This window comes from Populus alba, chromosome 13, assembly GCF_005239225.2.
Source record: "Populus alba chromosome 13, ASM523922v2, whole genome shotgun sequence".
NCBI lineage: Eukaryota > Viridiplantae > Streptophyta > Magnoliopsida > Malpighiales > Salicaceae > Populus > Populus alba.
The window spans coordinates 13,161,601-13,233,689 of NC_133296.1; the positions used below are offsets into that span (position 1 = coordinate 13,161,601).

The 72,089-nt window shown below is 31.1% G+C and overlaps 4 protein-coding genes, 1 non-coding gene and 2 pseudogenes across 8 annotated transcripts; 2 read left to right on the plus strand and 5 right to left on the minus strand.

The window, feature by feature from the left end:
* Nucleotides 1-981: 981 nt before the first annotated feature.
* Nucleotides 982-2,675, minus strand: LOC118043638 (3-ketoacyl-CoA synthase 19). Its single transcript, XM_035051664.2, has one exon. It carries the CDS (start codon nt 2,628-2,630, stop codon nt 1,242-1,244), a length of 1,389 nt encoding a protein of 462 aa, XP_034907555.1. The 5' UTR covers nt 2,631-2,675; the 3' UTR covers nt 982-1,241.
* Nucleotides 2,676-6,807: 4,132 nt separating this feature from the next.
* LOC118043665 (dynamin-related protein 4C-like) lies at nt 6,808-9,215 on the minus strand (annotated as a pseudogene).
* A 14,979-nt stretch (nt 9,216-24,194) lies between these two features.
* LOC118043648 (dynamin-related protein 4C-like) lies at nt 24,195-26,491 on the minus strand (annotated as a pseudogene).
* A 4,366-nt stretch (nt 26,492-30,857) lies between these two features.
* Nucleotides 30,858-33,039, plus strand: LOC118043667 (putative serine carboxypeptidase-like 52; the record flags this gene model as incomplete). Its single annotated transcript, XM_073404111.1, is given in 8 exon segments — nt 30,858-30,981; nt 31,209-31,294; nt 31,553-31,624; nt 31,712-31,748; nt 31,751-31,832; nt 31,932-32,045; nt 32,189-32,234; nt 32,721-33,039. Coding segments are annotated over 8 exon segments (645 nt in total), but the record flags the coding sequence as incomplete, so codon positions are not given.
* A 13,649-nt stretch (nt 33,040-46,688) lies between these two features.
* On the plus strand, nt 46,689-49,977 carry LOC118043641 (uncharacterized). 3 transcript variants are annotated; one of them, XR_012167576.1, is made up of 4 exons: nt 46,689-46,779; nt 47,642-47,815; nt 48,214-48,946; nt 49,540-49,977. It is a non-coding gene; the product is annotated as an uncharacterized protein (transcript). The 3 variants fall into 3 exon arrangements; XR_012167577.1 differs by having other exon boundaries at nt 48,252-48,946; XR_012167578.1 differs by lacking the exon at nt 46,689-46,779 and adding an exon at nt 46,803-47,417.
* Nucleotides 49,978-60,327: 10,350 nt separating this feature from the next.
* LOC118043645 (DNA-directed RNA polymerases II, IV and V subunit 8B) lies at nt 60,328-65,754 on the minus strand. Of its 2 annotated transcripts, XM_035051675.2 has the most exons (6): nt 65,544-65,753; nt 62,237-62,286; nt 61,957-62,043; nt 60,964-61,121; nt 60,777-60,871; nt 60,328-60,637 (listed from the first exon to the last, which is right to left on the minus strand). In XM_035051675.2, the coding sequence occupies exons 3-6, from the start codon at nt 62,036-62,038 to the stop codon at nt 60,526-60,528; spliced, it is 447 nt and encodes a 148-aa protein (XP_034907566.1). In that variant the 5' UTR covers nt 62,039-62,043; nt 62,237-62,286; nt 65,544-65,753; the 3' UTR covers nt 60,328-60,525. The 2 variants fall into 2 exon arrangements, with proteins under 2 accessions (XP_034907566.1, XP_034907567.1); XM_035051676.2 differs by lacking the exon at nt 62,237-62,286 and having other exon boundaries at nt 65,544-65,754.
* A 2,266-nt stretch (nt 65,755-68,020) lies between these two features.
* On the minus strand, nt 68,021-68,986 carry LOC118043669 (fasciclin-like arabinogalactan protein 6). The gene has a single exon (XM_035051706.2). It carries the CDS (start codon nt 68,915-68,917, stop codon nt 68,198-68,200), a length of 720 nt encoding a protein of 239 aa, XP_034907597.1. The 5' UTR covers nt 68,918-68,986; the 3' UTR covers nt 68,021-68,197.
* Nucleotides 68,987-72,089: the final 3,103 nt, after the last annotated feature.

Here is a 72,089-nt window from a genome sequence, read left to right on the forward strand (position 1 = left end):
TGTGAGTGTTATTCTAAAAAAGAATATAGATTGAAATGATGCTAGTGTATGTGTGTGTGTGGGGACACACTTGTTAAATGGTAATACGGAGAAGAGAATTTACAAAAATGATGGAATATGCAAAAAATTATGGCAATGTGGTGAGGGAGAAGATGATCTATGGTAGTGAGTGTTTTACATGGAAATGGTGTGTTTGGTTGTGATTGTTGGTTGCAAATAGTGTTTGGGGAAGTTTTAATGGTGGCCAGGGAGAGAAAGGTGTTTAAAAATGGAAGATGTAGATGATGATATGGTGAGTAGAAATGGTGTTTAAAAATAGGATACTATTTGTTAATTTTTTTGAGAAAGTTTGTAACTTGTACACTGATGATCACAATATTGTAATATTTAACTTTTAAGTGATGTTTAGCTATTAATTCAAACACAATAGCAATCCTATAATTTTCTTAACCTGTTTTGTTGACTTAGTTTTTGCACACTCAAATTAGTTTATAAAGTGTTATAAATATTATAAACAGTGATATGTAAAAATGTAATTTCTGAAATGATGGAAGAAAAGTAAAATCGCAGGCAAATCTTGGAAGAGCCTAAGTAATTTTCCTAAAAACAGCAGAAGAATAAGCATGTCAGATAATCATATGAACACCGGAATATAGAATCATCTATTAACTTCACATCAAATTAAGATCCCATAAAACAAATACGGAGGTTGAGCACATCTCGATTAGGAAAGATTCTATAGTAAAAGAAACAATTCGGAGAAAGACTTCAAGATTCTATAGTAATAATTCAATCGAAAATCCAAATGTTCCCAAAAACATTTGATATAAGGGTGATCAATAACCAGGTTCATCTGCAGAGATCACGAAAACTTAGTACAGATAAGATACAAAGGATATGATATAAGTTTATTCAATACATCAATATTGTTTTACATAGCTTATTGTAACTTATTACATGAACATCATAGATAAGGGCCACATCACTATTATACCTTAAGCTACTTCCACACTATACGCAACAGACAGGGAGAGGCTGAAAGGAAGGTCGATCTAAAGACAGATTACTTTAAGCCCCCAGCATGAGACCATATATATAATTATGCTATATAATTATGCAAATAACTAGATGTCTTATCTTATGGTATGAAATCTTCACGCCTGGCGAAATTCATGCTTTATTCAATGATCCAATCAAACTTCACAGACCATATAATTATGCTAACTGCTGGATTTATTATGTTATGGTAGGTAATCTTCAAGGCTGGTGAAATTCACGCTTTCATCACTGATCGAAGCTAAGATCTTAGAGAAAGAGTTGGCTAAGGTTTTTGGAGGGTATTGATCTATGCAGTTTTTCCAGACATTCGTGTCCTCCATGTCCTTCAGAACTTTCCACACACAATTGTTGCACTTAAAACCTGCCCCAAGGCTGATCATTAGTATTCTATCACCCTTCTTGAGCCTTTTCTTAGCCTCCATGTAACCTAAAACATACCACAGGCCGCCGGATGATGTATTTCCAAACCGATAAAGTGTCATTCTAGCTGGTTCAAGATCATAATCATTGAGTGCTAAACTCTGACCAGCCTCATCGATAATTGCCCGCCCACCAGGGTGCACACAAAAGTGGTCGATTCCAGACTTGATATCCAAACCAGGTCCTCCATCCTTAGGAGTTGGCCGCTTCATTATTTTATTTCGATAATAGCTTATTTGATAGCGGAGCACCTCTGACAGTGGTAAGACTTTAGGAAGAAGAACTCGGAGATTCATGGTTAAAGCTTTAGCACCAGCTTTAGGTAGATCTTTGTTGAGCCGAAAGCCATTGATTCCAAGGTCATCTTCTGCTTGGAAGCAGCTGTTATATGCTTCATCATTAGAGCCGATATGTGTGCGTACAGAACAAGTCAATTCCATGAGGGCTTTATTCTTCCAATCTCTGTTATTTGTTAAGAGAATGGAGCAGCCCCCAGTACGAAATAGAATGTTGGAGAGCATCATGGACTTGTCTTTTCCAGGATACCAATGTGAACTCATGGATTCTGTGCTCATAACGATTGCAAATGAATTCTTGTGTGTCTTGAACAGTTGCTTGACTAAATCAATGGCTACTGCACTTGCACTACAGCCCATTCCAGAGAGATTGAATGCCTTGATGTCCTCCCTCATCTTGTAACGGTTTATTACTCGAGCTGTTAGAGAGGGAGCTGGTGAGAACAAAGAGACTGTAGAGACAATAATGTTGATTTCTGATGGAGAAACTCCTGTCTTAGCAAAGAGCTTATCAACAGTATCGAAAAGGATATCATCCATCTCCGAAATTTCATCCATAAGAGTTGCAGATTCCTCTCTTCCTTCCACGATATTTTTTGGGATATAAGTTTCTTCACCAATGCCAGAACTAACCGTAGTCTTTAAAAGAAACTTGTATTCTTCTATTCCGAGATTCTTGTTTCGTGAAATAATTCTAGCACTGGATCTAGGATCAAGCTTCTGGTCTTCAGCGGCTTTATGGCACTCATAGCTTAGCATATAGCAACATTGATCTTTCTTTTGGTATCCTAACTTATAAAGGTTGAAGATAATATAGTACAATAACAGTGGAAGCATTGCCAAGAACAACTCCATAACAAAAAGAAAAGAAAAGCTATAGATTGGATTTCAAGAGATGCGGAGACTTTTACGTGGGAGTTTATTATCAGTGCACAACTATGGTCCTCCTCTTATACTAGAGAAAGGGTTACATGCAATGCCTATGCACATGCAAGCATTAGATAATGTTCCTCAAAAATTGATTGCTGGGGAAAAGATTGAGCAACTCCTTGATAGAAATTTCAAAATAGGTGGGGATTATACATAACTGTCTATATATTTGTGCCAGTAATTAATGTTCAACCCCCAAAAATAGAAAATAGGGTATCGTCTATCTACACTGTTTCGTAGTATGATTCACGTACCTAGCTAAGAAATTGAGAGAGACATAACAGTGCATTTGGCATCTTCTTAGCTCATGTCCCACCAGAAAATGTGGAAACTTCAACGAAAAGATTAAAAACCTAAGTTTGCGGCCAAATTGATTAGGGCTTGCCTGGTACAAGTCCCAGAATGGTGGGTTTTCAGGTTAACTCGTGGGTTAGAGGATGAATGAATAAACCTCGATATATCTCAAAATGATGATGTTTTTAGACAAAAGAAAATAATATCCTCACCACAAAAATTAAACAAAAATCTCTTCAAATTAACTTGGGGAGATCTCATTCAGATTTGGCTTCAGTTAACCAGATAATAAATTTACCTGTTAAGTTACCACTCCATATCAAAAGGAAACTTGTCCTAAGCCCAACTTCGGATTGACAAGTTACTAGGTCACGCAGGTTGACAAGGTTAATGTAGTCATGATCAATTCATCCAAATTTGACGAGGTTAATGTCTATTCCAGATAGAAAGAAAACTCACTCCATGCCAGGCTCCGAGTTAACGAATTACCTAGTCGACAACCAAGCTTGGCCTCAATTTAATAACTATGATAAAAACCATTTGGTAATAGTCTATCCAACCATATATTAGAAACATCAATGGTTGTAACTTATCATTATGCTATTGATAACCTGGTTTTGCAACTCTCACTCCCTACTACACATTTGAAATATTTTAATTAGGAGATTTATCCTAAACTTCTAGTTTTAAGTTAACATTTATAAATCTTGATTTAATGTTAGTGAAATATTTTTAAATTTTAGAGGGAATGTTTTTTTTATGGTTAAAATTCCATAGTCATCGGTAATTGAAAAGTCCTTTAAATAAGATTTGGAAATTATTATATAGGATTTGCTATATTTTCCTAGTTGGTTTCAAATTTCTTTTTTTATATTTGGTTTAGAACTCTTATATTATTTTTCGAGCTTTATTAAGATTTTTTTCTAGTATATAAGTTTCTTAATATTGAGTTTTTGTAAAATAAAATATTAATTGATAAAATTTCAAATTAGTGTTTTGTGTTGTGACTTTATTCGATAGAATTTTATGTTGCTTTCTTCCTTGTATTGTTTTAATATGCAATAGTTGGTATTAGAACCCAACAACTCATAGTGTTTTTTTTATTTGTGTTATTAAATCATTATGGTTGGAGTTATTAGAAGATGTGTCTCAAAACTCAATATTTACATGTAATTAGTTGTGATGCGTTGTTTAATAATCATAGCTGGAAAAGGGATGAGAAGATATTTTATTGAAAAAAAAACATCCATGAACTAGTGTGTTGTTTCCTTCTTCATCATAGAAGGTGCTCCTCAAAAAGAACAAGATCCAAAGGAAGAATGTGTTCCAACAGAAGGATGAATTTCTCTCAAATCTGTTTTGACTTTGTTAAGATGTAGGTAAAGGAGAGCTCTTTTATGTTAGTTAGCTGGTGCAGCTTTTGACATATATAGTCTAATATATGTTCTGAAAGATTTGTTTTAAGTACCTTATAGAATTGAAGCTTCATGTCACAGAGTTTGCTTACTTTTTCTTTCTAACTTCAAATGTGGTATGCGTTTGAGCAATGCTGTGTGCTGATACCACAACTATTTCCGCTCATTTGATTTACCATTAATATGCTAATTTCATTGTTTGGTGAATAATTATTGACTGTGAGAAAAAAGCATACAACTGGATTACACTTTGTGACACAATAGGCAGTCTGATATAGGAAAATGGTCTTTTACTGATAATTTTCCCCTCCAAAACATGTCTCTTCTGGTCTATTTCCGCTTCCCACTTCACCATCTTGTTGCTTAACAATTACTTGAACTATGTTTTGCTGTCCATACGCTCGTTCTGATCTTTGTATGAATAGTTTCTGTAAGAGTATAGCTTTTGGGGTTGGAGCTTAGAAATATAGTAAAAAAATAGAATGGCCGTAAGTTGTGAAGCTTTTCAATCATCCTCATTGTAAGTGGAAATTAGCTTTACAAGTGCATCTAAAATATTTTTCGTACATATTTTGTCTTGTTCCACTTAAAATCTTTTTTTTGTTTTTCACTAGCTACTTGTATCTTCTCTGAGATGCAAGTGATCTTGAAATGCTCATCTACTTCTATTTATGCCGTATAGTAAATCCTCTACTGCACACTGTTGCTGTTCTACCATCTGCAGATCTCTGTTCTAGTAATATTTGCGTGTCATGAAGCATTATTGTGAGCATGTATACCTTGAGCGATGGTTGTGGTCGATGCTCACCAAAGTGAGCTCGCAAATGAGCACTGGTTTCATTGAACCAATCTTCCCTTTACCCTGAGCAAGAGTTGATGCACATTAATTAGTAATGGAAGTTTCCTACACCATATCACATGGGACTTAATCAATATGCAGATGCTACATGCCATGACAACTGTTTAGCCCAGACCAGTTGCATAAGCTCTTTCTTTTGATATGTTTGCATATCTTGGAATCTCAAGTATAATATGTTTGAAGAATCATGAACCGGTACCCATTAATCTATCCCCGTAGCTGTGTTTTTGAGAAACTTGTAGAGTGAAGAGCACTGTACTTCAATAGATTCTTGAGATCCTACGTTTGATTCTAGGGTTTACTCGTTCTCGTAGTTTGATTCCTTGCTGTGGGAGCTATAGCTTGACGTTGGGGATCACTGGAATAGATGATGTGATCTTTCCGTTCTTTTTTCTTGGGGGGTTTGTTTAAAGGCCTATCTAGTTTGAACCTTGAGCCACAACAGTACTGGGCCAGCTCTCTCTCAAGTCTCGTGTCATGAGCAAAATATTTGAGCTTGTTTGATAGTATTCTAAGCAGCTCACAAAGTAGTTGAGCTCTACGCAATTTAATATGAGGAACTAATAAAGTGATATACATAATATATATTTAGTCATTTATTTTAAATTTAAATAAACATGGAATGAAGAAAAAAAAGATGATAAAAAAATCGAAAATCATTCATATAACCTCAAGAAATTAACTTTCAAATCAACCAAAAAAACCTTATATTGGTTCAAAACATAATATATATATATAATATATATATATATATTCTCTCAACCCCAATTTTGGCTATTTGGTCCAATAAAATCAAACAAGCACATCTCTTTCTCTTCTTCTTTTTTGAGACTCTCTCCTTTCTCAAAACTAAAACATGAAAAAATTGAAGTCATAGACCAAAATATTAAAACCTTTTTAAAAAAAATATAAAAAACACACCTCAATGGTATTAAAAAGAAATAGCCTAGGAATTATTTTTTCATTGTCAATTTTGGCCTCGGTGCAAAAAAATTAAATTTGATTTTTTTAAATTTAAGTATTTATTGAATGTCATAATTTCTTTTAAACATTATGAGAAACCCTTACGAGATTAACCGAGATAAATCATCAATCCCCACCTTAAATAAATTAAATTGTTGAAGGATCACATTAAAAAAAAATTATTGTTGTGGCCTTTGCTTTTTTCCTATAGAGAATTTTTTTTTTCACTTCTTGAATTTAACCAGCTTTTTTTTTTTTTTTTTTAAATAAGGATAAAAAAATGTGTCTCGTTAATCGCATCCCTTATCTCTTACTTAATGTGTTCTCTTTTAAAAAAAAAACATTTATCACAAGTATTATTAGTGCCAGGGGACTATCAATGCATGAGCATGTCTGGTTTTAGTTTCACACCGCGAGTACTTGGAAAATAAAACACCTCCAAATACAAACACAACACTTCAACTCCTAGATTTTGTTCTATTTGGATTTTTCTTACAAAATAAGCAGACAATCTTTTAAAGGAAAAAAGCGCAACACAGAAGAAACAAAGAACAAGGCAACCTGGGAAATTACAGTAGATGGAAATACTAAAGTTGGAAATATGGAAAACAGAACATAGAAGGGTATGGGATTAAACATTTGAAGGGCTTGCACATAGAAACTATCACATGAGATAGCAAAATATGCAGCACAAAAGAAATCCAATTTTGCAGACTCAAATACGCAAATCACCTGACAAAGTTCACCATCACACACTGTAATACATTCATAGTATCTTAGCTTAATTAGCAAACCAGAAGCTCATAGTAGATAACAAACACCATAATAGAACTAATCTATTAACTAAAAGAAAAAAGAAAAGCATTACAAGCTTCATAATCTGTTAAGCTCTAGAGATCACCACATTCAATTTTGTCTCTGATATTTGCCAGCACCTCTTTAGACTCCCTCAACAACTTGATACTTGTGTTCAGCCTCTCACGCTTATTAGCAACAGATGGAGGTTCCTCTAACATTCCTTCTATCACATCACCAGCAGTGTCTACCAACTCATTAAAAATCTCCTTTTCCATTTCCTTGTAGAGAAGATTTCGGATGCTGAGCTGCAGATGCAGAGCCATATTGTCAACCAACCTCATCAAGACAACCTTCCAGTAAGCAAACACCCTCATCTTCAAGTCGAAAGCTTTAGGCAGAATAAGCTTGTACACCATCAGATGTCCAACTTCAACATCTCCAAAGCCTTCAATATTTACAAGGTATAATCGGCCTCTTTGCATGATGTCTTCAATGACTGTATGCTGCTGTGCGATGAGCTTGTTCCATTCCTTCATATATTCTGGATTACATGTGTAATCCGTTTCCTTCTCCATCTGAACGATCTCTGTTACCCAATCAATGGACCGGTCTTTCATTTTAGCTACAAGTTTATGGGCTACTCGTCGGATAAATAACTGAAGTCGGTGATAGTTCTCCGAGTGACGATCCAAAACTGAAATGACCACACCATCAATGTAAGCCCACACTTTTTCAACAAACCTTATTGGTAGTTCTGATATTTCTTCAACCTTTTGCTGCAGGATGGTAAGGAAGGCAGCGTGAGGAAACGTATTGGGCAATTCCCTTTTGTTTCTCCAAAACCGCAATCTCATTCATCATAAATTTCTTTGTATGGTCAGAGCAGTTATGAAGTTCAGTTGAGAATTGATTGAGCATTTCAACCAATCTAGCAGTGCAGTGCAATATCTTTTTTCTGCGTATTCATCAATTCCCCTCTTACAAGGATTTTCCTCAAAGACTCCTGGGAAGATCCAATAATGCCCGAGAAAGCTGCCATGACCTCAGCAACTGACACCAACCTCCTGGGCATCCCATTCAGCTCTGAAATACTCTTTTTCAACTTCTCATCAATCTTTCTGACGATATCAGGCAAGCACTTAGCAATAATATTGGCCTGAATTCGCACCAGTTTTTGAGCCAAAACTTGGATACCTACTGTAGATTTATCAATCATGGACAAAAGTTGATGTGTAGCAAACAGTGCAGCTTCTTCCTTCCTTGCATCCTCATAAGACTCGTTACCAATACGGTTTCTAACACACACATAACCAAGGCCTATATTCACATCATTTCTAGTGACCTTCTCAAGTAACCCTTCAGGTGATTTATCAACCTTTGTAACCACAGCAAGAGTCCTCTCACCGTTCTTGTCGACTTTCTGTGACATCATTATGGATTCACATGTGGAAAAATCAACGCTCGCAGACAAAACATTAAGGATAACACTCTCAGCAGGACTAATATACTTCATTATAATATTTGCTATCTGCTCATAGATATTTGCAGGTTGACCATGAACAGGAACTCTTGTAATTCCAGGGAGATCAACAAGAGTAAGATCAGGAACACCATTCTTTTTCACTACAAGAGTTAATTCAGTGTTACATATGCCCTTACCGTTGCCTGCAATCTCATCGGTGGCAAGATTGATAGCATCAGCAATGTGGGCTTCATCAGTAGGCACTGTTTTGTCATTGAACTGCAAGAAAATCTCTGGTACAAGAGATGGGTGATGTTTAAGCCTCATAATGAGAGGCACTCTAGTGCAAATGCCATCGCCACGAGGAAGATTGATACAAGCCAATGATTCAAGAACACTGGATTTGCCTGAAGATTGATCGCCAACAACAACAATGGTTGGAAGTTGTATGCCTTCTTTCACTACCTGGAGTTGCCTCAGCCTGTCCACTGCATCAAGGAGAGGTGTGATACGGTCGTTGTAATATGAAACAATTGGTACATGATCATGAAAAATAGCATCATGTTCAACATGAAGTTCTACTTCTGTATTTACTGATGCGTCTTCATATTCTTCAACTCCTTTCCTTTTTGAAGAAGGCTTGCCTCCACTCATTTTCTCTAGAAAAGATCAGACAGGGATAGAAGAAGAGAGAGATTGTTATATGGAAAGAGTTTGAAGATTGGTATGGTCTTGGAAAGAAAAGGATGGAAGGGAAGATAAACTTTATAGTAGAGGAGGTTTTCATTTAACCGAAAAATTAAGATAATTGCAAAATTACGATATAGAGATTTTCAATATATCTCTGGAATTAATATTTTTATCAATTAGGTCCCTAAAGGAGAAGCATTATCCCTTCTTCCATTATTGGAAACACTTACTTCGTTTGATTAATGTAAAACGTCAGATTCCCCTCAAAATCGCATCCTTTTATTGCATTAACTATGCATGCAATCTAAACATGGAAACTCGTAGTTTAGACACTTAGTTGAGAATTGGTTCGTAGTTGAGAAATTAATTTGAGCTTTGCTCTTAAGATAATTATCAAGCCTCGGAATGTTATGGTCTTTTACATGAATAATTTCTTTCCATTTCTAAATATTGTTTTCATTGCTGAGAAAAATAGTACATAAGGTGAATCGAATAACCTCCAACAAAAGAAAAGTATAAAGAAAAAGACCAAAAAAATATTCCCCAACAAAAGAAAAGTATAAAAAAAAATTACCACAAAAATTACCTCCAACAAAAAAAAGTATATATAGAATAACCTCCAACAAAGAAAACTATATATATATAAAAAGGACTAAATCAAATAACCTTCAACAAAAGAAAAGTATATATAAAAAAAAGGACTAAATCGAATAACCTCAACATCAAGTATTTTTGGATAATCTTATAAGAGCACATCTCTCGTATTAGTATTGTGAATTCAAAGGAATTAATTTATTTATGTCTCTTTTATACTATCTTCTAAGTTCAAATTAAAAGAACCACGAAAATGAATTCATATCTCATTAACTATAAGAATTAACCTTAAGAAAGAAATATTTAAAAGAGCTAAAACAAAATCAATTAAGTGAACATTAGATTAATTTGACCTTAAAACTCAAAATATCTAAATTTAAAATATTAATATTTTCTTTTTATTTAAAAAGTATAGACATATTACTAGTATTGAAAAATGAAATATTGAAATAGATCCAAATAAGAAATTAATTTTTTGGTATAGAAAACTAACTTTTTGATTCAAAAAATAACATAAAAAGTTCACTTGATTAAATTTTAATTATCAAGTAAAATAAGGGTGTATGTATGTGTCCAATCAATATTAATATTTGGAGTGTATAGTCTTGAAAAATTACTCACATTCCCAAGCCCTTGGATTGTAATTCCCATTGTTTTGGAATGTGATTCCAAGGAAATGTCTTTACAAATAAAGTAATACTCCATTTATTTATTTTTTAAAAAACAAATAGAGTCATGAAAAAGAAAATTTCAAACTTTTAGTTCAAATGCAATAATTTTGAATCTAGAGAACAACAAAACCAGTTTTTAAAAGTTTTAGTAGGTTTGAAAAATAATTTAATGAGGTTGTTCATATTTTTTTTGTAAGTCTTTCAAACAAAGAAAATTAAAATAATAAATAATACAATATTTTTATCTTATATACAAACACTTTTTAGGGATGTAAAATATTAATTTTTTATTTTTTAAAAAAATCATATTTAGTTATCAATAGTTTTCTTTTATGCACAAATACTTTTTAGCAATGTAAATTATTATTATTTTTTAGAGGAAGGTTCCAATAAATAGTAAATCCAAAGAAGCAACTCACATATTCTAAAGGGTAAAGTTGATCTATTAGATTTTTTCAAGAAAAAGGTAATACAACTAAAATTTTAAAAAACATAACAACACAAAAAAATATTTATTAGAAACTAAATAATACAACACATATGCATGAGGATGACCAAAATAAGGATGTCAAAACCTAGGTGATAGAAGAAAAGTAGAAAAGGCATGATAATTGGGTAAGGTAAAATCTATTTTTAATTGTGCTGAAAAGAATGATACCCTTGAAAGTACAATCCTTGACATGATAAAAATGACCACAAAATTCAAAAAATATATTATTATTATTATTATTATTATTATTATTATTATTATTTATTGATAGCAAATCGACGTATAGAGAGCAAAGAGTTTTTTATATCAAAAATATCATAACCTAATTTTTAATTAAAAAATGAATGAAATTTTTTTAGAAAAATAATGAAATAAATGAAGAATAAATTGAAATTTGTGTCAAGACAATATAAACTAGAAGTTTGTGGTCTTAATTAAACTTTGAATTAGTTCAATTAATCAAGGCCCTGTTTGTTTGCTGGAAAGTAGTTTTTTTTTGGAAAGTGAATTATTTTCTGATGTTTGGTAGTGTAATGGAAAATAAGTTGGAAAACACTTTCCAGTGTTTGATTATGTCATAGAAAATTAGCAGAAAAATAACTTATTAATGTTTTAATTTTCTCAAGTTTATTAAAATAATAAGGAACAAATCTTACAAATTAAAAAAATTAAATGAGAATGAAATTGAAAAAAAATATAATTTCATAAATTATCTCAAATAAAATAAATAATAATCAAAATAATAGAGATCAAATCTAAAAAAAAAACATGAAAGATAAAGAAATTAAAATAATAATAATTAACATTTCATAAATTATTTCAAATAAAATATATAACAATCAAAAGAATGATGATCAAATTTGATAGATAAAAAATTTCAATAAAAAAATGATAAAGAAAAAGAAAATAACAATTATAAAAATGAGGACCAAAGTTAACATAAAAATTAAATTTTAAGAGATGAAACTGAAAAATAAATATTCAAAATAAAATACATATAGCAATCAAAAGTTTAAGAGCCAAATTTAATATAATCAACAAATAATATGACATTTCTAAATTTTTCACAACTTCCAGAAAGTATTTTCCAGGAAAACACTTTTCTGGAAACCAAGCCAAATTTTTCTTTGACTAGAAAGTGTTTTCAGTTGACCAACTTTCCTAATGACAAATAAACACGGAAAAGTTTGGAAAATAATTTCCTGAAAACCACTTCTGGGAAACAAATATAGCCCAAATCAATAGTTTAATTGAAGAATTGATAAGTTTGAGAACTTAATTGAACTTAGAATTAGTTTAATTAATGAAATTAAAGGCTTAATTGAAGAAATACCAAAGTTTGAGGTTGATTCGGGTTACAAGAGCAAGAAAATAAAGTCCAATGACCATTTTATAAATGGAACTAAAATGAAGGGGTACAATTACAATTTACCCAGGGGTTTGATTACAAAATTGCAAGACATCAGTGACCAAATTGAAATTGGCTATTCCCATCCCCGTTTCGAAGCAAATGGTTCATCTCCTTTAGCCCGATTCAACAGAAACGTTAGAGAACATGGTAACGTCTTTCCCATATGAGATGTGCCATTAATAGTCCAATAATGGATACTATCCCAGCGGCTGCACGATCACCACTCTAAGAGGTGCAAGGGCGTTCTATTGCTTATAAATATGAACACAATAGGTGAACAAGAAGGGGAAGGACATGGAGGAGAGAGAGAGAGAAAGGAGGAGTGAGACCAGAGGAAAAACTGATGAAAAATAGGAGGAGAACAAACAAAAGAATACCAGAGGGAGCACGGGATAGAGAGAACCGGGCAGAGCATAAGACAGAGAACAAAACACACACTGACGTGAAGGAACAAACATAGGGGACTGAGAAAAATAAAACATGAACAGAGAATGCGAACGGAGGAGAGGATAGCGAGCAAACACAAAGGAGAGAAGAAAGAGTATACAAGGAGAGACCAGAGAATAGAGAGAGTAAAAAAAAAGAAACCACAAAGAAACACACAGAGAAACCAAGAAGACAGAGATAGAATCAAATCAAACTTCACAGACCATTTAATTATTGTTTGATTTTCTAGAGTTATTTAGAAGAAATTGTAAGCAAGTTTGCAAAGAAGATTGGAGAGAAATATCTTGTATATTCTTCTTTTTCATTAATGCAGAAAACTCTGCTTTTATACAAGTTGAAGAATAACTGATTCCTAGATTTTAGGAACCAAGATCATCTCATCCATCCATTAATGGAGGGCTATGATTCTTACACATGTAAGAATCGGTTTGTAACTGATTTGTAACAGTAAAACTAACTATAACTTCCATAACTATTTTAACTGCTTCTTTAACTGATTTAACAGATTTTCTTCCATTTCTTCATTCTTCTCGCTTCAGCCTGCAGAGTTTTCTTCTAAGACTTCAAACACAAGTAACTAGCTTAGCTTTCAATAGCCTCTCTTAAGTTTTTTACTGGTTTAACTCCAAGCTTCAGCCTTAGTTATTTGAATCTATCTTTAGGCAATGCTTTTGTGAAGATGTCTGCAAGTTGTTCTTCACTTCTGCAAAATTTCACATTTATTACTCCTTCTTGCAGAGCCTCCCTTATAAAATGATACTTCCTGTTTATATGCCCTGTTCTTTGATGAAAAACAGGATTCTTAACCATTGAAATTGCTAACATGTTATCACATAACAAAGGTGTTGCCTCAGCTTGCATTTAAGAACAAACCTTAACCAAATTGCCTGAGCAGTTGTTTCAGATGCTGAGACATACTTAGCTTCTGCAGTTGATAATGCCACTGTGTTTTGTTTCACAGAGGCCTAGGAGAATGCTCCACTCCCAAAACTGAATGCATAGCCAGACGTGTTGCTGCTATCATCTTCACTTCCTGCCCAATCTGCATCATAAAATCCAATAAGAGTTGTTGATTGATCTCTTAAGTATTCAATGCCATAGCTGAGAGTTCTTTGCATATATCTTAGGACCTTTTTTGCATCTCCCATATGAATTTTGGTAGGTCCATTCATGAACCGTGACAACAAATTGGCAGCATACATCAGATTAGGTCTTATTGCTGTCAAATATAACAAACTTCCTACTATTTTTCTATAATGTCCTTCATCAGCCAACTCACTCCCATCCACCTTCTTTAGTTTCTCACCAATGGCCAAAAGAATGGAGATTGGTTTGCAGTCATCAATTCCAAACTTACTAAGCAAGGATTTGGCATACTTGCCTTAATGAATGAATACACATTGATCAGTTTGCAGTATTCCTATGCCAAGAAAATGGTGAAGAAGTCCAAGATCAGATATCTCATATCTCTATATCATTTATCTTTTAAATTCACTAAGCATCCTTTCACTGCTACCAGTATATACAATGTCATCAACATAGATTGAAACAATTATTAAGTTACCTTCCCGATCACACCTTGTATACAAAGTAGCTTGACTTGTGCTCCTTTTGAATTTGCACAAAGAGAGGTATGTATCAATCTCACTATGACAGGCCCTTGGTGCATGCTTTAATCCATATAAGGCATTTCTTAGTTTGTAAACTTTGTGTCTTGCATTATTTACTTCAAACCCTTCAGGCTGCTCAACATACATATCTTTCTTAAGAACACCATTTAGGAATGATGACTTAACATCCAACTAAAACAACTTCCACCCTTTCTGTGTTGCAAGTGCAATAAGAGTCTGAATTGTGTCCAACCTTGCTACTGGTGTAAAGGTTTCATTATAATCAACTCCATATTTCTGTGCATATCCTTTTGCTACAAGGCAAGCCTTGTGTTTTTGTACTCTTCCATCAAGATGAAGTTTAGTTTTGTACACCCATTTCACTCCTATAACAGGTTTGTCAATCGATCTCTCCACCAATTCTCAAGTATTGTTCTTCTTTATCATTTCCAATTCTTCCTTTATAGCCTCCTACCAGGCTTTATCTCCAACAACTTCTTGATAATTCTTAGGTTCTATGATGCACATGTGACACCTTGCATATATATCTTCCAAGGTTTTTAATTTTACTAAAGTAGAGCTAGGTATAGATTGTTGACTGTTATCATTGCCAATATTCTCAACTAACTCTCCAACTGTAGAATGTGGATGGCAATATTCAATATTATCGAGTTGGACTACAACAAAATGTTCTTCAAGATTTTCACCTTCAACTTCATCTCTTTCAAGATTGAGAGACAAATGCTTTTGATTCATCAGATTTCTTCCCCAATTCCATGACTTATCCTCACTGAAGATCACACTTCTTGAGAGAACAATCTTCTCAAATTTCAAATCATACACTTTATACCCTTTCTCACAGCTACCATATCCAATAAAGACTCCATTTCCAGCTTTGCTATCCCATTTTTTCCTTAGTGATGATGGGATATGTGTGTAACACAAACAACCGACCACCTTCAGATGTTTGAATCCTGGCTTTCTTCCTGTGAAGGCTTAAAATGGAGTTTTTTCCATAATAGATGTTGTGTAACATCTGTTCTGAAGATACACAGCTGTACTCACAACTTCTACCTAGAAGATCACTAGCATTTCTTTCTCTATCAATATAGACCTTTCCATCTCACAGATTGTTATGTTTCTCCTCTCTATAACTCCATTCTGTTGAGAAGAGTATACAACTGTCAGCTGCCTCTCCATTCCTTGTTTTACACAGAATTCTTGAAACTCATTTGAGGTATATTCACCACCTCTATCACTCCTCAGCTTCTTCAATTTATACCCACTTTACAATTCAACAAATGCTTTAAATTTCTTGAACATATTAAGTGTATCAAATTTATTCCTAAGGAAGTATACCTAGAACATTCTTGAATAGTCATCAATGAATGTGATGAAGTATTTGTTCCCCCTGACTGATTCGTTCTGTATTGGTCCACACAAGTCTATGTGTATTAGTTCTAGTGGATAGCTTGCTCTCCACGTTTGTTCTTTGTTAAATTTCTCCCTGTGGTGCTTCCCTGAAACACAGCCTGTACACACATCTTCCACTTCTGTCAAAACAGGAAGTCCACGTACCATCTTTTTCTGCTGCATCTTCTTCATGCTAGCAAAGTTCAAGTGTCCCAGTCTTCTATGCCATATCCAGGATTCCTCAATCATTGACGTTTTCCTTGCTATAGGTGTTATAGACTCAAGTGAAAGGGGAAAACATCGATTTCCTCCAATGATCATTATTGCTACAACATTGTTGAGGCTTTTATCATCAACTATCACTGCTTTGTTCCCTCCAAAAAGGATATAATAGCCATGCTCCATCATCTAGCCTACACTTAATAGGTTTTCATCCAATCCAGGAACAAATAACACCTCTTTTATGTATCTCTTCCCATGCTAAGTCTCCACAACCAATGTGCCTTTTCTAGTTGCTTGCACAAGGTCTCTAGAGCCCATCTTTACTTTGTAGGTCATTGTTTTATCGATGTTGATTAGTTTAGATTCTTGAGATGTCATGTAGTTGCTATAAGCACTATCCATAAACCATACCTTTCTATCTTGCAAGCTTGCAGAATGGCAAGCATAGAACATGGTTTTAGTGGTTACTCTTTCTTCTTTTGCATAATATGCTAGTTGTTTGTGACTGTGACTTTCACAGTCTTTTACAATATGGCCAAACCGATTGCATCTTCCATATCTTGGTTTTCCTTTATGTCTACACAATCCAAATTGTTACTTCTAGTAGACTTGACACTGTGGTTTTACACTTGCTTGACTACTTCCCCAAACAGTGTTGTTCCAACTTGAATTTTTGTAGTTGTTTAAGTTTCTGTTTGGAGTCCAATTTGACCCCTTCCTATCTTGTGACTGCCATTTTTTGAGTAGATTTGCCTTAAAAAACCCTTGTGTGAACTGTAGGCTTAATTGTTTCCAACCTTAAAACTGCTAAAGGCTTTCTCTATTCCTGTTAACTTGTCCATTTCATCATGCAGATCTTCCCTCTTATCATAGACTTTGACAGATGCAATGACCTCTTCTGCACTTAAAACATTAAGGTCTCGTGTCTCTTCAATGATAGACATGATGGACTTATATCTTCTGCTTAGACTCATTAGCAATTTTTGCACAATTCTAGTTTCTAATGCATCTTTTCCTAATGATTTCCTAAAGAATTTAGCTAGAAATCCATCTAAGCTTTCACCTTCTGACATTCTCATGTATTCAAAACTGCTCTAACTGCTTGAAGTTTCACAGCTCTAACCTTTTTATCTCCTCTGAATTCTCTGCTCAAAATGTCTCAAGCTCCTTTTGCAGTCTTCTCGTTTCTTATGTGTGGGAAAAGGTCATCTGTTAATGCTCCTTAAATGAAGCTTAATGCCTTTGCATTCTTAATTTAGTTTTCTCTTAAGGTAGTGGATGTTTGCAAGGTTGTTTGCTCAGCTTCACTCTCTTCATCGTCTGATCCATCTGCAACCTCAGGTGATTGTGGAAGTTGTATTCCAACTTCTATTACGTCCCATAGATCGAATGCTATGAGGATTATCTCTATTTTTATAGCCCAAAAATCATAATTTGTGCCATTGAACTGTGGAGTTCTTAGGTCTCCTCCAGCAAAGCTTGATCCTATCATTTTTGAGTAAGCAGCAGTATAATCAATTTGTTTTCACAGTTTACACCCCTATCTGGAATAAGTTTTAGAATCGGTTTGTAATAGATTTGTAACAGTAAAAATGACTATAACTGTCATAACTGTTTTAACAGCTTCTTTAACTGATTTAACAAAATTTCTTCCATTTTTTCATTCTTCTCGCTTCAGCCTGCAGAGTCTTCTTCTAAGAATTCAAACGCAAGTAACCAGCTTAGCTTTCAATAGCCTCTCTTAAGTTGTTTACTGGTTTAACTCCAAGCTTCAACCTTAGTTGCTTGAATCTATCTTTAGGCAATGCTTTTGTGAAGATGCTGCAAGATGTTTTTCACTTCTGCAGAATTTCACATTTATTACTCCTTCTTGTAGAGTCTCCCTTATAAAATGATACTTCTTGTTTATGTGCCTTGTTCTTTGATGAAAAACAGGATTCTTGACCATTGAAATTGCTAACATGTTATCACAGAACAAAGGTCTATTGTTGTCAAATACAATAAACTTCCTACTATTTTTCTATAAAGTCCTTCATCAGCCAACTCACTCCCATCCACCTTCTTCAGTTTCTCACCAGTGGCCACAGGAATGGAGACTGGTTTGCAGTCATCAATTCCAAACTTACTAAGCAAGGATTTGGCATACTTGCCTTGCTGAATGAATACACCTTGATTGGTTTGCAGTATTCTCATGCCAAGAAAATGGTGAAGGAGTCCAAGATCATACATCTCATATCTCTGCATCATTTCTCTTTTAAATTCACTAAACATCCTTTCACTACTACCTATATATACAATTTCATCAACATATATTGAAACAATTATTAAGTTACCTTCCTGATCAGACCTTGTATACAAAGTAGCTTCACTTGTGCTCCTTTTAAATGTGCACAAAGAGAGGTATATATCAATCTCACTGTACCAGGTCCTTGGTGCATGCTTTAATCCATATAAGGCCTTCCTTACTTTGTAAAATTTGTGCCCTGCATTCTTTACTTCAAACCCTTCAGGCTGCTCAACATGCACATCTTCCTTAAGAACACCATTTAGGAATGCTGACTTAACATCCAACTGAAACAACTTCCACCCTTTTTGTGCTGAAAGTGCAATAAGAGTTCGAATTATGTCCAACCTTACTACTGGTGCAAAGGTTTCATTGTAATCAACTCCAGATTTTTGTGCATATCCTTTTGCTACAAGGTGAGCCTTGTGTTTTTGTACTCTTCCATTAAGATTAAGCTTAGTTTTGTACATCCATTTCACTCCTATAACATGTTTGTCAATCGGTCTCTCCAACAATTCTCAAGTATTGTTCTTCTCTATCATTTCCAAACCGATAAAGTGCCATTCTAGCTGGTTCAAGATCATAATCATTGAGTGCTAAACTCTGACCAGCCTCATCAATAATTGCCCGCCCACCAGAGTGTACACAGAAGTGGTCGCTTCCAGACTTGATATCCAAACCAGGTCCTGCATCCTTAGGAGTTGGCCGCTTCATTATTTATTTCGATAATAGCTTATTTGATAGCGGAGCACCTCTGACAGTGGTAAGACTTTAGGAAGAAGAACTCGGAGATTCATGGTTAAAGCTTTAGCACCAGCTTTACGTAGATCTTTGTTGAACCGAAAGTCATTGTTTCCAAGGTCATCTTCTGTGTCTTTAAAGGCCTATCTAGTTTGAACATTGAACCACAATACTAGGCCAACTCTCTCTCAAGTCTCGTGTCGTGATCCAGGTTACTTTAAAATATCATAGAAATTTAATATCTAAAAATATTAGGTCCAATTAAAACGTCGAACTCAAAAGTATTGAGTTCGATTACAACACCAAACCCAACAATAATATTATAATATTAATCACAATATTTAACTTATTTGCCAAAAAAATTATGTTTTTTAACCTTTTAAAAAAATTATGGTTTTTCTTTGATAGTAATAATAGTTTTTTAAAATTTAATAATAATAATAATAATAATAATTTTTAATTTTACACTTCAAATCAAATCTAGGGTTGTTTTTCAATATTGATAATATTTTTTTTCAAATTTATTAATAATTGTATTAATTATAATAAAAAATAATAATATTTATAACACAAATAATCCTATTTTTAATATTAATACTTTTAATTATATAAAAATAATAATATTTATAATAAAATAATTATATTTTTAAAATGAATATTTTTAATTATAATAAACATAATATTAACAACACAAATAATTTTATTTAGAAAACCGAAACCCAAGAGCATTGGGTCCTAAGATACTTGGGTCTTGACGTCAGACCCAACAGAATTGTGTCCTAATACAAGACCCAAGTCCAATTAGTTCTGTGTCTAGAACACTAAAGAGAACTATAATAAAAATAATAATATTTATACCACAAATAATTATATTTAGAAACCCAAGAATATTTATAATACAAATAATTATATTTTTATATGAATATTTAGAATTATAAAAAAAATATTTATACCACTAATTATAATATTTTTTTATATTGATAATTAGAATTATAATAAAAATAATAATATTTATAACACACATAATAATATTTTTTATATGAATACTTTGAATTATAAGAAAAATAATTATATTGATAATACAAATAATTATATTTTTTTATATAAATACTTTGAATTATATTTTTTAATCTTTAAAAAAATGATGTTTTTTTTTCAATAGTAATAATAGTAATTTTAAAATTTATTAATGATAATAATAATAATAATAATAATAATAATAATAATAATAATAATAATTTATTAATTTATTAATTAATTTATTAATAATATTAATTATAATAAAAATAATAATATGTATAATACAAATACTAATATTTTTAATAATAATAATAATAATAATAATATTTTTAATATTAATACTATCAATTATAATAAAAAATAATAATATTTATAACATAAATAATACTATTTTCAAAATGAATACTTTTAATTATAATAATCATAAAAATATTGGTAACACAAATAATTATATTTAGAAACCGAGATCCAAGAACATTGAATTCTGCCTCTGAACCTAGATGCTCTTGGGTCCTCACACAGGACCCAAGGCCAATTGATTCTGTATATGGAGCACCTAAGAGAATTATAATAAAAATAATAATATTTATACCACAAATAATAATATTTAGAAACCCAAGAATATTTATAACACAAATAATAATATTTTTTACATGAATATTTAGAATTATAATAAAAATATTAATATTAATAACACAAATAATAATATTTTTTATATGAATACTTTAAATTATAAAAAAAAAATTAATAATATTTATAACACATATAATTATTTATAACATAAATAATAAGACCAAAGAGAATTGGATCCTGATAAAGGACCCAAGAGACTTAAGTCCTCCGTAAAACCTAAGATCATTGGGTCTTGTCGCAGGATCCAAGCAAAATGGTTCTTGATGTAGGACCCATGATCATTGGGTACTGACGCAAAACCTAAGCTAAATGGGTTCTGATGCGAGACCCATGAGCAGTGGGTTCGAACGACGGACCCAGTAACATTGGGTCCTAACGCAGGACCCAAAATTAAGGCTAGAGCCTAGGGCTACCCCAGCTCCATGTATCTACAGCCTAGGGTCTGTAGCCCTACTTGGCGTGCAGGCGACCAGGGCTTGCCAGCCCCAGCACAAGGTGTCTGCAGCCCGGGCACTCCAGGCTCACCAAAACTAGAGCTGACCCAAAGGAGCAGGCCTGCAGACTCACCATGACCCACCAAACAGTGCAATCTACATAAATCACTCACAATCTACAATAACTTTTGTTATAATGCAATTCATAATAAAAGTAGTTATAGTTCATAATAATTCTCACTATAATAAAATATTGATTTCTTTTAGCTATAACTATAGTTAATTGTTTGATAAGATTCTAAGCAATTCACAAAGTTGAGCTCTACACAATGTAGTTGCATACAAGGCAAGGGAAATAAACTGTAACTCTAGAAAAAAATAGAAAAAAAACTACAATTTAAAAGCTCAAGAAAAAATAATCTTACATCGATTTTGTGAGAGAAAAGAGAAAGAAAGAATGCATATGAGGAAAGGGAAGAATCAGAGAAAAGAAAAAAATTTCCAAAGAAAGAGTAGAAAAAATGGGAAAACAGTGGTGGTCATTAGGCCATGTATCCTAAAAACAAATGAGGGAAAAAACAGAGTAGACTGCATTATATGAGTCCAAAACAATATGTGTCTATGTTCACATTAGATTCCTCACACATTTTAGATTATTTTTTTTAATTGTTAATGTTAACTTGACAAGTTGTTTGTGCTACATCGCTGGATACCTTTCAAAGCAGTCACTAATTGAAAAAAAAAATATAGGCATTATTAAAAACATTTTGAGGAATGTGAAAAACTTTATATGATTTTAAAATACACATTGTTTTTTGTTTTAATATAAAAAAATAATATATCAAATTGATCGGATCAAGTTGAATCCATGTATTAAATATGTAATAGAGATCATGGTCCCAACTTTGTCAAATTAATATGTTTTTTTAAATTATATTTTATTTAATTACATGATAATAAAGATAAATAGTTGCAAAAAACATCAAATTTTTTTTAAAAATAAAACATGATGTGTTGCATGAAAAATAACAGCTAAAATAAATAAAAAAGACTAATTATATAATCTTATTTGAAAATAAAGAAAGATTTTAATGATATTTAATAAAATAATAACTCAAATACATGAACTAATAAAGTGACATACATAATATATATCTGGTCATTTAATTTAAATTTAAATAAAACATGTAACGAATAATAATAATAAAAAAAAGATGCAAAAAAAGGGCCCAGCGGGTTGTGGTCGAAAAATTAGGATAATTAGTGTTTTCTGAAAAAAAAAAAAAACCAAAGTCCAACTTATTTTCACTTGGAAACAATTAAAAAACATTCCTATAACCTCAAGAAATTAACTTTTAAATCAACAACAAAACCCTAAATTGATTCAAAACACAAAATCAAATAAAAAAAAACTCTTTCAACCCCAATGTTGGCCATTTGGTTTAATAAAATCAAACATGCACACCTCTTTCTCTCCTTTGTTTTCAAGAGTCTCTCTCTTCTCTCTCAGGTTCTGCAACTAAAACATGAAGAAATTGAAGTCATAGACCAAAATATTAAACCCTCATAAAGCTATGATTAAAAAAAATGCCAAAAACACACATCAATAGTATTAAAAAGAAATAGCCTAGGAATTTTTTCAATGTCAATTTTGGTCCTCGGTGTTTTAATTATATTTAATCAAGAAAATTAAATTTGATTTTTACAAATTGAGCATCTATTGAATGTCATAATTTCTTTTAAACATTGTGAGAAAGCCTTGCAAGATTAACCAAGATAAATCATCAATCCTCACCTTAAATAAACTAAATGTTAAAGGATCACATTGAAAAAAAAATTAAGTAATCCAAAAATAAATATTGTTGTGGCCTATTGCTTTTTTCGTATAGAGAGAATTATTTTTTTCACTTCTTGATTTTAACCAACTTAATTTTTTTGAAATAAGGATAAAAATGTGTCTCTTTAATCACATCTCCTGTCTCTTATTAATGTGTTCTCTTTGTGAAACAATAGGCAGTCTGATATAGAAAACTTAATGGTTTATTACGGATAATTTTCCCCTCCAAAACATGTATCTTCTGGTCTATTTCCGCTTCCCGCTTCACCATCTTGTTGTTTAACAATTACTTGAACTATGTTTTAGGGCCTTTTCTTTAGCTGTTTTGTTTTGTTATCCATACAGTCATTCTGATCTTTGTATGAATAGTTTCTGTAAGTATATAGCTTTTGGGGTTAGAGCTTAGAAATATAGTAAAAAAAAGAATGGCCGCAAGTTGTGAAGCTTTTCAATCATCCTCATTGTAAGTGGAAATTAGCTTTACAAGTGCATCTAAAATATTTTTCGTACATATTTTGTCTTATTTTCGGTAAAATCTTTTTTGGTTTTTCACTAGCTACTTATATCTTCTCTGAGATGGTTACAAGTGATCTTGAAATGCTCTTCTACTTCTATTTATGCCGTATAGTAAATCCTCTACTGCACACTGTTGCTGTTCTACCATCTGCAGATCTCTGTTCTAGTATTATATCTGTGTCATGAAGCATTATTGTGAGCATGTTATACCTTGAGCGATCGTAGAACGAATTTTGGGTCCAATAACTGGGCAAGAATCATGCACCGGTACCCATTATTCTATCCCCGTAGCTGTGTATTTGAGAAACTTGTAGAGTGAAGAGCACTGTACTTCAATAGATTCTTGAGATCCTAGGTTTGATTCTAGGCTTTTCTCGTTCTAGTAGTTTGAACCTTGAGCTACAACACTGGGCCAGCTCTCTCTCAAGTCTCCTGTCATGAGCAAAATATTAATATAAACTTGTTTGATCGGATTCTAAGCAACTCACAAAGTTGTTGAGCTCTACGCAATGTAGTTGCATACAAGGCAAGGCAAATAAACTGTAACTCAGGAAAAAACTAGAAAAAAACTACACTTTTAAAGCTCAAGAAAAAAAAATTCTTACATCGATTTTGTATGAGAAAAGAGAAGGAAAGATAAGGGGACCGACATGAGAGAGGAAAGATAGATGGGGAAAGGGAAGAATGAGAGAAAAGAAAAAAAAAATCCAAAGAGAATTTTTTTTTTTCACTTCTTTATTTTTTTTTCACACACTGTAATACATTCATAGTATCTTAGCTTAATTAGCAAACCAGAAGCTCGTAGTAGATAACAAACACCATAATAGAACTAATCTATTAACTAAAAGAAAGAAGAAAAAGCATTACAAGCTCCATAATCTGTTAAGCTCTAGAGATCACCACATTCAATTTTGTCTCTGATATTTGCCAGCACCTCTTTAGACTCCCTCAACAACTTGATACTTGTGTTCAGCCTCTCACGCTTGCTAGCAACAGATGGAGGTTCCTCTAACATTCTTTCTATTGCAACACCACCATCAGTACCCAACAACGCATTCACAATCTTTTTCATCTCCTTGTTCACCAAGTTTCGGATGCTGAGCTGGAGATGCAGAGCCATATTGTCAACCAACCTCATCAAGACAATCTTCCAGTAAGCAATCATCCTCATCTTCAAGTCAAAAGCTTGAAGAAGAACATCCATATGACCCCTAAGATCTCCCACTACAACCTCTCTCGAGCCATCAATCGTCACCTTGGAATATCCAAATTTCGTAATGTTGTCGATGAATGCTTGCTGCTGTGCGATGAGCTTGTTCCATTCCTTCATATATTCTGGATTACATGTGTAATCTGTTTCCTTCTCCATCTGGACAATCTCTGTTACCCAATCAATGGACCGGTCTTTCATTTTATCTACAAGTTCATGGGCCGCTCGTCTGATAAATAACTTAAGTTGGTGATAGTTCTCCGAGTGACGATCCAAAACTGAAATGACCACACCATCAATGTAAGTCCACACTTTTTCAACAAACCTTATTGGTAGTTCTGATATTTCTTCGACCTTTTGCTGCAGGATGGTAAGGATGGCAGTGTGAGGAAGGATATTTGGCAATTGAATCCCTTTTGTTTCCTCCAAAACCTCAATCTCCTTCATCATAAAGTCCTTTGTATGGTCAGAGCAGTTATGAAGATCAGTTGAGAATTGATTGAGCATTTCAACCAATCTTGCAGTGCCGTGAATATCTTTTTTACGTGGGTATTCATCAATTTCCCCTCTTACAAGGATTTTCCTCAAAGACTCCCTGGGAAGATCCAATAATGCCCGTGAAAACTGCCATGACCTCAGCAACTGACAACAACCTCCTGGGCATCTCATTCAGCTCTGAAATACTCTTTTTCAACTTCTCATCAATCTTTCTGACGATATCAGGCAAACACTTGGCAATAATATTGGCCTGAATTCGCACCAGATTTTGAGCCAAAACTTGAATACCCACTGTAGATTTATCAATCTTGGACAAAAGTTGATGTGTAGCAAACAGTGCAGCTTCTTCCTTCCTTGCATCCTCATAAGACTCATTACCAATACGGTTTCTAACACACACATAACCAAGGCCTATATTCACATCATTTCTAGTGACCTTCTCTGGTAACCCTTCAGGTGATTTATCAACCTTTGTAACCACAGCAAGAGTCCTCTCACCGTTCTTGTCGACTTTCTGTGACATCATTATGGATTCACATGTGGAAAAATCAACGCTCGCAGACAAAACATTAAGGATAACACTCTCATCAGGACTAATATACTTCATTATAATATTTGCTATCTGCTCATAGATATTTGCAGGTTGACCATGAACAGGAACTCTTGTAATTCCAGGGAGATCAACAAGAGTAAGATCAGGAACACCATTCTTTTTCACTACAAGAGTTAATTCAGTGTTAGATATATCCTTACCGTTGCCTGCAATCTCATCGGTGGCAAGATTGATAGCATCAGCAACGTGGGCTTCATCAGTATGCACTGTTTTGTCATTGAACTGCAAGAAAATCTCTGGTACAAGAGATGGGTGATGTTTAAGCCTCATAATGAGAGGCACTCTAGTGCAAATGCCATCGCCACGAGGAAGATTGATACAAGCCAACGATTCAAGAACACTGGATTTTCCTGAAGATTGATCGTCAACAACAACGATGGTTGGAAGTTGTATGCCTTCATTCACTACCTGGAGTTGCCTCAGCCTGTCCACTGCATCAAGGTGAGGTGTGATACGGTCGTTGTAATATGAAACAATTGGTACATGATCATGAAAAATAGCCTCATGTTCAACATCAACTTCTACTTCTGTATTTACTGATGCGTCTTCATATTCTTCAACTCCTTTCCTTTTTGAAGAAGGCTTGCCTCCACTCATTTTCTCTAGAAAAGATCAGACAGGGATAGAAGAAGAGAGAGATTTTTATATGGAGAGGGTTTGAAGATTGGTATTGTCTTGGAAAGAAAAGGAAGGAAGGGAAGATATATTTTATAGTGGAGGAGGTTTTCATTTAACTGAAAAATTAAGATAATTGCAAAATTACGATATAGAGATTTTCAATATAGCTCTCGAATTAATATGTTTATCAATTAGGTCCCTAAAGGAGAAGCATTATCCATTCTTCCATTAGTGGAAACACTTGCTTCGTTTGATTAATGAAAAACGTCAGATTTCCCTCAAAATCGCATCTTTTATTGCATTATGCATGCAATCTAAACATGGAAACTCGTATGAACGAAGGAGTTCAATCGAGGATTAATGTCAAATACTTTGAAAACCAAATTCAAAAGCTATATAGTTTAGACACTTAGTTGAGAATTGGTTCGTAGTTGAGAAGTTAATTCGAGCTTTGCTCTTACGATAATTATCAAGCCTCGGAATGTTAATTATGGTCTTTTACATTAATAATTTCTTTCCATTTCTATATATTGTTTTCATTCCTGAGAAAAATAGTACATAAAGTGAATCGAATAACCTCCAACAAAAGAAAAGTATACAAAAGAAAACCAAAAAAATAACCTCAACAGAAGAAAAAAATTACCTCCAACTGAAGAAAAGTATAAAAAAAATACCAAAAAAATTAATAACCTCCAACAAAAGAAAAGTATATAACAAAAAAGACCAAAACAATTACCTCTAACAAAAGAAAAGTATAAAAAAAAGGCCAAAAAAAATTACCTCCAACAAAAGAAAAGATACAAAAAGTGACTCAAAAAAAGCATATCGAATAACCTCCAACAAAAGAAAAGTATATACAAAAAAGGACTTAATCGCATAACTTCAACATCGAGTATTTTTGGATAATCTTATAAGTTCAAATTAGTCTCTTATATCTTCCAAGTTCAAATTAAAAGAACCACGAAAATGAATTCATATCTCATTAACTATAAGAATTGACCTTAAGATAGAAATATTTAAAAGAGCTAAAAAAATCAAATTAAGTGAACTTTAGACCAAATTAATTTGACCTTAAAAATCAAATTACTTGAATCTTATCAAAGAAAATTAATACCTTAACTTGGTGATAGAGTAAGAAAAATTAAGAAGATTTATAAAAACTTAAGTAAATTATCCAAATGACATATTTTAATACGACTTGGCAATATTGCCGATAACTCATTTTTCTATAAATCGTAATCATTTGATTTGGTCGATCATTCATTTTTATTCTTAACTAGTTTAAAAATTGATTTAATCTAGGCTAACTTACTTGAAAAATAATCAACAAAAAATATTAAATTATTTACATGTTTGTCATTATATTTAATTTAATGACTAAAAAACTCATATTACTTTAAAATAATGAAATTACCAAAAAACAAAAAACTCTCTTTTTGTCAAATATGAAATCATAGCCACCAACTTGAATTCAGCTATATCATTTATACCTAAGCAGTCCAGGTAATTAAATAATCTCACCATGCTCAACAATCTCTATTAACTAATTCAAATCTTGTTATGCATCATCTTTAAAACCAGATCTAAATTGCTTGCTCTTAAATTTTTAATCCCATTACTTATAGTGGATTCTAGAGATTAAAGGAAAGAAATCAAGAAATCTTAAAAAACAATAAAAGAAGAACATCAGATATTCCAACAAGTACATCTTTTTTCAAAAAGAAAATTTATAGAGACTAGCCTCGATTTCCATGCTTTGTTGTCACAAGTATATGCCAACAAATACATCTTTTCTCTACAAGACTATTTTTAATGTAAAAAATAATATTTAGCTATCACACGCATTTAAAAAAAAAATACACGACTCGAGTTACAGACCTAATTAGGCTAAATAAGTTGACTTTTATTTAATTAAATGAAAAAAAAAATAGATCGATTCACAACCCATTAAATACAGAAAAACAAAATGACATAAAAAAGTGACATAAAAAATTGATCATGGTTAATATGAGTTAGCATGATAAAGTTGTAATCTCAATAATCAAGGTTGAGTCAACCTAAGATATCCTACCAAACTCGCGGCTCAAATTATAAGATTCTAATAACCTAAAAAAAAAAAGGATTGTAAAGACTTTTTTTAGAAGAAAAAAGAAACTCGTGTTAACTTTTCAAACTTATGACCCAAATTATTAAATCTAAAACACTCATTCTGAAAAAATCATTAAGTCCAACTCCAAATCAATCAAATATAATTTGATTGATTAACTTCTTTTCATCATTGGAATTAGCATAATTTGATATATGATGAGATAGACCAAACTATCACATTACCTGATTTAGGTAATGCATCTCAACAATATCAAAGCAGTGCAATAGGATATGTGTTAATCAAAGGTCAGGTTCTTTATGGTATATGAGAGAAGCTAGAAGTATCAAGTCCTCTATATATGACATTTATATAACATATTAGAACATATAAAAGACTTTATTAGATAACAAGTCAAAACTAAAAAATTGACTTTCAAATAACCAAAAATACAATAAATTTGTAACTTATATCTAATGTAATTGTTGTACATCCAACTTATCCCGGTAGAACTCTTGGACGTGAATGGGATTACCATGAAATATTTATCCTCATACCATCTAATATATCATTGTCTCAATGTGTGTGTGTGTATCATCTTGATTTTTAAAAACCAAATCATATATTTATTAGTTATTCAGGTTGTTTTTATATGGTCTACCTAAACTTGTATATTTTCGAGTATTATCTTTGTTATCAATTAAACAATATCCAAAGAATAGAGCTCAATGTCAGACCTTACAATTCCAAGATTATTTGTTGAATAAAAGGTTGTATTAATTGGCCCTAACATTTGTTAATTAACATTCAAATGACAAACCTCTAGCATTAGACCATTGTTATTTAATATGAGATAGAATCATTTAATACACCAGATTGAATACCTTTCATCATGATCCAATTACTACATACTTAATAACATTCAAAGAACATAGTCAAATGTTAGATCATTTCATCCTAGGTTATTTAGTACATGATAGAAACTCATATTTATAAAACTTATTATGGCTTGAAAGATTTACATTATCTATTAAGTTGCGTCCAAAAAATAGAGCCTGCTTTTGAACCATTCCATATTGACCAACTTAATAAATAATGAGAATATCAAATTGATTTTGAAATTGTGAAATTAAATGATTATATGGTGATCAAATATTTTATTAATTCATGTCCAAAGATCATGTATTAAATGATTCTATTATCAATTTATCAATATCTGAAGAATAGGGTATGATATCAAATCATTCCATCCTAGGTCAATTAATTCATTGATCATATTATCCGGTAATCAACATCCAAAAGACGAGGTCTAATATTATACTATATTATCTTGGGTCAGTTAACAATTAATAGAAACAATTAACATAAGGATCATTTTTTTTATTTTATTAATCTTATTATTTATTAATCAACATCTGAAAAACATGGCATAATGTTAGAGTATACCATCTCAGGTCGATAAACAATTATTATTTTTGTAATGGTTTTTTTATTCCAATGTTTTTTATGAAAGATAATTAGTCCTTAGAGTTCAACATCATATTTTTACAATTACTCAATATTTTAAAATTTAAATTGATAGTTAGATTCAACCATCTCTTAATATCCATCCCACAAATCAAAAACGTTAAAACTAACAAATTTCAATCTTATCATTAATTGTATTTAAAAAAAAAAAACATACATCATTCACCCTGTATTTTCAAAATCACAATTCAATTTTAAATTTTAAACTTACAAACTTCTCCACCATTATTGGATCAAACAATCAAACTCGCATACTCAAAGATTTAAAAATCTCGTTGCAAAATCTCAATCAAATCAATATATAATACCCATTTGGTGGTATAAGATAATATTATAATTAGTGGTATCAATATATAATACCCATTTGGTGGAACACAAGCATGGATAAGATCTTTAAACTACTCTATTGTTGATGACTGGCAGCCATGGCACTTTCAAGGTCAAGTTGCAGGGTATGTTCTTCAAATGAATATTAGTTTTATCAATTTGCTGGCACTCTGTGGCTCTTCTCTAGCTCTTAATCTGCCTGTTAAAAGCGCCTATTAAATGAAGAAAATGAGTGATCTGGATGTTTGACTTGAGAATGTACGTGCAGATACACGAGGACTTACTCTAGTCACTTGACATTTGCGACTGTGATGGTAAGAAATTCAGAATTTCTCCATTTTTTCTTGCAAAGATGATTCTAATACTCAATTTCTAGCGCATATTTTGGACTTCATTGTTTGGCTAATATGTAGGGTGGTGGGCACACTGCTCCCGAACACAAGCCTGCAGAATGTTTTGCCATGTTTAAACGGTGGATACTTCAAGAACCGTTGTAAAACGAGGCTGCTACTGGAAGCACAGTCATGGGAAAAGGTCACTGGCCATTGCATCGGAAAAAAAAAAAAAAAAAAACAGTTTATATACTACGACGGGTATTCTATCCGAATGCTAATACTCCTAAGTCCAAATAAAGAAATTAAGCACAGTGCATCATTTTACTTCTGCTACCATCAATGGAAACTAGCCACAATTAATTATTGTCAAGTTTATTGCTAATGAGCTATTTATTACTTAGCAAATCTACCCTTCGTAAAAAGAGAGAAGTTTTTTTTGTTCCTGATCAAAAGACTAGATTTTTTTTTTTGTCAATGTCTGATAGAGACGTTGGGAAAAAGAAGATATCTCCATGAGAACCCTCAAGAACTCCTCCATTTCGAAGCTGATCTTCCAACAATCGGATGCCGCGTAATTATTCCCTTTCCCCTTCCTCTAATATGCAATATTCATACATACAAGAAAAGTAACTGTTAAGACAGGACAAAATAATCTTTAAAGCTCCACTTGTGTAACCAGTTTGTCACAAGATCTCAATATTATGATATAGAATGTTGACAGAAGATCATCGAGGAAACAGACAATCAAATAATGTTCTTTTTTTATAAATTTATGCAAGTTTGTTTCTTGTCCTTTCCTCATTTTGAAAATTGTCCTTGATGCCTACAGACTTATGGACATGTTCTCGTTACATACTGGGCAAATGACGATAATGTCCGCAAAGCACTCCATGTGCGAGAGGTATGGGATTGAGACTTGAGGCTAGTAGAAAGAGTTTTAGCTAGCAAGAAACCAGTAAGAGAATAATGCAAGCCTGTTTTGATGCAGGGAAGTATAGAGGAGTGGAAACGATGCAATTATATAAATTACCTTATACCTATGAAATTAAGAGCAGCATCAAGTATCATATAGACCTTGGGATAAAAGGTTACCGCAGATTAATCTACAGGTTGCTGCTGTTGTTTTTTACTATTATTATTATTCATACGACATACTATGACACTAAATAGTTTGGTTGATATAGTCTGTCCTCGTATTGATTGAACAGTGGCGATCATGACATGGAGGCACCATTCTTGGGAACTCAAGCATGGATAAGATCTTTAAACTACTCTATTGTCGATGACTGGCAGCCATGGCACTTTCAAGGTCAAGTTGCAGGGTATGTTCTTCAAATGAATATGCGTTTTGATCAATTTGCTGGCATTCTGTAACTCTTCTCTAGCTCTTAATCTGGCTGCTAAATGAGCCTATTAAATGAAGAAAATAAGTGATTTGGAGTTTGACTTGAGCATGTGCGTGCAGATACACGAGGACTTACTCTAGTCAATTGACATTTGCGACTGTGAAGGTAAGGGATGCTGTGCATACTGTACTGAAAGTAAACACAAACAAGTAGATTTATGTGGTTTTTTAAAATTAGATATGTCCATAAAGATAGCAGATTGTATATTATTGAAGAAATGATACAAACACTAAACTCAACCCTGTATAATCCTACAAAACCTAGTATTTCGCTCTTACATTCGGTGTTTCTCTTAAATTTGTTTTTTTTTCACTTTTATAGTTGCACTTACACTCATTGCACACTTCCTCTACACTTTTCATACATTCCTCTCTCTTTGTCTCTATTTATTGGAGAAATGAAAGCTTTGACAGCAATCCATATGCAACCTAATAAATGTCAATCTACTACTAACTACTATAACAAAAAAGTCATGTGGTCGGAAAAAGGTTGACAAATTTGCTACATGGGATTTGTCGACTTTCCATTTCTACTGCCCAGAAAATTCTTATAGCAAATTTCTGTTTACTTCATTCTTTGGCAAATTTGTAGGGTGGAGGGCACACTGCTCCGGCGTACAGGCCTGCAGAATGTGTTGCCATGTTTGGAAGGTGGATAATTCAAGAACATTTGTAACCAGGCTGCGACCAAAAGCTCTGTCATGGGAAATGGTCACTGGCCATTGCATCTGCCAAACTCCATTTCTATAGGAAGGGCATTTTAGGTCTGCGACCATCAACGGAAATTGACAACAATTATTTTTTTATTAAACTTTTTACTTTGTTCTAAATCTTGTATTAAATACATGTTTTTCTAATAAAATTGTTATTATTGAAATTGTCATTCCTCCAAGTTCCCTGGAGAAATCCCAAGTATATAAATGCAGGTGAGAATGGAAATAATCTATGTATAAACTACAAATTGGTCTTACGACGATGCCTTTCTTGAACTGTTTTTTGTTTTTTGTTTTTTTTTCCTTTCATAGACATTTTCTTTTTGCGATAAATTATAATAACCCTCCTCAGATATCTTGAAATTACAGAAATCATCTAACTACCTCACTGCCGGGGGGGGGGGGGGGGGTTCGGGGACAATGCTTTAATTAATTGAAAATTTTAAAAATTAGAAAAAAGAATATAAAAAAAAACTCAAAATGAAATTAAAATCAAATTGTAAAACTAATATTTTTCATGTTCTAAAAAATAATTATGTTTCATTTTTCATATATTATTTCTCTAATTTTTTTAAGTTTTTAATTTAACTATCTTTTTAAAAATAGCTATTAAGGGTATTTTATATACAAAAATAGGCTTATGTAATATTTTTTAAAAACATAAAAGGGTTTTTCTATCAAACCATTAGACATTTGAATGATCTCTATAATTTTGACAATATCTCGAGAGAGTTATTATGATTTACTCTTATTGTTATTTTTTTTTATAAAATTGATAACTTATTTTATCATACGACTTAATCAGGATGTTAAAACAACAATCTAGAGCAATTATTTTCATCACGAAAAGGAAAAAGAAAATCCATAGAGGCATTAAGGACCATAATTGAATTCTATAACTAGCTAATTAAATTATAATTGGAAATTATTTTAAATATTTAATTTTTTCATAAAATATTTTAAGAAACTGATAATATAAAATATTTTATACTTAACCTTTAAATTTTATATATTGAAAAATATCTTAAAATACATAAAATTTTATAAAATATTTTAAATACCATAAATCATCTATAATATTATTCAATTATTTCAACAACAAGAACAGCACCCTCATTATCATTACTTCATCACCTTCAACTCCACCACAATATATCTATCATAATTTTTTATATCATTACATATCCAGTTTTGTTAAAAAAAAAAAAAAAGTTATGTAAAATACAAATATTAAACAAGCATAATCAAACGGGTTGCAATACAATGCTCCATTTCTTCCATAGCTATACAGGCTCGTAGGACTAAAAAACGGCTTATAATAGTCCAAAATGCATAGGCCTAAGAAAACTAGTTTAAGCCCAAAAGAAAAATAAACCCAACCGATGAAATTTACAAACCAACTTATGTGATTCACCATCTTACAAATAAAGACGAAAATTGTTTATTTAAACTATTTTTTTATGATAACAAATTAAGCACAAATAAAATATTGTGATATCTGTTTTAAATTATAATAATTTTATAAAAAAATAAACCAAAATAATTTATAAAGATAATTTTAAAATCAAGCAAATATTAAAAAATAAAATTAAGAACAAGAAATGAAAAACAAATATGGGGAAAATAAAAAAAATGAAAAATTATGAATAGTGAAGAAAGTGAGTTGGTCTCTCAATTTTTATTTTTTTTAATGTATTATGTAATATTTAAGAGGTGAGACATATAATTTAATGTATAGCTCAAGAAAACCATTTCAATATAATAATTAAGGTTGTTAATTTCGTTCGATTCCATCTAGAATCGTCAGAATACCTCGTATCATTTTAAACAAAATAAAACATCATTATTGTAGTTGTTCTCAAAATTCTCATCCAAATTCCAACTGGGATATTTTAGTTTTATTCTGTTCTGGACTTAAAATATTCATGCAATGGAAATACATAAATATCAGAATAAAAAAATAAAAAAAAATATATAGCCCTCGTCTATTTGGAAGTGTAATTGCGGTTGCTTTTTAAAATATTTTTTGTGCTGAAATATATCAAAAAAATATTCTTTTATTTTTTTTTAAATTATTTTTAAGATCAGTGTATCAAAACACACAAAAAAAAAATTAACAAAAAAAATATTTTAAATTTTTAGAGAACGCAGTTTGCATCATGTTTCTGAATTTTATCTAAATTAAGTATCTTTCGCACCCTCCATAATAGAAATTTGGTTAATAATTTAATACTCATTGATAAAGGTGTATTAAGCATCAATTAGAGAGAATTTAGGCTAACATCCAATTATTGTGGCCTTTGATAACACAAATCTATGTACCTAGAACATTGTGATCTTATCAACTAAATATGCTTTCATCATATTGGTAAGCTATACAAATACATTTGGAAACTAATTTATATGTACATTTGTTTTGCATTAAATTATAAGAAAGCTAAGGCCCAGTAAAATGTTTACTCAAAAGTGGGGATTTGGAGCATACCATATGGAAAAGAACATTTAGATTCTTATAACATTAACTAAAGATCACGAAAGAATCTGATAGCATTCAACAAAAGTTCTATTGAGAGCTTTTCATAGCTGGGCTGATTATTACGTGGCATAGTACTATTACAACATAAATAAAGCAGTTAAGCTATTGAGATTAATATGTCAAACAATATTTCTAAAATATTTTTGTTTTTAATTATAAGTTAGTCATTTTATTATATAAAAAATTATCATTTTACTATTCAAATCTACAATATCAATGAATATGTATCCATAACAGTTTTACTAGAGGAATTGCTCTTTCTCTTTTAGTTTCTTTACTAGTTTATTGGCCCACACTCCACAGTATTTTGAACTAATTTTTTAAATACAAAAATCAAAATGTTAAGAGCATGATTTTTTTTTTTATTGTGTTTATAAAACTCAGATTAATAAGTTAATCATGAAATCTTGTAATCTATTTACCTCACTCGAGTTTCTAACTAAATCACATGTGAGCTAGCTCGAATTAAATTGATTGATTTTATAAATCTAAATGTAATTTTGATGACTAATAAAAACATAACTTAACTTTTAAAAAAAACTTCAAATGACAAACTTAAAGAAAAAATATAAAAAAATCAAAACTATATATATATATATATATATATATATAATAAACACCTAGCCCATTACTTTTATATATAAGATAATGGAGTGGATAATATGTTTTTCATCCCATCCCAATTCAGTTTAAAAAAACAAATAGACAACGCATCATTTGGGGAGCGGATGATATGTCTTCCACCCCAATTTAGTTTGAACAACAAATAGACAACGCTTCATCTGGAATCCCCATATTTCATCTACTATAATGGTTGAAAAATCACGGTGGTTGGTTTTTTTTTTTTTTCTAAAAACCTATTTTCAACCCATTTTTAACTTAAAACATCTAAAAATCACCCTAATAATCTTGTTAAACTAACCCTTATCCTCTAAAAATACAAAAAAAAAAAAAAATGCCGCTTCAAAACCCAAAAACCAATTTCTTCTTGAGGTCAGATTTGTTTTTTAAGGCACTAAAAAAAAAAAAACCTAATTCAAACTCTCCTCATTATATGAAACTATTTAGAATAAAAATCTATTGTTTTGGTGGCCAAGAACATATAAACATCTTTCTATCTCTATGATGGAATTGGGCAATTCTCTCTCTCTTCTCTTACTCAATAAGTATTGAAAAATGATAAAAATAAAGTTTAGTATTGAAATTATTTTTTTTATTTAATAAAAGAGACCAATCACCTAATAGCTAAAAAAGACGGGGGGCTCAAATATACTTTTCAAATAAAATGGAAAGGCACAATCTATTTTACCGGTCTTTTTTACTTTGGTTATTTGACTTTTAATTCAATCATCTCTTAAAAAAAATGCAATTGAAATGCTAATTTAGACTTAGAGGGCACAATCATGCAAAAAAATAATAATTTAAGGATCAAATTAGGAATTTTGAAAAAAATCACTACTCTCATCCAGCCATAGTAATATGTGAAATGATGAATCATAATTATTAAACAATTGAAACACTATATGCAATTGAAATGCTAATTTAGGCCTAGAGGGCACAATCATGCAAAAAAAAAAATAATTGAGGATCAAATTAGGAATTTTGAAAAAAATCAGTACTCTCATCCAGCAATAGTAATATGTAAGATGATGAATCATAATTATTAAACAATTGAAACATTATATGCAATTGAAATGCTAATTTAGGCTTAGAGGGCACAATCATGCAAAATAAAATAAAATTAAGGATTAAATTGAAAATTTTGAATCAAATCACTACTCTTATCCACAGCCATTGTAATATATGAATCATAATTATTAAACAATTAAAACACTATACCATTTAGCTCTTCTTATAATAATAAGTTTTAATGAGGTTATTGGTAAGGAAGATGTAATCATCACTATTATTATATAAAAGAAGTTCAATAAAGAAATACTTAAATTTCCATTGAATTTCATCTTAATTCGAGCACTTTTCCTTCTTTATTTATTTATTTTTTTTTTTGTTAAGGTTATCGTCACAAGTGAAAGGTGCCATTCAACTACCGAACAATACTTCTAGAATCCAATATATGTAAACTTGCACTAAAATCATGAGCTACCAAACTCACATTTCAAGCTCTAACACAATTATAGCTTTTCTAAAATTTTCTCATCTCTTTTTCAGACCATTGTTTCCAATTTTCTTTCTTTACATGGACTCCATAGTTATTTATCTTCTCCTTTGCGTGTTTAACTTGACAAGCTGTTTTTGGTGGCGTGGACAAGCTTTTTTGTTTTTCCATTATGCTTTAAGACTTAAGAGGCTAACTGGTCAACAGCATCTCTAAACATTTGTCAAACCTAACTTAATTTTGACCAACTTTTTTTTTTTAATCCCTAACCACTTTCATTATGGTTATAAGGGTTGTTTTGATGAGTTAAAACATACCTAATAAGGTAGAAATGAAAGCTTCTTTTGATATAATATAGTTTAAAAGATCAAAATTAGAATAAAAAAACAGATCAGGAGTTAAATTGGGTTTTGAATCCTTAACTAATTAGCCTTCCAATATATGCGGTATCGTTTTTTTTTTTGCATTTAAAATTGTGTTTAAATGCAATTTAAAAATAAGTTGGCTTGAAAAAAAAAACATTGAATTGATGTTTTTTATTGTTTTCTAATAGTTTTGATATAGTGAAGTCAAAAATAAAAAAGAAAAAAACATGAAAAAATTATTTTAATGTATTTTCAAATAAAAAATATTTTTAAAAAAACACACTGCACTAAATTACCAAACATATTCATAACCCAAAATCTAAATTTAGAAATGTAAATGAAGAAAGAAAATATTAATTTCACATTCAAAAAACCCATATTTTAATTTGTGTTTTATTTTAAATTTTATCTGCTCGTGTGGGTGAAAGTTCCACACTAAAACATTATTTATTTTCCTTGAATACAACACCTTATGTCACATAGAAGTGTAGTAAAAGTAATATATATAAGAAATAAAGAAATTTCCTCTTCATTTTCCATGAGCTGTACACAAACGGGAGGAGGGACATATATTGACTTGAGGAAATTTCTCGGCTCCTTCTTCCCCCTTATCCTGTCTTCTGTAATTTACAACACATTTTCCATGTCCTTCTTCACAATTCACCGTTTACTTTCCTTGACAATTTGGAGTAGTCGATAGCTGTAGAATTTTAGGTGAGCCATCGCTTTAATAGTCTTAAATCATGGAATCTGACTATTTGGAGTTTTAAAAAAAAATTAAAATATTTTTAATATGTTTTTAAATAAAAATTATTTTTAAAAAATATCTTAAATCATAATACCAAACAACACGTACTAATAAAATAATTAAGCCAGCAGCACATTATTTTCTTGACTTTTTTTCTATGGTTCAAATTTGAATTATTTATTATTGCTATTATTCTTATTAAATTAAAACCAAGTTTAATGAGTAAATATATCTCCTAACATACGTTTATAATAATAGTGACATCAAATTACCCCCATTATTTATAATATGAATTGTGGGTGATAATTCTAAGAGATATATAGTCTTCCTGTCATTAAGATTTGCTTTTCTTTTTCAAGTTTGAATATTAAAATTAGTATATGTAATAATTTATTTTATAAAGTAAATATGAAAATAAAAAAAAAAATTATTTATTTATTTATTTATTTATTTAAATCTACAAGTAGTGGTACCCTTAAAACAACTTTCACATTAACAACAAATAAGGTCTCATTTGTTATTATGTTTAATCATGTTTTAAAAATAATTTGATTTTTTTTTCAATTGTTTTATAGTGTTTTTTTTATTATTTTAATATGCTAATATTAAAAATAAAAAATAATATTATTTTAATAAATTTTTAAATAAAAAAATAATTCAAAAAACTACATTTAATACATTATCAAACAAATTCTAAACCTCCACGCTAGGCGAGCACCGAATCCTGCCTAGTCTTCAATCAATTCTAAAAGCCAAAAAATCTGTTAGACCATCAACAACCCGAATCTAGCACCACATAAAGGCGAAGGAAAAGCTCTTGAAAGATTAAAAAAAATATAAAAGAAAAGGATAGCTTTACACTTACGGTAAAAAAAGAATTAATTTTAGATTAGGAAGTGAGTGACTTTTGAGTTTTATCCCAAAAAAATGTGGTTTTTTTTTTCAATCTTTATTTAGTAAATTATTAGATGTTGTGCAAAGCATGATAATATTTATAGTTAAGAAACCCGGCTTGATCTAGCAAGTTTACTTGGAACCTATGTAATATTAAGCCATAACTAAGTTTCAAATCACGAAACCCCGCTTGGTTTAGTAAATTGACTTGAAACCTATGTGACCCGGGCTTGCAATTGATCATTTGATCAAACCCAAGTGACCCGCCAGGTCAAACTAGAATCTGGGTGACCCAACATAACTAGGGAAGACTCGATTATTTTATGTTTTTTTTAATAAATCCAAAAATATATAAAATTAATTTATAAATATTTTGCTTCACATATTTTTTTTATAGCCCACATCTAAATAAATTGTTTCTTAACTTTTAAATATGGGATAACTATATATAACGTACATCTATATAAATTGTTTTTGTAACTTTTTAACATGGGATAATTGTACTACCCTTCACATTTCTTTTTGTATAACCTACATCCACATGAATTATTATTTTTTAATTTATTGGTGTAAGATAAGTATACACTTTACTTTTTTTTATATAGCCATCATCCACATGAATTATTTTTTAATTTTTTGATGTAGAATAACTATATATAGCCTACATCCACATAGATTGTTTTTTAAGTTTTTGATGTGGAATAAGTATACTATATTTCATATTTTTTTTATATATAATCTACTTTCACATGGATTGTTTTTTAACTTTTTAATGTGTGATAACTATACTACACTTTATCTTTCTTTCTTTTTTATATAGCCTACACTTACATGCTTTGATTCAGAACTTTTCCAAGAGGTATATTATAACCTCAAACATAATTTTTTTTCTATTTTTCTTGGTTGACCCGAGTTAACCATGTGACTCAAACTTGACTTTTTAGTCGGGCAAACCTCTAGATTGGTTTTAATAACTATGCATAAAATATACCATTTACAACTAGCATTTTTGGCTTTTCATCTTCATTAATAAGACACATTTTCTTAGATAGTTTTATTTTGTTTATGAATAAAAATATCCATTGGATTAGAATTCTACATTAGGAGTTTTTTTTAATATTTTATCTAAATATTGCTCTTGAGATAGAAAAAGAGTCCTACTTTTCTATCTTTAATAATTTAGATACTTAGTAAATATAATGCTTCACCTAAATCCTTTATCTCAAAATGGGATTTCAAAAAATATTTCAATTTATTAATAAATGCAACATTATTACCAACCATCAAAATATTGTCATCATATAAAGATAAAAATACTCCCACTATTCCAATAACAAACACAATGATCAAAGTTATTAACTATAAACCATATTTAATAATACTATTGTATAATACTATTGCCTTGAATATTGCTTGAGACTATATAAAGATTTTGTAAGCCTCATACCTTATTTTCTTTACCTTCGATTTTGTATTCTTCAGGTTGTTGTGTGGATATTTCTTCTTTCAATTCATCATTTAAAAATATTATCTTAACATCCATCTAAAATAAATTAACAATAGACATTAGAATTCTTATCAAAGTGAATTTAGCAACTAATGAATTATGTCTCTTTATAATCTATACTAGGTTTTTGTGTAAAACCTTTAGCAACTAATATTACTTTATATTTATCAATTGACTCATTAAATTTATATTTCTTTTTCAGAATCCATTTACAACCTATGGCTTCTTTTCTTTTTTTTTTTTTTTTTTTATCGTTGGGTAAATATATCAACTCCCATGTATTAACTTTAATTATGGAGTCTAATACTTCTTTTATAGCTTCTTTTCATTTTATCAATGAAGTTAATGCTTTGTGAATAGTTAGAGGATCTTCTATCTCTTTTCCATTCAAAAAAGTAAAGTGATCTTATAACTTTGAAGAAGCTATTTTTTTTCTTTGAATTCTACCAAGTGTATTATAAGGATTTTCAAGTTGTCGAGCCAAAATCTGTATATTAGTATCTACTTCATTTTTATTATTTATTGATTTATAATATTTAGTAATCTCAAATAATTCTATTAATTTATTTGGATTCCTGGTATCAAGTTGTTACTCTAAAAATCTAGTATCTATACTTTCAATTGTAATAATAGAAACATCGTTATGATGCATTACAAATTTATATCCTTTTGAATTTTCATAATATCCTATAAAATTGCCCTTAATGGTTTTACTATCTAGTTTATTTCTTTTATGTGATGAGATGAACATATGAGTAAAAGATCCCTAAACTCTTAAATTGTTTAAGTTGGGTTTTCTTCTCGTTTATAGTTCATATGGAGTGCTATTATGAGTTTTAATGGGGATTAAATTTAATAATATTGACCAATAGTTATAGCTTCACCTTAAGAATATGAACGACGTAACATATATTTTACCATATCAAGTGAAGTTCTATTACACCTTTCGGCAACATTGTTTTGTTGTATATAAGGCATAGAAAGTTGATGAGCAATACCATGTCGTTTCAAAAAATTGCCAAATAAATCAGACATGTGTTCTCTAGCATGGGTAGATATAAGAACTCTTATACTCCTTCCTAATTGATTTTCAACTTTATTTCTTAAACTTAAATTTTTTTCAAAAACTTCAATTTTTTTTATGCATTATATATATATATATATATATATATATATATATATCATAACAAGAGTAGTCATTAATAAAGTAACAAAGTAATCAAAACACTTATAAGTTTTATCATTTGAATGAATCACATATATCAAAAGTGAACAATTGTTAAAGGTTCGTTAGATCTTAATCATTTAGGAAAAGATTGCCTTGTCATATTATTAGAAATACATGGTTCACAAATATTAAATTATATGTTGATGTTAGGAATTAAACCCATATTAATTGTTCTTTTCATTTTGTCTTTATTAATAATCTTAACCATAAATGCCATATAAAAAAATCATCAACATATGAACAATCATCATAAACAAAATTAATATAAGAAAAAGAACAATTTAATACATTTTCATTATTAGAAGTAAAAATACTAAGTTGATAAAGTTATCAATCTTAGCTTCCCTCCATTAAATTATATCATCATTTTCCATAAAATATTAGGAAACAACACAAATTATATCCTTGGAACCTCCATTATTGAATTTGCTATCATTTTTCTTTTTAGGACAATTAAATTAGTAATGACCATTTTTTCCAGAATTAAGATACTCACCTTTATGTTTTTAATTCTTGTATGGAAACTTGAAATTCTTTCCCTTTCCTTTTTTGAAAATGTTTTTCTTTTCATTTTTGAAAGACTCAAAATTTGGTGGTACATTACTAGATGCAATGGTCATAAAAGATGCATTTGAATTTCTTTTAGTCCTTTTTTCAACTTCTACACCTAGTAATGTTTGTAAAGTTTTCATTGTAATTGGATGACTTGCGTAATTAAGTGATATGATAACTTATTCCCATGAACTAAACAAATTATACAATATCGTTGAAATTTGTATCATATCAGGAATAAGATCTCATAAGGAAACAAACTCTTTGGCAACGATAGCTAATCTATTCACATGTTCAATAACATTACCACTTTCTTTCATTTTGGTACCATTAAAGTTTTTATTAAAATTTAAATATATTTCTCAAAAACACTACCATATGCATCAGTGATGGAACTCAAGCAAAATTTCTTTGTTAGATTCCATGAAAGTAAGCATGATTTCTTTAGTAGTCCTATTATCATCCATATATTTTTCATAAGACCTTCTAATAAAAGAGCTACCATTTTCAAGTGGTGGAAGTAGAATATCAACATCAATTATATAATTAACTTTGTCTTGATAAAAAAAAATGATGAATTTGACGCTTCTGAATAGGAAAATTGGTACCATTCAATTTTTTAGTTTTACATAATTATTGACTAACAACCTTATTAGTCATAATTGAGACAATTAAAAAATTACATTACAAAAACAACCAACAATAAAGGACCTTGATATAATTATTTATACCTTAGTTCAATAATATGTTGTTGATCTATGACACAAACTAATCTTGATGCTTATTTTAAGAGACAAATTAAAAATTATAAGGACCAATAGATGTTTTGATACCAATAATAGATTTTATAGGTCCAATAACCAAAAAAATAAGAACTCGTTCTAGATCAGTAGGTGAGTGACTTTGGGTTTTATCCAAAGAAGTTTTGGGTGGTATTCTTATCTTTACTTGATAGCTTTTGATTTATGTTTATATAAGAGTTTGTTACCCCATTATAAAAAAAGATTATCAGGAGAAATAATATTATTTTTAACTTTCATGCTTCTAAAAATTAACTACCTTATCTCTTATCTCTCGTAAAGTTCTCATTTCCACAAAGTTCTAATTTAAGTGCAACCACTTAACAACTAGTTTGATCAAGTCAAACTTAACATGTCAACTTGACCAAGACTATTAATACAAAGATATATGAAAGGGGTTATTTAACTATTCCTTTCATATATTTCACTAGGCTATATGACCACTTTGTTAAACAAAAATTAAACCTTCAACTTGGTGAGTTAGAATTTTTTTTGTTTTACCATTCCACTTATAACCTTTGAAATAAAAAAAAAATAATTAGTTTTAATGTATGAATAAGTTTATCTAAAAATATTTTCACTATGAAAAACATTATAGCTATAGCAAAATTGTCAAATAAAATTAACTTTTGTGAATTGTATATGGCTTATCTCCAAACCATCGTGTCATTTTCATGGCATAGTAGTTGGAAATATTTTTGTTAACTAGGAATTCGAAGCCAAGTTATTATGTTACTTGATCACTTGAATTGAAAAGGTTTTTTTTAATTAACAAATGAGTGATAATTTTGGACTAATATACTTTGGCTAAAACTAAATTCAAATTTTTGATCTATTTTCAGTTAGATCAAAACCAATATATATATATATATATATATATATATATATATATATATATATATATATATATATATATGTCCTAACCCTAGTATTAATTAGGATCAACAATACAAATAGCATTTTATATGCATTGATGTCCTGAGTTAGAGTTTCTTTTAGATGAATGCAAATAATATGAGTCATGTTAGAGAAATAGTTTAAGATAAAAACAAATAAGAAGTTGGTTTAGAGGCGTGAAAATATTGTATTTAAGTTGTTTATTTGTTCCATACAGAGACAACACCTTCAAGATACAACTAAGCTTTTTAAACCTTTAAAAGAATGAGAAGATAAGACAAATGAAAGATAATATATTTTTTATGTGTTTTTTGTGTAGTAACAAGTTTTATTAGACTTGAAAACATTATAATGAAATATTATGTTTAATATTATAACTGTTAATGAAACCATTATATTTTAAATAAACTAAATAGTTGTTATTTAATTTTATCCCAACAATCATAAATGTTAAAATTAATTACAAAAATTAAAGAAATTAATTCAAAAACAAATTAATAAATTCCAAGTTCCAAGTACCATCTTTTGATATTATAAATATCCAAATGATAACATTAGAAAGCATGCTAGGAGAGCTCATTCGCCATGGTTTTTACTTAATTTACTACACAATAGAAACTCACACATATAAACACTTAAGAGGGATTGTTTCTTTTTAATGTGGGATATATATATTTTTTCTTTATTCATTTACAAACTACACCAACAAGTCATGATAAAACTAAAAAAATAGTTTATTCATTCTAAAATTGCTCTTTTCTTATTGCCACCATGATAGCTTTGAGGGTTTGGTTAAGGTAATAAAAGCAGCTTTTGGTAAGGTGGTATAGAGCTTATTTGGTTTTGTGATAGCAGTTGATTTTTAAAGTATTTTTTGTTTGAAAATATATTAAAATAATATTGTTTTTATTTTTAAAATTTATTTTTGATATCAACATATCAAAACAATTTAAAAACATATAAAAAAAATTAATTTTAAGCAAAATAAAATTAAGTTTTTGACAAACACACGGCCAGCCATGTTGCCTATTCATATACCTTATCTAATCAACATTTTCTTGTTGATTTTCGATTCACATTTCAGTAAAAATGGTTAATACATTCTATTAAAAGTTTTAAGATTTTTCCCCATTAAGCTTGGCTTGCTAATTCAACGTGATTGAGATGGATAATTTACCATTTACATGGTAACATAGAAACACTTTTCTATATATATATATATATATATATATATATATATATATATTATATCAAATTTTTTTTTTAAAAAAAGGTGAACTAACAAAATTTTGTAACCACTTTATACATGTATTTTTATTTATTTATGGATAATTGTATTGATTGAGCTTTACTACCTAGAAAATCTTATGATGCTCATGGAATAATAATTATTAGATTTTATTTTAAAGAAATAAACACATATAAGAATTAGAAAAAAATCTTATATGATGATATTCTTATTATTTTTAGTAGCTTGCGGGTTATAGATTTTATTTTTTATCTCCATTTTGTATTTTTTTTTTAAAGGACTCCAATAATAACTAATATCATTATTTATTCTCTAAGAACCATCAAAGAATTTTTTTTAGTGGTTAAGAAATTTATACCTTTTTTAATTTTATAGGCTCAGAATTTTTTTTTATTAAATCTTAATGCTCTTAAAATTTATTGAAAATAAATTAATTTCGATGATGCGCAATCTAGTTCAATAACACCCTTGTCTTCGAATAATAATAATAAAATGCTTAGTTTTAAAGCCATGAGGAGGAAAACAAAATTTTTCTTCTCACTAATAAATAACTTATAAAAAAAAATTATGAATGACTTGAAGTTTTATTTCTCTTTTCTATTTATTTTATGTACTTTTCTTTTTAATTTCTTCTTAGAGTGATTTTTACTCTTAATTTTGTTTTTTAATGAAAAAAATGGAGGAATTATTACATATTCAAGAAAACTTTTAAGTGTGGTAAGGAGTAGTGATCTTAAAACTACCTAATAATCTCTCTATTTTTATGTATTACGTGTGTACTGGAATATACACTGAAATAGAAACTGCAATCTAATATTGAGGGTAAAATTGATGCAATCAATTATTAAGGGATCACATTGTAAACAAGCATAGAGAAGAAGGGTATTTTTTGTAGTTAACATTAATCATTATATCAAGCATCTCACACAAACCTTTTCCTTCTGTAGCTCCTCCCCCCCCCCCCCCCCACAAAAAAAAAAATCCTTTCCACGTAATTGTCTTGTCTGTGTGGTTACCGGGGAAAGAAAAAGAACAGAAGTTTCTCTGTACGTTCAGTTCTTTTTCTTTTTTAAAATGTAAAGAGAGCCATGTTTCTTGGGATTTTGTTGGTTAAAGAGAAAGCAGAGCCAAATAAGTTTAATTTCGATATAAGTTTTTAATACTTAGCTAGTTTTTTGCTTTGTTATAGAATTTCAGTTTTTTTTTTCCCTGTAAGTGAAAGTGAATTTCAACGTCTTTTACTGTGCATTTTTTGTTAATATTATGTTTTCTGAATTGGGTCTTTTTTTTTTTCTTTTTCAAGTATGGTAATTTTCTTCTGTTTTTGCTGAATTGGGTACTTTTTTTCTGTCAAATTGAGACAAAAATCTCAACTTTTCAGTGTTTCTTTGCTTTTCTGTTTGTTTGCTTGGAAAATGAAACATTTTAGTGACCTATGAGTCTAAAAGACTAAAAGCTTTTGTTCAATTTAACTCTTTGGTTTGTTTCACTCCGTGCTCTGTTTCTAGTTGGAAAGTGAAAGGAATTGCTTGTTGGAATCCTAGAAAAGAGAATTACTATTTTAAGCAGTGCTTATAATTGCTAACAAGTGGAAGAAGATTGCCTTGGCTTTGTTTGTTCTGTTTAATTGCTTGAATTTCTAAAAAATTTCTGCCTGTTGATATAGCTTGAATTTCATTATACCGTAAGTTCAACTCCTTTTGTTTTGTTTTTCTGCTTGATTGCTGAGAAAATGCTCCAAAGTGAAAGAAACTTGAATTTTGCGTGTCTTGAACATCATCGGAATCCCATTACCATTTGATAGGGCACACATTTACTATTGTTTTCAATTAGCAATCAAATTGCTGTCCAATCAAATTATATTTTACATGGTTTAAACCTTTGCTTAATCAAATCTTATTGGCACAGGTTCTGCAGACAGACTGTAAATTTGGAAGACAATAAAACCCATTTTTGTAAGCATACAGAATATATCGATTGGGAAATTCCTTCCATGGACTACCAACCATTGTTAGATGAAGGACCGGGAGACTAACTGGGACTTCAAGAAAATCTGACTTTTGGATTTACTAAAATATTGAGGTATTACACTTGAGTATCTTGACAACTTTGTGCCTACTTTTGCAATTGATTTTGTGAGCAGTGGTCACAGATAGTTCCTTTTTCATTTAATTTTTTCATATGCTTGGATTTGCTTTCTTTGATAATGTTATCCCATTGACTGTGCTGGAAGTACTGAATTATGTCAGTAGCAAATTGCAACACTTTTTTCAGGGTAAAGACAATCGTCTTTTCATTTGTGGTACTTGACATGGCTTAGTTGATTTGTTTTGTTTTTTGTTTTGCTTTATGCTACTTCAACTGCCTTATGATAATCAGGGAACAAAACAAAGTGCATAGTTGATTTGTTTTCTTTTTTGTTTTGCTTGAAGTGAACTTGTTATTTGATTAGTCTCAAGTGTTATGAATCTTCATCTCAGCATTGAAGCTGAGAGAGTTTTTTATTGCCTTGGAGTAGAACTTCTGATTGGAAGTCGAAGTGTTGAAACCCAGGATGCTACTCTAAGGTTCACAAGCAAAGCAAGAAGCCAGAAATATAATGGGAAACACAATGCAAAAATCCGAAGAAACAAAAGTAGAAGAACCAGGACTGCTGCGACAAGAAGAAGATTCAAACTTTACTTGTGAAATTTGCACCGAACCTATGCTAGCAATCAGGAAATTCAAGAATGGTAGCTTGTGTAAACATCCTTTCTGTTTGGATTGCATAGCCAAATATATTGAAGTAACAGTTGAGGAATCCACTGGCTGCATTGAATGCCCTGGGCTGAACTGCAAGCAACCTTTGGACCCTCTCTCATGCAGGCGTATCATCTCGAAGCCAATATTTGAGAAATGGTGTGATCATCTATGTGATTCTACGGTTTTAGGGTCTGAAAGTTGCTATTGCCCATACCGAGATTGCTCCGTGTTGGTTTTGAATGAGTGTATGGATAACCTGAAGAAGATAAAATGTCCTAACTGCAAGAAAAACTTCTGTTTTCTTTGCAAGATTCCGTGGCATGCAGGATACCGGTGCAATGAGAGCAGACATCTAAGAGATAGGAATGACATTCTGGTTGGTGAACTGATTGAAGAGAAAAGGTGGACTAGATGTTACAATTGTGGTCACTCGGTTGAGCGAGTTAGTGGTTGCAGGGATATAAAATGCAAGTATGCTCTCTCTCTCTCTCTCTCTCCCCCTCCCCCTCTCTATGTATATCTGTCTCTCCATCTGCATAATGTTTGTGATTTGGGCGTTTGAATTCTCTTACTAACAAATTATACTGTGGCATGTGATTGTTATTGTTTGGATTATGCAACACCGTTTCCCATAACATATACATGAGAAAATAATATGAAGGAACATCCAATGATCATTTAAAGCTCATCAGAAGATGTAGTTATGATTGCTGAAAACGCTGAAAACAATTAATTGTTTTCAAAAATTTAAAAAACTAATGATTGTTAATTCGGTAAAACTGGATTAATACTGTACGTTGGCTGGCTTAATTGAAAACTTGTATACTTGAATGTCAAAGTTCTATCCAGCCTTGCTCCCAGAAGGTTTCTTCCATTCAAAATGATTCTAAAGATTTGGAGCTATACAGCGTATGCAATTGAAATCTTCCACTATTCAAAGTGTAGTTTAACCTGGTTAAGGGAACTGAAATATCTCACAAATGATAAATTAAAACCAGCAAAAATCACATATACTCAATTTGTGATTGGTGTATATTTCTGATTTGTTTTGATTATCAATGCAGATGTGGGGTTCAGTTTTGCCATCAATGTGGAGGACCATTCCATTTCGGTCCTTGTAAGCACAAGTGCTGTGGAAATGTTCTTTGCAATATATTTATTTTTATGATGTTACTGGCTTTCTGCTACTTCGTATATTTTGAAGTACATTCAGTCCCATCAAGAAAAGGGTAGACTCACAGTTGCACTGGCCATGTCAAGATAAATTTTCGTGCGTGATGCTTAAGAAATATGTTGTAACTTGTTTAAAAAAGTTTGTGAATGTTGTTCTTCTAGTACACAAAAATAATATACTAGTTTGTTCAATGGTTAGGTTAGAACTTAACAGGGGTTAGTTCTGTTCTATCCTTGAACCTTTTTCTACTTGGGAGATGAACAACCTTGAAATTCTGGACATGTTCATCAGTTATTTTTACAGGGAAAGTTCTGATTTGTTGATCTGATTCGTAAAAATGTCAAATCATTCTGATTGATTGTTCATACAGCAATATAATTCTGCTTATTTGAGAAGGCATAGCCTAATGTACAGCAGTAGAAGGGCCGTAGCCTAAATACAGCAGAAAGGCCAGAGAAAGCTATCCATGGAGTCGGTAACTAGACCCAGAAAGCATTTTTTAGCAGAAATTGCTTTCATCACCGATCTCAATTTCGAGGGAAATGAACTCGGATCGATCAAGTTACTGACTCATTTGATGAGTCATGTATGAGTTTTTCAACAATAAAAATATAAAACGATAAAATTAGCTCAAACATCGTTTTCTAAACCTTCACATAAAACAAGCTAGTCTTTCTAAAGACGTGGAACTTCTAGAATCTTGGATAGAAAATTATAAGCTTTTATTTTTTCACTAATTGTTTAGCGCAAATAAACCTTTTGCCACTAGTTCATAAATAAATCTCTAGCTTTTCTCCATAATCTGATATATAATAAGATTCACAACTAATTATTCATATCTATCAGATATTTCATCTTGATCAAATCATAGAGCATGGAAGCAGAATTGTCAGGAACTGTTTCAAGATTTGACAATTACTAGAGAAAAGTCAGCCTTTTGCGACGCAGAAAATCATAAGATAACTTTGTGTGTCCACCAAGAGTCAAGTGACATTCCTTCACTTGAATAAGAGCTTTGTACAGGGAAGATAAATTATTTCTATTACTGTTATTTGAATTAAATTAAGAATAAGTTTAAGATGTAAATATGATAGTGACATTGAATTCTCGCCGTTGTCTAAATTATGAATCCTAGCTAATATATAATTTTAATAAATAGAACTCGTGGTTGATAAAATTTGTTCTTTCTTTTTATTTTTTAAAGGAATTATCTTTTAAATACATCAGATAAATATGAAGGTGTATTTAAAATTATTAAAAAATAATTAATTTTAATTCTCGTACAAGATAATATGATGTTGACAATGTTCTTGACCCTTGGAAAAAAAAAATATATAGAGTAAGATTGTTTTTAGAAATGTGGTAGTGGTTTCGATTCAAAATATTTTTTGTTTAGAAATATATAAAAAATATTTTTTAAAATAAAATTACTTTTAAATCAGCATATTAAAATAATCTAAAAATATAAAATAAAATAATTTTAAATTTTAATAGAATATGATTTAAATCACGTTCACATACGAGCCTAAATTGTTAAATGAAGTTAACTTTGTGAATTGTATATTGCTTATATGCAATCCATTCATCATGTCATTGGTGTGGTATAGTAGTCGGGAATTTGTTTTCTTAAGTTGGAATTTCAAGCCAAATTATTTGGTCACTTGATCACTTGAAATATTAAAGTTTTTTTTAATTAACATATGATATTTTTAAATTAACTTATCATTGACTAAAATTAAATTCATATTTCAATTTTTTGTAGAGTAACTTATAATGGACTAAAATTAAAATATATTGCAGTTATAATTATATTATAAAATATACTAAAAGAGATAAGTAAATCACTCAAGTAATCTAGAGTATCATAATTTTTTTTAAATTTTCTTCCTCAATTTTTTTTTTATTGCAGCATTTAATAGAAAAAATTTATGATACTAAGAGAGTAACTAGTGATATTTTATTAGTTATTTCATATGTTCACCTTAAAAAAAAAAAGACATACACAATAAAGATAGAAAAAATAAAACTCATGTGCCCATCAAAAGTGATAAAATTATCTCAACTTTGAATTTCTCTCTATTACTTGTTTTTATTTTTTATGAATATAGAGAGTAACTAATATGATGCTACTAATTATTTTGAGTACCATAAAATTTCTACCGTCTATGAACAAATTAGTGATCAATTTCTAAAAAATTGTCAAGGAAATTTTTTTTAATAAAAGAGGACTAAAGTTATTTTATTTTTTATTTTACTAAAACAACGTTGTTTTGATTTTTATTTTAAAAAAATTGACCCAGCCAACTTAGTGACCCAGTCAAAACCCGGAACCCGGGTCTTAAACCGGGCCTGGTCTTAAAACTATGGTTAGGATATATGACTTATTTGATTTTAATTGAGATGATTTGAAGTAAATTAATTAAACAAACTCTTATGATGTTTTTTAATAAAATATCATTTAATTTTTACTGAGTTTACTAGTAAATTTGCTACATTCTTTTTAGGGTAAAGATGATCTTTTTTCCATTACTGCTACTTGACAAGGCGTTGCCGTTATGCCACTTCAACTGCCTTGATAATCATGGAATAAAACAAAGAGCATAGTTGATTTGTTTTCTTTTGTTTGTTTTTTGGTTGAAGTAAACTTGTTATTTGATTAATTAGTCTCAAGTGTCTTGAATCTTCATATCATCATAGAAGCTGAAAGAGTTTTGTATTGCCCAGGTGGGAATTTCTGAAGCAAAAGGCAGAAAATATAATGGGAAACACTCCGCAAATTAAAATCCCAAGTAGAAGAAGTAGAACCGCTGCTAAAAGAAGAAGATTCAAACTTTACTTGTGAAATTTTCATCGATCAGGAATTTGAAGAATGGCAGTTTGTGTAAACATCCTTTCTGCCTGGAGACTGCATCGCCAAATATATTGAAGTAACAGTCCAGGAAACCACCGGCAGCATCCAATGCCCTGGACTGAGCTGCAAGCAACCTTTGGACCCTCTCTCATGGAGGCTTATCATCTCGAAACCATTATTTGAGAAATGGTGCGATCGTCTATGTCATTCCCACGGCTTTAGGGTCTGACAGTTGCTACTGCCCATACCGAGATTGCTCCGAGTTGGTTTTGAACGAGTGTAGGGATAAGCTGAAGAAAATTAAATGCCCTAACTGCAAGAAAAACTTCTGTTTCCTATGCAAAACTCCATGGCATGAGAACAAGCATCTAAGAGATAGTAATGACATTCTTGTTGATGTTTTTCAGACTTTACTAGGATTATTAGAAAGACATCAACTTGATCTTGATCTTTAAAAGTGTTATCGGAGCCGCTAGAGTTTTTCGTAGGAGATGACTGTAACGATGCAAGCCTGCCTGGGAGAGTGGCCTGGTGAGCATAGAAACAGTCCCTGAATCAATCAATAAGTGCAATAATGAGTTGAGTTGAATGGGTAGCTAGTGTTTTGACAAGTGCTTTGCAGGGTTTTTTTTTTTTAATTTCTAATATATTATTTAGAATTATTTATAGATAAATAGTTTTGAATGTTTATTAAATAAACATGTTTTATTTTCAAATAATTTCGAAACACAAATTATTGTACACATTTTACACCCTTAATTTCGAAAAACAAATTATTCTACACACCCTTTTTGCCAAAAATGCATAGCTAAGTACATAGAAATCAAGGTCCTAGACAACACAGAAAATATCAAATTCCGATTAAATTGTCAACACCTTTTGAGCCCTGTCGTGTGCAAGACTATCATCTCTCCAAGTTTGTTTGTAAAATGTACCAAGTTAGAAAAAATTCAAAATGAATATGAGCCTTTCAACGGCTGTTTAATTAGCTTTTTTTCAAGATAGGTTCGAGCTGGTAGTATATGTTCTCCTGCAAAACAAGTTCCCTATCTGCTGTTTTATCAAAAAAAAAAAAAAAAACAAAGATAAAATGGCAGCATTGTGCATCCAAAATGCTTTCTTTTTCTGGATGCCTTCAACTAGTCTCGTCAGTAATTTTTAATATTCAAATTTACTTATACGATGTTTTCGTGCTTCCAGCTAAAGTTATGAAAGCTACCAAGAAACCTGCTGATTCTTCTTGGAGCTGGAGGAAAGTCCTTGTGGGTAGCTTGGATTATGGCCTGCAAGCTGAGAGGTAAAAGCTTCTGGAGTCTCAAGAAGCCTACTGATTGTACTTGGAGCTGGAAATTGAACATGATATTGGCAATGGAGTTTCCATTCGATCTTACTATTGGCATCATCGTGGACCTTTAGCTAAGAAATATGGTGTGAACATTCTTAAGAAATCTGGTATACCTTTTTTACAATACGGCCTGTCCAAACATAGCAGAGATAGATACAGCAGAAATGTTTTTCTTCAAACAAAGTGAAATAATAAGCAATTGCTTCACGAATTCATCAAAAACAGAAGTTTCAGATTCCTACATATGGAGAAGAATCAGCCTAAGAACATGCCAAACTAGAAGTGGAAAGAAGAATTATAAAGATTGCTTAGAAGGTTGAAAGACACTTCCTGTTGGATAATAGAACATTAAATCAACTTTCTCATACAAAGGAAGTATTTCTGATCAAGGTGAAAGTCAGTAATACAGTCAGGATTTCCCTTCAATGACATCAGAAGACCGCCGAAAGAAATGAGCATCTCCCTAAGTTCAAGAACGAAATAAACAATGAGAAATCAACTTTCTTGTAAGCAAAAAATTATTTAGTGGAATAAATTGTGCTCTAAAACGAACTGCATAAATTAATAGACAGGAACTGGATGGAACTTTGGCTTGCCAGTGGCATCAAGTTTGCCTTGCTTTATGCATCAAAATTATGGAGTATGAGAAAGGGGTAAGAACATGGTACATACACTTTATGATTCGCTCCTGAACCTTCATCTAGGATCTTGTACAACTTGCCGTGCATGATGTAGTCAAAGTTGTCAGCAATTGACCCTGGCTTAATCTGAATTGGGTGTTATACACATCAAGATTTGGTGATTGAGGACACAGCTCAAATATATCACAGAACAAAGGCTTACATCATGTATAATAGATTAAAATGAAAGATTAGTTCCCAGTAGAAGATTTATCCTTATGAACAAAGCATATTTTCTTTAACCAGAAAATATGTGAGCTTTTTAATAAATTCTAGAGGGCAATATAGCTAGAGGGACATCAAATCTTCTGAGTAAATTATGACTAGTCGCCAATCTCACTTCAGATATTTAAGAAAATTTCAGGAAACTATGAGTGCATATGCTGAACTCTTCTTCAAAAGACATTTCAACTTGACCACAGATCATAGAAAGAAATGGCAATTTTTCTCTCTCGAAACTCATCAAAACTCAAGGAAAATCTCCGAATCATATATTATTTGCAAGCTTTTCAGTAAAAAAACAAGAAGTGTTCAAATTGTCACTGTTTCAACCGCATTTGCCCTCTAATTCAAACTAAATTTTTATGTTGCTTCAACACAACTTGATCTGTTTTCCATGGTCTGATGCTTGTGGTAGATCATTCTATATTGGGATACCAACATGTTCTCTTGTCCAAAATTATTGCCAGATTGAGAATTTCCCTCCAATTTATCAATCTCCTAATCCTACCAACTAATCACTCAAATTAACATCCTGATTTCAGCGACATAACTCAAGTCACTTTTGGAAAGAATCTTGATATGGAGGACTCCAAACGAGTTTGTTCTACGTTCATAAGAAATAAGAAAGGATGCCCGAAATGCCTTTTAGCAGAGGTAAGAACTCTAATGCACTAAGAAGACAGTAAGGAACAATAGCCAGAACTCCCCTGTAATTTGTGTCCTAAAAGCTAAAACAAACTCAAAATCGATATCCAAGCGTATTCACTAGTTTTTGCATTGTTTACCAAAAACTAATTGCAGTAATTTCTAAACTATTAAGACCACTTTGAAAATCAGTAGGTCTCACACTAAGATGATATAGCAAATTACTAGAACTGATGCAGAATAGAAACATGCAAAAGGAAAAGATACAACAATATTAAGTGAATTAATATACTCTAATCATAAAAAAGAAGAAGAAGAAGAAGAAGAGTAAATTTACTGGAGTATAATAAGCAGTATCAGGAGTTCCATCAAGATCTAGTGTGGTAGTTAATTTCACCGCATATCTTTCTTCTTGTTTAATAGGATAAACCTCAGTATTCACATCAAGCTGCATGAACAACTCAAGCCTCTCGCTCCACGCTTCTATACGTGTGACTGCAGAAACATATTTTATAAGAAAATTGGATTTATTTATTATTTTCAGAATGGATTATGAAAAAAATTCTAGGGTGACATGCAGAAAAGAGTCCATCCCTGTTTGATTAAAACTACATTTGAGATCTTTTTTGAATCAGTGCACATAAAGTATCAGGCCTACTAGCAAGAAGCTACAATCCAAACTAGAAAACGGAAATAGTATCAACTATAAAATCACACAGCAGTAGCAGAAACCGCAGCAGTAACACCTATGAGATTACCCTATTAGCAAGAAGCTACACCCCAAGCTGAGATCAACTGTAACCTCTCTAAAGCCAGTCATTAAATTTGAGGAAACAATAAAGTAATGGTCTGAATCATGACTGAGCTTCTCCTATCCATCCCCCGGAACTTCTTTCTCGATTTCGAATAAGGATTAAGCACTCCAACAAGAGCTCATAAAAAGACAACCTACTGTATGCTTCTCAGTTTAGAAATTTCCAGCACTGTGTCTAGCTAGGTTCAATAAAAACATTATGCAAAAACTACTAGCAGCAGAATGAATGATCTAGAGAGGAATATAGTGCTTTTAATTAAAGCTGAAATTAAGGACTTGATATGGGATAATTACTAGAAACATATATAACCAAGCACCAAGAAAAACTAACAAATAGTATGAATTTAACAATGTGGTGAAAGATACTGAGAATTCAGAACATACCTTTGTCAAAGTTCTTACCAACTGAACCAACAATAAAGATATCCTCCATCTTAACCATCTAGGTGGTGGCCAAGTGGTAAGAGCTTGGGACCAAGAGGTTTGCACCCTCTGTGGTCTCAGGTTTGAGCCCTAGGTTGCTCATATGATGGCCACTGGAAACTTACATGGTCGTTAACTTCAGGGCCCGTGGGATTAGTCGAGGTGCGCGTAAGCTGGCCCGGACACCCACGTTAAACTAAAAAAAAAAAAAAAAGATATCCTCCATCCTTCTAGTAAGATTCTATCTTCACAGAAACACAACCCCTGAGGCAAAAGAAGAACTAAAGAAAATAAGAACATGGTACTCTTATGCAATATATCCATCAACAGCACCACACAACCTTTCAACATAATATGCACGATCACAAGGGTGGAAAGATAAATCATGTGAATCAAGCTGTGTTAGCGGCACAGTGCAGGTACTTGTAACAAAGAAAAAATGACTCGAAACTATTTTCCTTCCTTTTCTTTTCTTTTCTCGTCAACCAAACAAAGTTTACGTAACCCTTTTATGTTCTCAGTAATAAGTTGCATCAATATGTAAACATTATTTATGTGTTTCTATAACAAATTAAATCATGGGTTGGTTTCTCAATGGAAGGCTCTGATGCGTGAGAGATATGTGTTTTCTCTTCTTTTCTTTTCTTTTTTCTTTTTTTTTTTTTTACTTTGGTTTTTTGTCAGAGACCAAACAAGAAACATTCGGAAAGAGAAAAGGAGATGGAAGAGAAGAAGGAACTCACAAAGTTCAGTTCCAAAGAGAAACTTTCTGCGTAGAATCCTAACAGAACGTTGTGTGTATGGGAAACAAAAACCTCTTTACGAGATGATTGCCTGACTTGTCGTTTAGGATTTAATAGCCTCTAACGAGATATATAGTTGAATTTAATATTAGATTCTCATGGTCTGCTTAAACGGCGTTTTTTGGCGTGAAAACGCAGTTTCCATAAACACTAGCATATTAAGAGTATATTTGGCAATATAGTAGTGTTTGTTTTTCAAATAATTATTTATATCAAAATATATATTAATGATTTTTTTATTTTTTAAAAATCATTTTTGATATTAATATATCAAAATGATCCAAAACATACAAACCGTATTAAATTTTAACAAAAATATTTTTAAAAAAATTTTTGTGGGAACGCGGTTGAAACCGCGTTCCCAAACGCTTTCTAAGTGGTTGTTTGGTATTGTGGCCACAATATTTACCGTTTTGTAACGTTCCCATCACAATTTTTTAATGGTTGGTCCCACCATTAACTGTGGTGCAACCACAAGTTATAAAAAGCAACTCTCAACTGCTTCTTGTAATGGGAAAATGAATGAACAGTGAAGCATGACTATTTTTTAGAAATGAAAAAACCATCTTTGCAGCGAATCAATAATAACTATTTTTTTAATATAAAAACAATATAAAGAATATATTAAATATTTAGAGCTTGGTGGTCAAGTCAGACCCAAAATAACCTTGAATCTAGTTGTAAAGACGGACCCAATAACATTGGGTTTGACAATAAAACCAAACCCAAGAGCCTTGGGTCTAGCGGAAAAGCTAAACCCAATAGCTGTGGCCAAGAAGTGCAAAAGTCACCAAGTCTGGTTGAGCAGTCGGACCCAATGCTAAGAGAAAAGAAATTCAACCCAACCTCAAATGAAAAAAATTATTATCACCCAATTTTTGTATAATATATAAAAAAAAAATCTTATCAATTTATTTTCTCTTTACTGTATGAAAAAAAAAAAATAAAAGAAAAAAATCTACAAAGGCAAAAAAAAAATTAGAAATATTTAGGTCTGGCTCGGACCCAATGCTATTGGGTCCTGTTGGGTAGCAGGACCCGACGCTAAGAGAAAAGAAATTCAACCCAACCCAACCCAATCTCAAATGAAAAAAAAAAATCATCACCTAACTTTTATACAATATAAAAAGAGTCTCATCAATTTATTTTCTCTTTATCGTATGAAAAAAAAATTAAATAAAAGAAAAGTCAGCAGGACCCAACGCTATCGGGTTCTGGTGGTAGCAAAACCCAATGCTAGGAGAAAAGAAATTCAACCAAATCCAACCTCAAATAAAAAGAAATTATTATCACCCAACTTTTATACAATATAAAAAAAGTCTCGTCATCAATTTATTTCCTCTTTACCATATGAAAAAAAATTAAATGAGAGAAAAGAAAAACAAATCTACAGAGGTAAAAAAATAAAATTGAAAAAAAAAATTAAATAAGAGAAAAGCCAGCAAGATCCAATACTAAGAGAAAAGAAATTAATCCAACTCAATCTCAAATGAAAAAAAATTATCATCACTCAACTTTTGTACAATATAAAAAGTCTCATCAATTTATTTCTTTTTATTGTATGAAAAATAAATAAATAAAAGAAAAAAAAATATAGAGAGACAAAAAAATAAAATTAGAAATATCTAGGTTTGGCTGAAAGATAGATCCAGTAACCTTGGGTCTGGTTGCGAGTCGGACTCAAGAGCATTGGGTCTATCTATCAAGCCCGACTCAATAATTTTTTGCATAGAAAACAGAAAAGACAATGCCTCTTAACAACACTTTTTAACTAAAAAACAGCAAAGACAACGCTCTTCAGGCGCTACAGTGTCATCCATAGTACAAACTGTTTATAGTGTAGTCTATAGTACAATGAGTCTATGTCCACAATACATGCATAGTGTTTTTCTCGTACCTTTTAAAGTAGAATATAATTTTAAGTTATTTTATTGTAAATTCTGAATTTTTTCACTTCAATCCTTAAAAGCTGTATATTTGTATTAAGTAAGAGAAAGAAGGCATGAGAGATAAGAGGTTTTGGTTTTTTCAGTATCTAGGATAGATTAAAACTTGTTTTCCGATTGAAAATGAGTTTTTACATATCTTTAAGATGATTTTAAATTATTTTTAGATGAAAAATGGTATAAATTGGGGCTGAATTCTAAAAATAGTGCACATCATTTTTTTTTCTGGTGACGATGGTCGTCAAAAGTTGTAGATAGCAAGGCATAAAGTTGCAATGCCATTGCCCATAATTTCCAGGCAGAAGACGAGTCCTCTGACTCTATCGTATTATTTTAAAAAAAAAAAACAAACCCAAACAAATCTCATCTATCTTGATCCATTCCAGATATCTCAGCCAAATTCCAGCCGAGATGCAATTATGTTTGTTTATATATATATATATATATATATATATATATATATATATATATATATATATATATATATATATATATTCTAATCTTATTCTTCAATAATTAATTTATTAAAATTAAACTTCTTTTTTCTATGATTGTCATAGTATTATAGGTTCAACAGATTAACTCATTTGACTCTATTGTTTTGCTTATTTTTTAATTCATATTTTTCTTTTAATTTCATTATTCAACATCTTTAACATTTAATTAATTATAAATTAAGTTTTATCATTCATTTCGGTTTATTTCCATGAAATTATCCAAGTGAAGGAGATGAGCAAGTCAATAAAACATTCTCGGTTCTCTTCTAATAGTACACAGGGAATGCATCAGCTCGGATGCCTCTACTTTTGTCTGCAAAGCATGTAGACAAACCACACCATCTAATAAAACTGTGGGCTTGGGATTAAACACTTATCTTCCTTCACTTATCATGGGAGTGTTTGCACATTTATATATCCACAAGAGCACCAGCAAGGAGGCACAAGCACAATTACCAAATAGACACAGGTTTTCGAGAGATCATGCAGCACAGATAGTACGATCCAATCTAGGGAATATACCCCAGTTTTAGTGGACAACCCTACATAGATATGTTAGAATAAGTATGGTACAAGAAAACTAAATCACCAACATTTTGAGGAACATTGGATTGTGATGTTCAGAAAACATAGGGACATATTACTGAGTTTCACAGCTTCCTGATCAAACAAAATAGCCTCTGATCAAGCTCGAATTGAGAGACATATGAAGGATCTCCCTTCAACAACATCAGAAGCCCACCAAATGTAATAACCATCTCCCTGAGGCCAAAAAAATATCACAAGGTAATTAATGTCAGTTGGCCGTAATAAACAAGTAAATGAATAAAGATTGCCATTATATAAACATAATATAATGAACATATTTGCAGAAATGCAAATTCTAAACATGGATACATACGTTCGAGTTGCCCTCCTTGATCCTTCCTCTTGAATCTGATATAGCTTCCCATGCATGACATATTCATATTTGTCAGCAAGTGTTTTTCTCCCTCCCTGACACAAGACATTTATGAATTCATTAACTAGGAAATGAGTAATACAATAAAATAAGACAACGGAAAAATTTAATGACAAAACAAGATTACCTGAGTATAATAGCCCGTGTCAGGTGTCCCATCCAGATTCAGCGTATGGGCCAAAGCCATTGTGAATTTGTCATTCACGAACATGGGGTATACATCAGTGTTCACATCAAGGTGCATGAACATATCACAGTTCTGACTATGTGCTTCAATGCGGGTCACTGCATCCAAATAAAAGAAGTTACAAATCTGCGCCTCTGGTTAACTCAAAAGATGTCAAAACATATTTTCCAAACATGCTATCAACAAGAATCATTCAGAAGAGTCAAAGATGGAAGAGTAGCTAGATCGTGGCCAAATTTTTATCAGTTCGATAAGAAGATTGCAGTGTGTAGGAGTATCTCCTTAAACTGAAAGCACGTCACTCAAAACATAATTCATTGCATGATAAAAGTTAAGAGAAAACGTTCCAACGTCCCAGAACAACAGACCACACTACCAGGCAGTATTTTGTAATAAACTCAGATCAACCACATCAAGTTCCCAACCAAATAATTACACACAATACAGCACAGAATTTTCTAAGCAAAAGCATACTGTTGTCACAAAAAAGTCTTTCTAACACGGGAACTGGATGAAGCATAGTTATGATTATCTCATAATTGGGGATTACCACATAAAACAGACATGATATCTCCACTTGAATTCTTTGGTTTTGACGAGGAAAGCATAAAAATAAATACAGAAGTTGGAACATTCGTCTTGAAGAACTTAAGGACAATGGATCTATTACAATAATAGGATCATTCATCAGAATCATTCAAACAAAGTGTTTCACACCACACTTGACAAGAGCATGGATATAATAAAGTAAATATGCAATCCAGTACAAGAAAAATCACAATTTTGGGGCAAGGTGAAGATTTTTCAGAAATCGAAAAGGGAAATGAACTCAAGTTGAAAATTTTTAGCCTTGGTTGATTCTTCTAGCTAATACATAAGCACTGAAAAAGAAGCTATAGAAAGAGAATTAAGGAGAATTAAAATCATAGATACCTTTGTCAAATTTTTTGCCGTCAGGATCTAGTTTGTCAACAACAAAAATATCTTCAAACATGATGATGTTTGAGCTTGACATCCTTCCTGCAAAAACCACATACATAGCAGCAGCATATTAGAAACAAAAGGTTAAATATTTTAAATTGCTTAAAAAGAAAATCAAGAAAATAAACAGAGCCCAGATCATAAAATCAGAAACCCAGGAAAGATTTCCTGTTCTGACATAAACTCGAGCACATCGAATAGGAGAAAGAAAGGGAGGGAGAGGGTTTCTTACAATTGTTAGAGAGCTTGGAAGTTTTTCGAGTGAGACAACAGCAGCAAACTCTGAGAGATTAAAGACGAGGGAATATAAAACGGAAGGGAACTGAAGAAGTGCAAGAGAAACAATCGGGCTGGGCCCATGTTCTATTTGAAATTGGGCCCAATATGGATCGAGCCCATATTATTTGTTTGCTTTTTGTAACCATTTTCAAGAAACTTTTAATTTGCAATATGCCTATGACTAAATTTTTTATTTTTATTTTTTAACAAAAAGCATTGAGATGAAAGAATTAAAATCAGAAACGATATTATCAAATAATTGGCCAAGCCAGTCAGATAATTATTAGCAAGAACCCGCTCTAAACCACCACGCCGTGGCTATCAATCCACGCCAACCCAGCCGAGCCAATACCACCAATTCTCAAAGACTTCTCTTCCTGATCAAGTGTTTGGATTTCAATACTGGCTAAAGACCCATGGTCACTAGAAGTCTTTGTTTTTATTTCTATTTTTTTATTTGATATAAATTATTAATTAAGCTCAACAAAGGAAAAAACATAAAAAAGTAAGTCGTGAAAAAGATAGAGCACATGTAATTATAACTCTCTGTTGGTTGTTATTGTTCTGCAAAAGATAACAGAGAAGGAAATGAGGGGCGGGCTGCTCTTCTTAGGAAATTAGAGCAGGGAATAATTAATTAGTTCTTCAACTTTCATTTTGCTGCCAGCGTCTCAAACGAAAGGGTATTGCTTAGGTCATCTGAGTCACGAGTGGACCCATCAGGTTAATTAAATTTAATTACTTTTTTATGCTAGCCAAATTTTAACCTTACCCGGACCCGGACCGGTCCAGCCACCAGGTTGACCTGCCGAACTAACCAGGTCCCGGGTCAATCTGCCAAGTCGGTCTAGGTTTAATAACTATGAATTCAACGCCTATGTTTTCGATTACAGTTCGATCACAATTTCTCAAAATCAAAGATTTTTTAAAATACTCGAATAAAAAATAATATTTTCTTAAATGTAGAATTAATATAAGAAAAAAAATAATAAATCAACAATAGTGACTTATCATACTGTCATATTAGAGTATGTTTATTTTTAATTTTTTTCTTTAAATTAATTTTTTTATATTTTGAATAGTATATTAAAAATAAAAAAAAATTGAAAAACAATAATTATCATAATTTAAAAACACTACCATAGCCATCATCAACTAAGCTTGACCACCATCATAATTTTCTCCTCCTTGGTATCCAGTAATAAACTCAATTTTTAATTGATCCACATATAGCATTGATATTGATTTTTATTTTCATTTGTTTGTTTTTAAATATTTTGCAAATATTGATACTTCACATATGTCCTATAATTTATGAAAATATTATTTCTTTTATTTGAATTGTATATAAAAATCATTGATTTTATCACACTTGTTGAATTGATCTAATTAAAAACACAAGGCATATTTGATGAATTTATGAGAACATGGGATGCAATTAGAGGGTTTTTCCCAAATTAGTTTAACTGGTAAATGAAAGAAATAATTAATAATCAATTTTCACGTTTTATGATGAATTTGAATTTTCTCATGTTCCTTTAAAAACATGACTGGTTATGTTTGAAATTTAATCATTAACTTTTTATTCAATTTAAATAAAGAAATCATAAGAATCTCAATCAAGGTTGTCAAAAACACTTTTTTAACACGACACAAAACATGCAATATAAACTGGGATCGTAAACTCGAATTGTAAAATCACAAATAAAATATTTTCACCAAAATCATAAAATCACAAGTAAAATATTTTAACTAATTTGCAAGATCCAGTCAAGTAGTATATAATAATATAATACAATTAAAATAAAAGTGAAATTTAACTAAATTGCAAGATCCAGTCATGTGGGTTAAAATTGTTTTCGTTTCTTTCCAGGTCACCGGTCTTTATTCAGATTCTAAAGATGAACAAGTCCAAGTGGATTGGATAGAAAGATGCTCTTAATTAATAACATTTTGTTTTACCTGTTGATATAATTATGTAAAGCCGCACATCACAAACTGCCTAACATCACCGTTCTAATTGTTCAGTAATTTTCAATAGAAGTTTAGTCCTGAAAGTGTGTACCATAAATTGATGACACTAGGTTTTGCATGAAACACATAGCTAAACAACAAAGAAATATAAGCATGAAACAACTGATAAAATGGGACCCTCTGATTGTTTAGGAATATAATCAGTATCTTTGTTCTGTTTCCCAGTTTTTCAAATAGCATATTTGCTGGCTAGGGTCTGCATCATATAATTTCTTGTTCCTCACCTCGCCCAATTAAATTTTATGTGATGAAAGACTCTAGAGAAATGAGTGCTAATTGGATCAAATTTCTGATTTTTCTATGCAGTGATGAACTGGGTCGTTTTGTTGCTAGTAAACATTGCATAAGAAGCCTTAAGATGGAAGGGTGTTCTGGGGGGGGGGGGGGGGTATGCTTATAGAGAAGACAACCCTAGCTAGTCAAAACACACACACACACTGGTTTCATTCTAGGTCAGCAACAGCAGGAGCTTAACATGAACACGCAAACTAAAAGCTATTGCTTTTGCTATGCTATGCTATGTTATCCAGTTATCCTAGTGATCATCTTATCAGTGTCTGCTATAAAAAGGGATCAATGCATCCAGCTGCTAAAAGCTTATTTTGGAATCTTTCTACCTTTCTGCTAAATTACATAGCCCTGATTAAGAAGGTATATACTAATTAATTAGATAGCCATGTCAGCTGGACTAGTTTCATATGAGGTTGTATTTTGTAATTAAATCTTTCATGCAAGATTTCTAAAAACTGTTGTTGAATATATGTGATTGCAGGGATGATCAAGGCTTTTGTAGCATAGAGTGCAGAAATAGGCAGATGGTTTTGGATGAACTGAGAGAACTTAAAGCGTCTAGCAATGAAAGATTAAAATCTTATGAGCACTGCAGTACCACTGCTAAATTACATAACTTTTTCATATTCCTAATTTTCCTCCTTTGTACAAACTTTGTGCCAAACAGATAATTCAATGGAAAGGGATAATGTAATATAGCAGAACGCAAGTTACTTATGGGATTTTTTAAGGATTATTTGTCATATAAAACAACAGATAGAGACGATTAACAACAGCACTGTATTTGCCAGAGATGCTGGCGTGATGTTTTACAAATGATAGGAGTCATATGACCATTAACAACAAAAAAAACACTGTATACAGCCAGAAAAAAAGACATGCCCTCTTGTGCATAATAAAACATGACAGAAAAGATGAGAATCCAACAAGCAAACCTGGTTATATATTTGCGCTGCTGGTGAGTGGAGAGTCGAGACTTGAGATTCTACGCGCCTTAATGTGCTGAATGCTGATATTAATTTGTTAGGGCTGAGACTTGAGATTTTGAGAATTTGAGATTTGGGGAAACCAGGAAAGGGGAAAGGAGAAAAGGGTGGGTGGAGTGTCGGTGTCGGGCGCAATGAAATCAGGAGATGGAACTCTCAATCTTCTTATTGCATAGCTTGGCAATTTTGTAATAGATGTAGACGCTGCTTGGCTACGTGGTTGAGCCTTTTTTTTTTTTGGTAAAAAATTAATTTTTTTATTTTAAATTACTTTTTTAATAATTTTGTATTAATTTAACGTATTGATATAAAAATTAAAGTTTTTTAAAATATATATTATTTAAATATATTTTAAATAAAAAATATTTTAAAAAATAATTATTACTGCAGTAATAAACATGCTGTAAAAAACCTTTCTTGTCATGGAAAGCTAAAGGACCGAAAAATCATTACCTTTCTATTATACATCTTAAAATTGACGAATAAGTCATCCAATAAACAAAATTACTAATGATTAATCTCTGGCGTTGAGATACTGTCATTGTAGAATGGTAGCATTTCTCGCACGGCACTAAAAAATAAATTACAAAAATTAATGACCAAATTAATTAAAGAAGAAGGACTAAACTATGATTCTGTTTACTCATTTTATTTTCTTTTTTAAGACAATTAAAAGAGTAGAACTTTCCACATCCATTGGTTTCTTAGCTAAACTTAGGTCGTTTCTGTAGGTAGTGTTTTGAAAAACAATTCAACTGTATTTTTTATTTATATTTAAATTATTTTTTTATATTTTTAGATTGTTTTTGATGTGCTACTATTAAAAATAATTTTTTTATTAAAAAATATTATTTTAATATATTTCTAAGCATTTATAATAAATTATTTTTATTTTATTTAAAATTATATATTTTTATATTGTTTTCTGATCTTTATCATGTCTATTGATGGTCTTCATGTTCAATCCAATGTATATTCAATTGTGGAGTGGCCAACCCCAAAAAGTGTTCATGATGTTTAAAGTTTTCATGAACTTTGTATTTTTTTAAAAGCGATTCATCAGAAACTTTAGTTATCTTATTGAATCTATTATGAGGTGTTTAAATGGAGCACCGTTTAGTGAAAAAATGAGGTTGAATTCACTTTAATTAATGAAACAAAACATGATTGAAGGTCTTGTGTTGGCACTTCTACATTTTAAGAAATCATTTAAGGTAAATTATAGTACATCTTGGGTAGGTATTGAGAGAGTTCTTAGCTAAGATGAGCATCCAATTAATTTTTTAATGAGAAGTTTTCTATATCAAAGAGGAACTACTTCATTTATGATATGAAGTGTTATGTTATTGTTTAAAATCTCAAGTATTGACGACATTATTTGAACTTATAAAGGATTTGTTTCTAATCTTAAATCAAGAAGCTCTGAAAATATATAAACAAACAACATAAATTAAGTCATTGACATGAAAAGTGGATGTTGTTTCTATAAGAAATCACTTTTTTTTGGCTAAGGCACAAATCAATCAACTTAAATAAAGTGGTTGATGCTCTCAATAGACTAATTGTTCAACTCAGTGCTATGTGTACCTAAATAACAATGTTTAATGTTCAACAACTGATCTCTCTACCATATGGGTTTCAGTTTCTCCAAGTCTCCAACAACTCTCCACCAAAAAAATGATTCTCCAACTATTTGGACTAGGCCACTGTTATTTGGACTAGGCCTAAACAGTGAGAACTTGCAGCGAAAATTTCACCCAAAACCTTAATAGACATGTTTTTCAATGTATTTTTTCAGCTCCTATGGACTAACATCATAACTTTTACATAAATATTTGTCCTATGCAGGTATCCTTTTTTTTTTTTTTGGTAATCTAGGGTGTCCGGGTCAGCTTACACGCACCACGACTAATCCCCGGACCTACTGAACACTCTGCAAGCTCAATAGATAGGTAAAGCACCGCGGGGATGATAGGCGTACATGCTGAAACTTGAACCTAGAATACAGAGGCAGGGAAACCTTGCCACCGCAGGGCTACAAGCCTCGGTGTCGTATGCAGGTATCCTTTCTGTACCAACAAGTGGCTAGTGAAGAATTTCATTTCCGTATGCGTGACTATCATATGTGAACCACCAGCAGGACATTGAAGAGCTGAAAGTTGACCTGAAGATTTAGGGGATGCTAGCTGCGACATGGCTCCCTTTTAACACACATCTTGAAGTAATTCTTCTAAAAAATGGATAAGAAAATGATGAAGATCTGCTAGTCAGGTTAGAACGCACGAGTTAAATAAAATGAACTGGCCATGTTTTTATTCTGAGTTTATACTTTTATAATCTGCATCTCTTCTTATTAATTTTATTGTATTTATGTTCCACATGCATGTTAATCAGCTCCATGTATAAGCTAACCCCAACACCCATGGTTATAAAAAAATAAAGTAATCAAATTGAAAACCAAAGAAGTATATCAATGGAGAAATACAAAACATTAACGAGAACGTAAACTTACAAGGAAGACTCCAATTAGCTCCTTCTTTTAAAGTGAAAATCACAAAGAAAAAGGGGAAAAAATGTGGAAACACCTTCAAATTAACACTTCCTCAAGAAAGAATTCCCATGCAAACCAAACCGAGCCCAACAACCAACCCCAATGCTACATTCCTTCCACCAGCTGAGTTCTTACCCGTTGATGGTTCTGCAGCCGCCACTGTTGAATTGGACTTGCTTGATGGTGCTGGAGGTGATGCAGTCGGTGGCTTAACACCGAACAATGCCTCGGGCAACAAGACCTTGTCGACTGGGTAAACTGCCAAAGGAGAATCTTGCCTCAAAGCGTTGTTAATTTGAACCTCAACAAGCCCTGTTGATACATTGACTTGGTTGCTTTGGCCAGTGAAGTTAAGACCCCAGACACCATCTTGACCTGAGGCCTGAGTGGGAACGGGGTTGCTAACCAGCAAAAGATTGTTCATGGTATAGAATTTAGGCAACGTGTGGTATTGAAGAAGCTGAACTTGTTCTTGTTGGCTGAGGCCATTTAAAGCACCAGCTTTAAGATTGTTGAAGGCATTATCGGTTGGGGCAAAGATAGTCATGCCCTCAGAAGAGCTGTTAAGCTGATTCTCAATTTGGTTGAGAGTTTGAGTCTTGTTCAGAAGGCCAATGAGGGTGGCGAACTGTCCACCTTTTACAAGAACTGAGGTGAAGTTAACCGGGCCGGAGGGCGTCGGGGCGGGTGCCGTCGGGGTTTGAGCTTGAGCATTGAGGGAGAGGGAGAGGAGGAGTGAAAGGAGAAAGAAAGACAGGGGAGTGGCAGCCATTGTGGAGGCTTTGGTGGTGGTGTGCGGGCAGAGAGGATTGGCATGGCTTTTATGAGATAAAATGTGGGGTGGGACTTTGTTGGAATGAGCTGGCTACTCCACCATTGAATCAAGACAAATCCTACTCACCAATAGGAGATTAAAAATAAGCTTAATTAATGAGATTAGATAGATTTGGCTGGCTTAATTTTCCGATTTATCTTCAATTCAATGATTAATGCAGCTGCAACTTAGTTGGCAAAATCCACTTTTAGTTGCACCCTCTATTTCTATAAATTCATCAAATAAGTCCCTATGTTTTCTATTAGTTCAATTCAACGCCTGTGTTTTCAATTTCAGTTCGATCACAATTTCTTACATGTAGAAATTAATATTAAAAAAAAAAATCAACAATAGTGACTTATCAGATTATATTATATGTTTGTTTTTAAAAAAAAGTGTTTTTGAATTTTTTTAATTTTTTTTATTTAAATTAATTTTTTTATTTATAATTGTTTTGATGTATTGATATTAAATATAAATTTAAAAAATAATAAATATATTATTTTAATATATTTTTAAGTAAAATATAATTTAAAAAATAATAATTATCATAACTTAAAACACTACCGTTTCCATCATCAACTAAGCACCACCAATATAATTTTCTCCTCCTAGGATCCGGTAATAAAACTCAATTTTAATTGATCCACGTATAGCATTGATATTGATTTTTATTTTCATTTGTTTTGTTTTTAAATATTTTGCAAATATTGATACTTCACATAGGTCTTATAATTTATATGAAAATATTATTTTTTTTTATTTGAATTGCATATAAAAATCATTGATTTTAAAAAATTAATCTCAATTGACTGAAATTAAAACCACACTTGTTGAATTGATCTAATTGGAAACACAAGGGTGTATTTGATGAATTTATGAGAACATGGGATGCAATTAGAGGGTTTTTCCCAAATTAGTTTAACTAGTAAATGAAAGAGAATAATTAATAATCAATTTTCACGTTTTATGATGATTTTGAATTTTCTCATGTTCCTTTAAAAACATGACTGGTTATGTTTGAAATTTAATCATTAAGTTTTTATTCAACTATTTAAATAAATAAATCATGAGAGGATCTCGATCTTTTTATTGTATAGTTGGCAATTTTGTTAGTGATATACATGCTATTTAGCTATGTGGTTAGGCCGTGTTTTTATTAAAAAATAATAATTTTTTTATTTTAAATTATTATTTTTTTATATTTTTAACATGTTGATTTACAAATTAATTTTTTAAAATATATATCTATTATTTAAATAAAATTTTTAAATAAAAAATATTTTAAAAATTATTATTACTTCAATACTAAACATGCTGTAATAAACCTCTCTTGTCATGGAAAGCTGAAGGACCGAAGAAATACCTTTCTATTATACATCTTAAAATTGACGAATAAGTCTTCCTATAAACAAAATTACTAATGATTAATCTCTGGCATATATTGAGATACTGTCATTGTAGTATGGTAGCAATTCTCGCACGGCACTAAATAATAAATTACAAAAATTAATGACCAAATTAATTAAAGAAGAAGGACTATACTATGATTCTGTTTACTCATTTCATTTTCCTTTCTTAAGACAATTAAAAGAGTAGAACTTTCCACATCCATTGGTTTCTTTGCTAAACTTAGCTAATTTCTCTCGAGAATCTTTTGAATCACAATTGAAACTGTATTTTTTTAAAAAAAATTTATTTATTTTATTTAAAAATTATTTAAATTGTTTTAATATGTTAATTTTAAAAATAATTTTTTTATTAATAAATATTATTTTAATATAATTCTAAATAAAAAAATATTTTAAACCATAACCGCTGCAACACTTCGTAACACTAATAAATTTGTGCTCAATGTTTTCCAGTTTTTAATCATAGACAGTTGGTTTTTGAACAAACAATGGTATATATTATATCCTGGTTTTGGCTGCCTGGCATAACATGGCATGTGGGAATATGGTGCCTCTATATATATATATATATATATATATATATATATATATATATATATATATATATATATAAAGCCACCAAAATTTAAATGGGGTGCACTTTGAAATGTCTGAGCATGATTGTGCTAGGGATGGCTTTTCCAAGGGTCCCATTACCAACGTGCTGCGCTGTCGTAATTGGCACGTAGCTGTTGAACTCTTGTGGCTGGTGGTTATTAAGGTGATTTCATTTAATTTTACAAGTGATTAGGATATAGTTTCTTGTTTGTGATTCCATAATAAATTGAACAAATATGTCAGTGGCAGCGCCGACAAAACCATCATTACTTTTATTTTTTATTTTTTTGGTTTAGGCTAAATTGATAAAAGATTATATCATCGATTATATTTTTTTGTTTTTTAATGCTAGTAGTATAAGTTTTTATTAAAACAAAAACCAAGGGAAATTATTGTGCTGCAAAACATGTAATATTATTTATTATAGTAGTATAATGATAAAATTACCCTTAAATCATAAACTCTTTGAACTAGGTATTGAAAGCAATGTGATCTTTTCACTATAATACAAATATTTCTTGCAAATTATGTAAAGTTAGATTGGTCATTTTAATTTTTTGCACAATAAAATTACTAATTTAACTATTGAATAAAAAAATAGATTAACTTTCACTCAAGAGTGTTTTGATGTTTTTATTTTTTTAAAATAGTTAAATTACTTTATTGCTCTTAAAAACAAAATCAAATAAACTATTTTATGAGGGATTTTTAGTATTTTTACTATTTATTTTTTGGTGTTATATCAAGTAACTCAAGAGCATTTTTTGTATTTTGATAAATGATAAATATTAAAATAAAAAAACTTGCTAGAGCGTGCAACACATACACCAACAAGTTGAGGACCCCATGCTTTTCGAGAGGCGTGTGGGGGGTTGTTTAGCCACCAAAAACCACCTTCTACTGCGACATCTGAATCTTCTCAGTGCCCCCTCTATAATGGAGCGATGCGTGTTTTAAAAGCCTCTTTAATTTGGCATTAATGACCATTTTTCCTTTATTTCCATTTCTTTTCTACAATTCTTGGTTATCTTGGGTCTTTTAATTTATCATTATTAGTTGAGTTTTATTTAGCTAATTTTTTAAATTGATATATTTTTATGGATTCCATATTTTGATATTTT

Bases quoted from the DNA above. Each gene is read 5' to 3' on its own strand.
- LOC118043638 (XM_035051664.2), bottom strand. From the start codon at position 2,630: ATGGAGTTGTTCTTGGCAATGCTTCCACTGTTATTGTACTATATTATC.
- LOC118043645 (XM_035051676.2), bottom strand. From the start codon at position 62,038: ATGTCAAGCTCAAACATCATCATGTTTGAAGATATTTTTGTTGTTGAC. The intron at 61,122-61,956 runs GTATCTATGATT...ATTTGGATGCAG, and splicing joins CGGCAAAAAATTTGACAAAG to TGACCCGCATTGAAGCACAT. The intron at 60,872-60,963 runs GTAATCTTGTTT...GTCTTGTGTCAG, and splicing joins ACACGGGCTATTATACTCAG to GGAGGGAGAAAAACACTTGC.
- LOC118043669 (XM_035051706.2), bottom strand. From the start codon at position 68,917: ATGGCTGCCACTCCCCTGTCTTTCTTTCTCCTTTCACTCCTCCTCTCC.